Consider the following 72,089-nt stretch of genomic DNA (forward strand, 5'->3'; position numbering starts at 1 on the left):
ATGTACCACTGCAGGTTCAATGTATTCCTTGGACATACACATTGACGATGAAACACAGAAATTACATCGGAATTAAATACAAAAGCCACAATACCGCCTTAAGGGCAAGAAGAGCGAGACTTCCTAAAGACTGTTCTTAGATCCTTTACTGTGAGACCAGTATTAGTTTCCGATACACCAGTGCAGGTTCAATGTATTCCTTGGACCTTCACATTGACGATGAAACACAGAAATCCCATCAGAATTAAATACAAATGGCCAATGCCGCCTTAAGTACAAGAATAGAGACTCTTCTTACAGTCGCTGCTTTGAGAATTCCCTGTTAGACCAGTATTAGTTTCCGATACAACACTGCAGGTTCAATGTATTCCTTGGACGTTCACATTCACGATGAAACACAGAAATCGCTTCGGAATTGAATACAAAAGGCACAATGCCGCCTTAAGTACAAGAATAGAGACTCTTCTTACAGTCAGTACTTTGAGCATTCCCTGTGAGAGCAGTATTAGTTTCCGATACACCACTGCAGGTTCAATGCATTCCTTCGACATTCACATTGACGATGAAACACAGAAATCGCATCGAAATTAAATACAAAAGGCACAATGAAGCCTTAAGTACAAGGATAGAGACTTTCCTTATAGTCTGTGCTTTGATCCTTTCCTGAGAGACCAGTATTAGTTTCCGATACACCACTGCAGGTTCAATGTATTCCATTGACCCTCACATTGACGACGAAACACAGAAATCGCATCTGAATCAAATACAAAAAGCACAATGCAACCTTAAGTATAAGAATAGGGACTCTTCTTACAGTCTGTGCTTTGATCCTTTCCTGTGAGACCAGTATTAGTTACCGATACGCCACTGCAGGTTCAATGTATTCCTTGGACATACACATTGTCGATGAAACACTGAAATTACATCGGAATTAAATACAAAAGGCACAATGCCGCCTTAAGTGCAAGAGGAATGAGGCTTCTTAGAGTCTGGGCTTTGATCCTTTCCTGTGAGACCAGTATTATTTTCCGATACACCACTGGAGGTACAATGTATTCCTTGGACCTTCACATTGACGATGAAACACAGAAATCGCATCGGAATTAAATACAAAAGGCACAATACAACCTTAAGTACAAGAATAGAGACTCTTCTTACAGTCTGTGCTTTGATCCTTTCCTGTGAGACCAGTATTAGTTTTCGATACACCACTGCAGGTTCAATGTATTCCTTGGACCTTCACATTGACGATGACACACAGACATCGCATCGGAATTAAATACAACAGGCACAATTCCGCCTTAAGTACAAGAATAGAGACTCTTCTTACACTCTGTGCTTTGATCCTCTCCTGTGATATCAGTATTAGTTTCCGATACACCACTGCAGGTTCAAAGTATTCCATTGACCCTCACATTGACGATGAAACACAGAAATCGCATCGGAATTAAATACAAAAGGCACAATACAACCTTAAGTACAAGAATAGAGACTCTTCTTACAGTCTGTGCTTTGATCCTTTCCTGTGAGACCAGTATTACTTTCCGATACACCACTGCAGGTTCAATGTATTCCTTGGACATACACATTGTCGATGAAACACTGAAATTACATCGGAATTAATTACAAAAGCCACAATGCCGCCTTAAGTGCAAGAAGAGTGAGAATTCTTAGAGTCTGTGCTTTGATCCTTTCCTGTGAGACCAGTATTAGTTTCCGTTACACCACTGCAGGTTCAATGTATTCCTTGGACCTTCACATTGACGATGAAACACAGAAATCGCATCGGAATTAAATACGAAAGGCACAATGCCGCCTTAAGTACAAGAATAGAGACTCTTCTTACATTCGGTGCTTTGAGCATTCCCTGTGAGACCAGTATTAGTTTCCGATACACCACTGCAGGCTCAATGTATTCCTTCGACATTCACATTGACGATGAAACACAGAAATCGCATCGGAATTAAATACAAACGGCACAATGAAGCCTTAAGTACAAGAATAGAGTCTCTTCTTACAGTCTGTGCTTTGATCCTTTCCTGTGAGACCAGCATTAGTTTCCGATACACCACTGCAGGTTCAATGTATTCTCTTGACCTTCACATTGACGATGACACACAGAAATCGCATCGGAATTAAATACAAAACGCAGAATGCCGCCTTAAGTACAAGAATAGATATTCTTCTTACAGTCGGTGCTTTGAGCATTCCCTGTGAGACCAGTATTAGTTTTCGATACACCACTGCAGGTTCAATGTATTCCTTGGACCATCACATTGACGATGAAACACAGAAATCGCATTGGAATTAAACACAAAAAGCACAATGCCGCCTTAAGTACAAGAATAGAGACTCCTCTTAGAGTCGGTGCTTTGAGCATTGCCTGTGAGACCAGTGTTAGTTTCCGATACACCACTGCAAGTTCAATGTATTCCTTGGACCTTCACATTGACGATAAAACACAGAAATCGCATAGGAATTAAATATAGAAGGCACAATGCTGCCATAGGTACAAGAATAGAGACTCTCCTTACAGTCGGTGCTTTAAGCATTCCCTGTGAGAGCAGTATTAGTTTCCGATACACCTCTGCAGGTTCAATGTATTCCTTGGACATACACATTGACGATGAAACATTGTATTTACATCGCAATTAAATACAAAAGGCACAATGCCGCCTTAGGCGCAAGAAGAGTGAGACTTCTTAGAGTCTGTGTTTGATTCTTTCCTGTGAGCCCAGTATTAGTTTCCGATTCACCACTGCAGGTTCAATGTATTCCTTGCACCTTCACATTGACGATGAAACACAGAAATCGCATCAGAATGAAATACAAAAGGCACAATGCCGCCATAGGTACAAGATTAAAGACTCTTGTCACAGTCGGTGCTTCGAGCATTCCCTGTGAGACCAGTATTAGTTTCCGATACACCGCTGCAGGTTCGAAGTATTCCTTGGACCTTCACGTTGACGATGAAACACAGAAATCGCATCGGAATTAAATACAAAAGGCACAATGCCGCCTTAAGTACAAGAATCGAGATTCTTCTTCCAGTCGGTGATTTGAGCATTCCCTGTGAAACCAGTATTTGTTTCCGATACACCACTGCAGGTTCAATGAATTCCTTGGACCTTCACATTGACGATGAAACACAGAAATGCCCTCGGAATTAAATGCAAAAGGCGCAATGCCGCCTTAAGTACAAGAAGAGAGGTTGTTCTCATAGTCGGTGGTTAGAGTATTCTCTGTGAGACCAGTATTAGTTTCCGATACACCACTGCTGGTTCTTTGTATTCCTTGGACCATCTTATTGACGATGAAACACAGAAATCACATTGGAATTAAATACAAAACGCACAATGCCGCCTTAAGTACAAGAATAGAGAATCTTCTTACAGTCGGTGCTTTGAGCATTCCCTGTGAGACCAGTTTTAGTTTCCGATACAGCACTGCAGGTTCAATGTATTCCTTTTACATATACATTGACAATGAAACACTGATATTACGTCGGAATTAAATACAAAAGGCCCAATGCCGCCTTAGGTGGAAGAAGAGTGAGACTTCTTAGAGTATGTGCTCTGATCCTTTCCTGTGAGACAAGTTTTAGTTTCCGAAACACCACCGCAAATTCAAGGTATTCCTTGGACCTTCACATGGACGCTGAAACATTGAAATTACGTCGTAATTAAATACAAAAGGCACAATGCTGCCTTAAGCACAAGAAGAGTGAGATTTCTTAGAGTATGTGCTTTGATCCTTTCCTGTGAGACCAGTTTTAGTTTCCGATACACCACTGCAGGTTCAATGTATTTCTTGGACCTTAACATTGACGATGGAACACAGAAATCGCATCGGAATTAAATACAAAAGGCACAATGCCGCCTTAAGTACATGAATAGAGACTCTTCTTACAGTCGGTGCTTTGATCTATTCCTGTGAGACCAGTGTTAGTTTCCGATACACCACTGCAGGTTCAATGCATTCCTTGGACATACACATTGACGATGAAACACTGAAATTACATCGGAATTACATACAAAAGGCACAATGCCGCCTTAAGTGAAAGAAGAGAGAGACTTCTTAGAGTCTGTGCTTTGATCCTTTCCTGTGAGACCAGTGTTAGTTTCCGATACACCACTGCAGGTTCAATGTAATCCTTTTACATACACATTGACGATGAAACACTGATATTACGTCGGAATTAAATACAAAAGGCACAATGCCGCCTTAAAAGCAAGAAGCGTGAGACTTGTTAAAGTCTGTGCTTTGATCCTTTCCTATGAGACCAGTATTAGTTTCCGATACACCACTGCAGGTTCAATGTATTCTTTTTACATACACATTGACGATGAAACACTGAAATTACATCGGAATTAAATACAAAAGGCACAATGCCGCCTTAAGTGCAATTAGAGCGAGACTTCTTAGAGTCTGTGCTTTGATCCTTTCCTGTGAGACTAGTATTAGTTTCCGATACACCACTGCAGGTTCAATGTATTACTTGGACTTTCACATTAACGATGAAACACAAAAATCACATCGGAATTAAATACAAAAGGCACAATTCAGCTTCAAGTGCAAGGAGTGTGAGACTTCTTAGAGTCTGTGCTTTGATCCTTTCCTGTGAGACCAGTATTAGTTTCCGATACACCACTGCAGGATCAATGTATTCCTTGGACATTCACATTCACGATGAATCACTGACATTACATCGGAATTACATGCAAATGGCACAATGCCACCTTAAGTGCAAGAAGAGTGAGACTTCTAAGAGTCTGTGCTTTCATCCTTCCCTATGAGACCAGTATTAGTTTCCGATACACCACTGTTGGTTCATTGTATTCCTTTTACATACACATTGACAATGAAACACTGATATTACGTCGGAATTAAATACAAAAGGCCCAATGCCGCCTTAAGTGCAAGAAGAGTGAGACTTCTTAGAGTATGTGCTTTGATCCTTTCCTGTGAGACCAGTTTTAGTTTCCGATACACCACTGCAGGTTCAATGTTTTCCTTTTACATACACGTTGACGATGAAACACTGAAATTACATCGGAATTAAATACAATAGGCACAATGCCGTCTTAAGTGCATGAAGAGTGAGACTTCTTAGAGTCTGTGTTTTGATCTTTACCTATGAGACCAGTATCAGTTTCCGAAACACCTCTGCAGGTTCAATGTATTCCTTTTACTTACACATGGACGATGAAACACAGAAATCGCATCGGAATTAAATACAAATCGCACAATGCCGCCTTAAGCACCAGAAAAGAGACTCTTCCTACAGTCAGTGCTTTGAGCATTCAGTGTGAGACCAGTATAAGTTTCCGATACACCACTGCAGGTTCAATGTATTCCTTGGACCTTCACAATGACGATGAAACACAGAAATTGCATCGGAATTAAATACAAAAGGCACAATGCCGCCTTAAGTACAAGAATAGAGACTCTTCTAACAGTCGATGCTTTAAGCATTCCCTGTGAGACAAGTATTAGTTTCCGATACACCACTGCAGGTTCAATGTTTTTCTTGGACATACACATTGACGATGAAACACTGAAATTACATCGGAATTACATACAAAAGGCACAATGCCGCCTTAAGTGCAAGAAGATTGAGACTTCTTAGAGTCTGTGCTTTTATCCTTTCCTATGAGACTAGTATTTGTTCCCGATACACCACTGCACGTTTAATGTATTCCTTGGACCTTCCCATTGACGATGAAACACAGAAATCGCATGGGAATTAAATACAAAAGGCGCAATGCCGCTTAAAGTACATGAATCGAGACTCTTCTTACAGTCGGTGCTTTGAGATTTCCCTGTGAGAACAGTATTAGTTTCCGATACACCACTGCAGGTTCAATGTATTCCTTGGACTTACACATTGAAGATTAAACACTGAATTTACATCGGAATTACATACAAAAGGCACAATGCCGCCTAAAGTGCAAGAAGAGTGAGACTTCTTTGACTCTGTGCTTTGATCCTTTCCTGTGAGACCAGTAATAGTTTCCGATACACCACTGCAGGGTCAAAGTAATTCTTGGACCTTCACATTGACGATGAGACACAGAAATCGCATCGGAATTAAATACAAAAGGCACAATGGCGCCTTAAGTACAAGAATAGAGACTCTTCTTACAGTCTGTGCCTTGAACACTCCCTGTGAGACCAGTATTAGTTTTCGATACACCACTGCAGGCTCAATGTATTCCTTGGACCTTCACATTGACGATGATACACAGAAATTACATCGGAATTAAAAACAAAAGGCACAATGCCGCCTTCAGTGCAAGCAGAGTGAGACTTCATAGAGTCTGTGCTTTGATCCATTCCTGTGAGACCAGTATTAGTTTCCGATACACCACTGCAGGATCAATGTATTTCTTGGACCTTCACATTGACGATGAAGCACTGAAATTACATCGGAATTAATTACAAGAGGCACAATGCCGCCGTAAATGCAAGAAGAGGGAGACTTCTTAGAGTCTGTGTTTGATTCGTTCCTATGAGACCAGTATTAGTTTCCGATACACCACTGCAAGTTCAATGTACTCCTTTTACATACACATTGACGATGAAACACTGAAATTACATCGGAGTTAAATACAATAGGCACAATGCCGCCTTAAGTTCAAGAAGAGTGAGACTTCTTAGAGTCTGTGCTTTGATCCTTTCCTATGAGACCAGTATTAGTTTCCGATGCACCACTGCAGGTTCAAAGAATTCCTTTTACATACACATGGACGATGATACACTGAAACTACATCGCAATTAAATACAAAAGGCACAATGCCGCCTTAAGTGCGAGAAGAGTGAGACTTCTTAGAGTCTGGGCTTTGATCCTTTCCTGTGAGACCAGTATTATTTTCCGATACACCACTGGAGGTACAATGTATTCCTTGGACCTTCACATTGACGATGAAACACAGAAATCGCATCGGAATTAAATACAAAAGGCACAATACAACCTTAAGTACAAGAATAGAGACTCTTCTTACAGTCTGTGCTTTGATCCTTTCCTGTGAGACCAGTATTAGTTTTCGATACACCACTGCAGGTTCAATGTATTCCTTGGACCTTCACATTGACGATGACACACAGACATCGCATCGGAATTAAATACAACAGGCACAATTCCGCCTTAAGTACAAGAATAGAGACTCTTCTTACACTCTGTGCTTTGATCCTCTCCTGTGATATCAGTATTAGTTTCCGATACACCACTGCAGGTTCAAAGTATTCCATTGACCCTCACATTGACGATGAAACACAGAAATCGCATCGGAATTAAATACAAAAGGCACAATACAACCTTAAGTACAAGAATAGAGACTCTTCTTACAGTCTGTGCTTTGATCCTTTCCTGTGAGACCAGTATTACTTTCCGATACACCACTGCAGGTTCAATGTATTCCTTGGACATACACATTGTCGATGAAACACTGAAATTACATCGGAATTAATTACAAAAGCCACAATGCCGCCTTAAGTGCAAGAAGAGTGAGAATTCTTAGAGTCTGTGCTTTGATCCTTTCCTGTGAGACCAGTATTAGTTTCCGTTACACCACTGCAGGTTCAATGTATTCCTTGGACCTTCACATTGACGATGAAACACAGAAATCGCATCGGAATTAAATACGAAAGGCACAATGCCGCCTTAAGTACAAGAATAGAGACTCTTCTTACATTCGGTGCTTTGAGCATTCCCTGTGAGACCAGTATTAGTTTCCGATACACCACTGCAGGCTCAATGTATTCCTTCGACATTCACATTGACGATGAAACACAGAAATCGCATCGGAATTAAATACAAACGGCACAATGAAGCCTTAAGTACAAGAATAGAGTCTCTTCTTACAGTCTGTGCTTTGATCCTTTCCTGTGAGACCAGCATTAGTTTCCGATACACCACTGCAGGTTCAATGTATTCTCTTGACCTTCACATTGACGATGACACACAGAAATCGCATCGGAATTAAATACAAAACGCAGAATGCCGCCTTAAGTACAAGAATAGATATTCTTCTTACAGTCGGTGCTTTGAGCATTCCCTGTGAGACCAGTATTAGTTTTCGATACACCACTGCAGGTTCAATGTATTCCTTGGACCATCACATTGACGATGAAACACAGAAATCGCATTGGAATTAAACACAAAAAGCACAATGCCGCCTTAAGTACAAGAATAGAGACTCCTCTTAGAGTCGGTGCTTTGAGCATTGCCTGTGAGACCAGTGTTAGTTTCCGATACACCACTGCAAGTTCAATGTATTCCTTGGACCTTCACATTGACGATAAAACACAGAAATCGCATAGGAATTAAATATAAAAGGCACAATGCTGCCATAGGTACAAGAATAGAGACTCTCCTTACAGTCGGTGCTTTAAGCATTCCCTGTGAGAGCAGTATTAGTTTCCGATACACCTCTGCAGGTTCAATGTATTCCTTGGACATACACATTGACGATGAAACATTGTATTTACATCGCAATTAAATACAAAAGGCACAATGCCGCCTTAGGCGCAAGAAGAGTGAGACTTCTTAGAGTCTGTGTTTGATTCTTTCCTGTGAGCCCAGTATTAGTTTCCGATTCACCACTGCAGGTTCAATGTAGTCCTTGCACCTTCACATTGACGATGAAACACAGAAATCGCATCAGAATGAAATACAAAAGGCACAATGCCGCCATAGGTACAAGATTAAAGACTCTTGGCACAGTCGGTGCTTCGAGCATTCCCTGTGAGACCAGTATTAGTTTCCGATACACCGCTGCAGGTTCGAAGTATTCCTTGGACCTTCACATTGACGATGAGACACAGAAATCGCATCGGAATTAAATACAAAAGGCACAATGGCGCCTTAAGTACAAGAATAGAGACTCTTCTTACAGTCTGTGCCTTGAACACTCCCTGTGAGACCAGTATTAGTTTTCGATACACCACTGCAGGCTCAATGTATTCCTTGGACCTTCACATTGACGATGATACACAGAAATTACATCGGAATTAAAAACAAAAGGCACAATGCCGCCTTCAGTGCAAGCAGAGTGAGACTTCATAGAGTCTGTGCTTTGATCCATTCCTGTGAGACCAGTATTAGTTTCCGATACACCACTGCAGGATCAATGTATTTCTTGGACCTTCACATTGACGATGAAGCACTGAAATTACATCGGAATTAATTACAAGAGGCACAATGCCGCCGTAAATGCAAGAAGAGGGAGACTTCTTAGAGTCTGTGTTTGATTCGTTCCTATGAGACCAGTATTAGTTTCCGATACACCACTGCAAGTTCAATGTACTCCTTTTACATACACATTGACGATGAAACACTGAAATTACATCGGAGTTAAATACAATAGGCACAATGCCGCCTTAAGTTCAAGAAGAGTGAGACTTCTTAGAGTCTGTGCTTTGATCCTTTCCTATGAGACCAGTATTAGTTTCCGATGCACCACTGCAGGTTCAAAGAATTCCTTTTACATACACATTGACGATGATACACTGAAACTACATCGCAATTAAATACAAAAGGCACAATGCCGCCTTAAGTGCGAGAAGAGTGAGACTTCTTAGAGTCTGTGCTTTGATCTTTTCCGATGAGAACAGTATTACTTTCCGATACACCACTGCAGGTTCAATGTATTCCTTTTACTTACACATTGACGATGAAACACTGAAATTACATCGGAATTAAGTACAAAAGTCGCAATGCCGCCTTAAGTTCAAGAAGAGTGAGACTTCTTAGAGTCTGTGATTTGATCCTGTCCTATGAGACCAGTATTAGTTTCCGATACACCACTGCTGGTTCAATGTATTCCTTTTACATACACATTGATGATGAAACACTGATATTACATCGGAATTAAATACAAAAGGCACAATGCCGCCTTAAGTGCAAAAAGAGTGAGACTTCTTACAGTCTGTGCTTTGATTCTTTCCTGTGAGACCAGTATTAGTTTCCGATACACCACTGCAGGTTCTATGTATACCCTGGACCTTCACATTGACGATGAAACACAGAAATAGCATCGGAATAAATTACAAATCGCAAAATGCCGCCATAAGTAAAAGAAAAGAGACTCTTCTCAGTGTCGGTGCTTTGAGCATTCCCTGTGAGACCAGTATTAGTTTCCGATACACCACTGCAGGTTAAATGTATTCCTTGGACCTTCACTTTGACGATGAAACACAGAAATCGCATCGGAATTAAATACAAAAGGCACAATGCCGCCTTAAGTACAAGAATAGAGACTCTTCTTAGAGACGGTGCTTTGATCCATTCCTGTGAGACCAGTATTAGTTTCCCATACACCACTGCAGGTTCAATGTATTCCTTGGACCTTCACATTGACAATGAAACAATGAAATTAAATCGAATTAAATACAAAAGGCACAATGCCGCCTTAAGTGCGAGAAGAGTGAGACTTCTTAGAGTCTGTGCTTTGATCTCTTCCTATGAGAACAGTATTACTTTCCGATACACCACTGCAGGTTCAATGTATTCCTTTTACTTACACATTGACGATGAAACACTGAAATTACATCGGAATTAAGTACAAATGTCGCAATGCCGCCTTAAGTTCAAGAAGAGTGAGACTTCTTAGAGTCTGCGCTTTGATCCTTTCCAATGAGACCAATATTAGTTTCAGATACATCACTGCATTTTCAATGCATTCCTTTTGCATACACATTGAATATGAAACATTGAAATTACATCGGAATTAAATACAAAAGGCAAAATGCCGCCATAAGTGCAAGAAGAGTGAGACTTCTTAGAGTCTGTGCATTGATCCTTTCCTGTGAGACCAGTATTAGTTTCCGATGCACCACTGCAGGTTCAATGTATTCATTTTTCTTACACATTGACGATGAAACACTGAAATTACATCGGAATTAAATACAAAAGGCGCAATGCCGCCTGAAGTTCAAGAAGAGTGGGACTTCTTAGAGTCTGTGATTTGATCCTGTCCTATGAGACCAGTATTAGTTTCCGATACACCACTGCAGGTTCAATGTATTCCTTGCAAATACACATTGACGATGAAACACTGAAATTACATCGGAATTTAATACAAAAGGCAGAATGCCGCCTTATGTGCAAGAAGAGTGAGACATCTTAGAGTCTGTGTTTTCGTCCTTTCGTGTGAGACCAGTATTAGTTTCCGATACACCACTGCAGGTTCAATGTATTCCTTGGACATTCACTTTGACGATGAAACACAGATATCGCGTCGGAATTAAATAGAAAAGGCACAATGCCGCCTTAAGTACAGGAATAGAGACTCTTCTTACAGTCGGTGCTTTGAGCATTCCCTGTGAGACCAGTATTAGTTTATGATACACCACTGCAGGTTCAATGTATTCCTTAGACATACACATTGACGATGAAACAATGAAATTAAATCGAATTAAATACAAAAGGCAAAATGCCGCCTTAAGTGCAAGAAGAGTGAGACTTCTTAGGGACTCTGCTTTGATCCTTGCCTGTGAGACCAGTATTAGGTTCCGATACACCACTGCAGGTGCAATGTATTCCTTGGACCTTCACAATGACGGTGAAACACAGAAATCGCATCGGAATTAAATACAAAAGGCACAACGCCGAATTAAGTACAAGAATAGAGACTCTTCCTACAGTCGGTGCTTTGAGCATTCCCTGTGAGACCAGTATTAGTTTCCGATACAACACTGCAGGTTCAATGTTTTCCTTGGACATACACATTGACGAAGAAACACTGAAATTACATCGGAATTAAATACAAAAGTCACAATGCCGCTTTAAGTGCAAGAAGAGTGAGACTTCTTAGTGTCTGTGCTTTGATCCTTTCCTGTGAGACTAGTATTAGTTTCCGATACACCACTGCGGGTTCAATGTATTCCTTGGACCTTCACATTGACGATGAAACACAGAAATCGCATCGGAAGTAAATACAAAAGGCGCAATGGAGCCTTAAGTACAAGAATCGAGACTCTTCTTACAGTCGGTGGTTTGAGCAATCCCTGTGAGACCAGTATTAGTTTCTGATACACCACCGCAGGTTCAATGTATTCCTTGGTCATACACATTGACGATGAAACACTGAAATCGCATCGGAATTAAATACAAAATGCACAATGCCGCCTTAAGTACAAGAATAGAGACTCTTCTTGCAGTCGGTGATTTGAGCATTCCCTGTCAGACCAGTATTAGTTTCCGATACACCACTGCACTTTCAATGTATATCTTGGACCTTCACATTTACGATGAAACACAGAAATCTCATCGGAATTAAATACAAAAGGCACAATGCCGCCATAAGTACAAGAATCGAGACTCTTCTTACGGTCGGTGCTTTGAGCAATCCCTGGGAGACCAGTATTAGTTTCCGATACACCACTGCAGGTTCAATGTTTTCCTTGGACGTACAAATTTACGATGAAACACTGAAATCGCATCGGAATTAAATACAAAATGCACAATGCCGCCTTAAGTACAAGAATAGAGACTCTTCTTGCAGTCGGTGATTTGAGCATTCCCTGTCAGACCAGTATTAGTTTCCGATACACCACTGCACTTTCAATGTATATCTTGGACCTTCACATTGACGATGAAACACCGAAATTACATCGGAATTAATTACAAGAGGCACAATTCCGCCATAAATGCAAGAAGAGTGAGAATTCTTAGATTCTGTGCTTTGACCCTTTCCTGTGAGACCTGTATTAGTTTCCGATACACCACATCAGGTTCAATGTATTCCTTGGTCCATCACATTGACGATGAAACACAGAAATCGCATCGGAATTAAAACAAAACGCAACAATAACGCCTTAAGTACAAGAATAGAGACTCTTCTTACAGTCGGTACTTTGAGCATTCCCTGTGAGACCAGTATTAGGTTCTGATACACCACTGCAGGTTCAATGTATTCCTTGGACATACACCATTGAGGATGAAACACAGAAATCGCATTAGAATTAAATACAAAAGGCACAATGCCGCCTTAAGTACAAGATTAGAGACTCTTCTTACAGTCGGTGCTTTGATCCATTCCTGTGCGACCAGTATTAGTTTCCGATACACCACTGCAGGTTCATTGTATTCCTTGGACATTCACATTGACAATGAAACACTGAAATTACATCGGAATTAAATACAGAAGTCACAATGCCGCCTTAAGTGCAAGAAGAGTGACACTACTTAGAGTCTGTGCATTGATCCTTTCCTGTGAGACCAGTATTAGTTTCCGATACACCACTGCAGGTTCAATGTATTGCATTTTCTTACACATTGACGATGAAACACTGAAATTACATCGTAATTAAATACAAAAGGCGCAATGCCGCCTGAAGTTCAAGAAGAGTGAGACTTCATAGAGTCTGTGATTTGATCCTTTCCTATGAGACCAGTATTAGTTTCCGATACACCACTGCAGGTTCAATGTATTCCTTCTACATACACATTGAATATAAAACACTGAAATTACATCGGAATTAAATACAAAAGGCAAAATGCCGCCTTAAGTGCAAGAAGAGTGAGACTTCTTAGAGTCTGTGCATTGATCCTTTCCTGTGAGACCAGTATTAGTTTCCGATACACCACTGCAGGTTCAATGTATTCCTTTTACATACACATTGATGATGAAACACTGAAATTACATCGGAATTAAATACAAGAGGCACAATGCCGCCTTAAGTACAAGAATAGAGCCTCTTCTCAGTGTCGGTGCTTTGAGCATTCCCTGTGAGACCAGTATTAGTTTCCGATACACCACTGCAGGTTCAATGTATTCCTTGGACTTACACATTGACGATTAAACACTGAATTTACATCGGAATTACATACAAAAGGCACAATGCCGCCTAAATTGCAAGAGGAGTGAGACTACTTTGACTCTGTGCTTTGATCCTTTCCTGTGAGACCAGTAATAGTTTCCGATACACCACTGCAGGGTCAAAGTAATTCTTGGACCTTCACATTGACGATGAGACACAGAAATCGCATCGGAATTAAATACAAAAGGCACAATGGTTCCTTAAGTACAAGAATAGAGACTCTTCTTACAGTCTGTGCCTAGAACACTCCCTCTGAGACCAGTATTAGTTTTCGATACACCACTGCAGGCTCAATGTATTCCTTGGACCTTCACATTGACGATGATACACAGAAATTACATCGGAATTAAAAACAAAACGCACAATGCCGCCATTCAGTGCAAGCAGAGTGAGACTTCATAGAGTCTGTGCTTTGATCCATTCCTGTGAGACCAGTATTAGTTTCCGATACACCACTGCAGGATCAATGTATTTCTTGGACTTTCACATTGACGATGAAACACTGAAATTACATCGGAATTAATTACAAGAGGCACAATGCCGCCATAAATGCAAGAAGAGTGAGACTTCTTAGCCTCTGTGTTTCATTCGTTCCTATGAGACCAGTATTAGTTTCCGATACACCACTGCAAGTTCAATGTACTCCTTTTACATACACATTGACGATGAAACACTGAAATTACATCGGAGTTAAATACAATAGGCACAATGCCGCCTTAAGTTCAAGAAGAGTGAGACTTCTTAGAGTCTGTGCTTTGATCCTTTCCTATGAGACCAGTATTAGTTTCCGATACGTCACTGCAGGTTCAATGTATTCCTTTTACATACACATTGACAATGAAACACTGAAATTACATCGGAATTAAATACAAAAGGCACAATGCCCCCTTAAATGCAAGAAGAGTGAGAATTCTTAGATTCTGTGTTTTGATCCTTTCCTGTGAGACCTGTATTAGTTTCCGATACACCACATCAGGTTCAATGTATTCCTTGGTCCATCACATCGACGATGAAACACAGAAATCGCATCGGAATTAAAACAAAACGCACAATGCCGCCTTAAGTACGAGAATAGAGACTCTTCTTACAGTCGGTGTTTTGAGCATTCCCTGTGTGACCAGTATTAGGTTCTGATACAACACTGCAGGTTCAACGTATTCCTTGGACCTTCACATTGACGATGAAACACAGAAATCGCATCGGAATTAAATACAAAAGGCACTATGCCTTATTAAGTATAAGAATAGAGACTCTTATTACAGTCGGTTCTTTGATCCTTTCCTGTGAGACCAGTATTAGTTTCTGATACACCACTACAGGTTCAATGTATTCCTTGGACATGCACATTGACGTTGAAACACTGAAATTACATCGGAATTAAATACAAAAGGGACAATGCCGCCTTAAATGCAAGAAGAGTGAGACTTCTTAGTGTATGTGCTTTGATCCTTTCCTATGGGACCAGTATTAGTTTCCTATGCACCACTGCAGGTTCAAAGTATTCCTTTTACATACACATTGACGATGATACACTGAAATTACATCGGAATTAAATACAAAAGGCACAATGCCGCCTTAAGTGCAAGAAGAGTGAGACTTTTTAGAGTCTGTGCTTTGATCTCTTCCTATGAGAACAGTATTACTTTATGATACACCACTGCAGGTTCAATGTATTCCTTTTACATACACATTGACGATGATACACTGAAATTACATCGGAATTAAATACAAAAGGCACAATGCCGCCTTAAGTGCAAGAAGAGTGAGACTTTTTAGAGTCTGTGCTTTGATCTCTTCCTATGAGAACAGTATTACTTTATGATACACCACTGCAGGTTCAATGTATTCCTTTTACATACACATTGATGATGAAACACTGAAATTACATCGGAATTAAATACAAAGGCACAATGCCGCCTTAAGAGCAAGAAGAGTGAGACTTTTTACAGTCTGTGCTTTGATCCTTTCCTGTGAGGCCAGTATTAGTTTCCGATACACCACTGCAGGTTCAATGTATACCCTGGACCTTCACATTGACGATGAAACACAGAAATAGCACCGGAATAAATTACAAAATGCAAAATGCCGCATTAAGTACAAGAAAAGAGACTCTTCTCAGTGTCGGTGCTTTGAGCATTCCCTGTGAGACCAGTATTAGTTTCCGATACACCACTGCAGGTTCAATGTATTCTTTGGACCTTCACTTTGACGATGAAACACAGAAATCGCATCGGAATTAAATACAAAAGGCACAATGCCGCCTTAAGTACAAGAATAGAGACTCTTCTTACAGTCGGTGCATTAAGCATTCCCTGTGAGACCAGTATTCGTTTCCGATACACCACTGCAGGTTCAATGTATTCCTTGGACCTTCACATGGACGATGAAACACAGATATCGCGTCGGAATTAAATAGAAAAGGCACAATGCCGCCATAAGTAAAAGAATAGAAACTCTTCTTACAGTCGGTACTTTGTGCATTCCCTGTGAGACCAGTATTAGGTTCTGATACACCACTACAGGTTCAATGTATTCCTTGGACATACACATTGAGGATGAAACACAGAAATCGCATTAGAATTAAATACAAAAGGCACAATGCGCCTTAAGTACAAGAATAGAGACTCTTCTTAGAGTCGGTGCTTTGATCCATACCTGTGAGACCAGTATTAGTTTCCCATACACCACTGCAGGTTCAATGTATTCCTTGGACATTCACATTGACAATGAAACACTGAAATTACATCGGAATTACATACAAAAGGCACAATGCCGCCTTAAGTGCAAGAAGAGTGAGACTTCTTAGAGTCTGCGCTTTGATCCTTTCCAGTGAGACCAATATTAGTTTCCGATACATCACTGCATTTTCAATGTATTCCTTTTTCATACACATTGAATATGAAACTTTGAAATTACATCGGAATTAAATACAAAAGGCAAAATGCCGCCTTAAGTGCAAGAGAAGTGAGACTTCTTAGAGTCTGTGCATTGATCCTTTCCTGTGAGACCAGTATTAGTTTCCGATACACCACTGCAGGTTCAATGTATTCATTTTTCTTACACATTGACGATGAAACACTGAAATTACATCGGAATTAAATACAAAAGGCGCAATGCCGCCTGAAGTTCAAGAAGAGTGAGACTTCTTAGAGTCTGTGATTTGATCCTGTCCTATGAGACCAGTATTAGTTTCCGATACACCACTGCAGGTTCAATGTATTCCTTGCAAATACACATTGACGATGAAACACTGAAATTACATCGGAATTAAATACAAAAGGCAGAATGCCGCCTTATGTGCAAGAAGAGTGAGACATCTAAGAGTCTGTGTTTTGGTCCTTTCCTGTGAGACCAGTATTAGTTTTCGATACACCACTGCAGGTTCAATGTATTCCTTGGACATTCACTTTGACGATGAAACACAGATATCGCGTCGGAATTAAATAGAAAAAGTACAATGCCGCCTTAAGTACAAGAATAGAGACTCTTCTTACAGTCGGTGCTTTGAGCATTCCCTGTGAGACCAGTATTAGTTTCCGATACACCACTGCAGGTTCAATGTATTCCTTAGACATACACATTGACGATGAAACAATGAAATTAAATCGAATTAAATACAAAAGACAAAATGCCGCCTTAAGTGCAAGAAGAGTGAGACTTCTTAGGTACTGTGCTTTGATCCTTGCCTGTGAGACCAGTATTAGGTTCCGATACACCACTGCAGGTGCAATGTATTCCTTGGACCTTCACAATGACGATGAAACACAGAAATCGCATCGGAATTAAATACAAAAGGCACAACGCCGAATTAAGTACAAGAATATAGGCTCTTCCTACAGTCGGTGCTTTGAGCATTCCCTGGGAGACCAGTATTAGTTTCCGATACTACACTGCAGGTTCAATGTTTTCCTTGGACATACACATTGACGATGAAACACAGAAATCGCATCGGAAGTAAATACAAAAGGCGCAATGGAGCCTTAAGTACAAGAATCGAGACTCTTCTTACAGTCGGTGGTTTGAGCAATCCCTGTGAGACCAGTATTAGTTTCTGATACACCACCGCAGGTTCAATGTATTCCTTGGTCATACACATTGACGATGAAACACAGAAATCGCATCGGAATTGAATACAAAAGGCTCAATGCCGCATTAAGTACAAGTATAGAGACTCTTCTTACAGTCGGTGCTTCGAACATTCCCTGTGAGACCAGTATTAGTTTCCGATACACCACTGCAGGATGAATGACTTCCTTGGACCTTCACATTAACGATGAAACACTGAAATTACATCGAAATTACATACAAAAGGCACAATGCCGCCTTAAGTGCAAGAAGAGTGAGACTACTTAGAGCCTGTGCATTGATCCTTTCCTGTGAGACCAGTATTAGTTTCCGATACACCACTGCAGGTTCAATGTATTCCATTTTCTTACACATTGACGATGAAACACTGAAATTACATCGCAATTAAATACAAAAGGCGCAATGCCACCTGAAGTTCAAGGAGAGTGAGACTTCATAGAGTCTGTGATTTGATCCTGTCCTATGAGACCAGTATTAGTTTCCGATACACCACTGCAGGTTCAATGTATTCCTTGGACATTCACTTTGACGATGAAACACAGATATCGCGTCGGAGTTAAATAGAAAAGGCACATGGCCGCCTTAAGTACAAGTATAGAGACTTTCTTACAGTCGGTGCTTTGAACATTCCCTGTGAGACCAGTACTTGTTTCCGATACACCACTGCAGGTTGAATGTATTCCTTGGACCTTCACATTTACGATGAAACACAGAAATCGCATCGGAATTAAATACAAAACCCACAATGCCTCCTTAAGTACAAGAATCGAGACTCTTCTTACGGTCGGTGCTTTGAGCATTCCCTGGGAGATCAGTATTAGTTTCCGATACACCACTGCAGGTTCAATGTTTTCCTTGGACATACAACTTTACGATGAAACACTGAAATCGCATCGGAATTAAATACAAAATGCACAATGCCGTCTTATGTACAAGAATAGAGACTCTTCTTGCAGTCGGTGATTTGAGCATTCCCTGTGAGACCAGTATTAGTTTCCGATACACCACTGCACTTTCAGTGTATATCTTGGACCTTCACATTGACGATGAAACACAGAAATCGCATCGGAATTAAATACAAAAGGCACAATGCCGCATTAAGTACAAGAATAAAGACTCTTCTTACTGTCGGTGTTTTAAACCCTTCCTGTGAGACCAATTTTAGTTTCCGATACACCACTGCAGGTTCAATGTATTCCTTTGACATTCGCATTGACGATGAAACACTGAAATTACATCATAATTACATAGAAAAGGATCAATGCCGCCTTAAATGCAAGAAGAGTAACACTTCTTAGAGTCTGTGCTTTGATCCTTTCCTATGAGCACAGTATTAGTTTCCGATACACCACTGTAGGTTCAATGTATTCGTTTTTCTTACACATTGACTATCAAACACTGAAATTACATCGGAATTAAATACAAAATGCACAATGCCGCCTTAACTGCAAGAACAGTGGGACTTCTTAGGGTCTGTGCTTTGATCTTTTCCTATGAGACAAGTATTAGTTTCCGATACACCACTGCAGGTTCAATGTATTCCTTTTACATACACATTGACGATGAAACACTAACATTACATCGGAATAAAATACAAAAGGCACAATGGCGCCTTAAGTGCAAGAAGAGTGAGACTTCTTAGGGTCTGTGCTTTGATCTTTTCCTATGAGACCAGTATTAGTTTCCGATACACCACTGCACGTTCAATGTATTCCATTTACTTACACATTGATGATGAAACACTGAAATTACATTGGAATTGAATACAAAAGTCACAATGCCGCCTTAAGTTCTAGAAGAGTGAGACTTCTTAGAGTATGTGATTTGATCCTTTCCTATGAGACCAGTATTAGTTTCCGATACACCACTGCAGGTTCAATGTATTCCTTTTACATACACATTGATGATGAAACACTAGCATTACATCGGAATTAAATACAAAAGGCACAATGCCGCCTTAAGTACGAGAATAGAGACTCTTCTTACGGTCGGTGCTTTGATCCATTCCTGTGAGACCAGTATTAGTTTGCGATACACCACTGCAGGTTCAATGTATTCCTTGGACATTCACATTGACAATGAAACACTGAAATTACATCGGAATTTCATACAAAAGGCACAATGCCGCCTTAAGTGCAAGAAGAGTGAGACTTCTTAGAGTCTGCCCTTTGATCCTTTCCTATGAGACCAATATTAGTTTCCGATACATCACTGCAGGTTCAATGTATTCCTTTTACATACACATTGAGGATGAAACACGGAAATTACATCGGAATTAAATACAAAAGGCAAAATGCCGCCTTAAGTGCCAGAAGAGTGAGACTTCTTAGAGTCTGTGCATTGGTCCTTTCCTGTGAGACCAGTATTAGATCCCGATACACCACTGCAGGTTCAATGTATTCCTTTTACATACACATTGATGATGAAACACTGAAATTACATCGGAATTAAATACAAAAGGCACAATGCCGCCTTAAGTGCAAGAAGAGTGAGACTTCTTAGAGTCTGTGCTTTGATCCTTTCTTATGAGACCAGTATTAGTTTCCGGTACACCACTGCAGGTTCAATGTATACCTTGGACCTTCACATTGACGATGAAACACAGAAATCGCATCGGAATAAAATACAAAACGCAAAATGCCGCCTTACGTACAAGAATAGAGACTCTTCTCAGTGTCGGTGCTTTGTGCATTCCCTGTGAGATTAGTATTAGTTTCCGATTCACCACTGCAGGTTCAATGTATTCCTTGGAAATACACATTGACGATAAAACACTGAATTTACATCGGAATTAAATACAAAAGGCAGAATGCCGCCTTAAGTGCAAGAAGAGTGAGACTTCTTAGAGTCTGTGTTTTGATCCTTTCCTGTGAGAGAAGTATTAGTTTCCGATACACCACTGCAGGTTCAATGTATTCCTTGGACCTTCACTTTGACGATGAAACCCAGAAATTGCATCGGAATTAAATACAAAAGGCACAATGCCGCCTTAAGTACAAGAATAGAGACTCTTCTTACAGTCGGTGCTTTAAGCATTCCCTGTGAGACCAGTATTCGTTTCCGATACACCACTGCAGGTTCAATGTATTTCGTGGACCTTCACATTGACAATGAAGCACAGAAATCGCATCTTAATTAAATACAAAAGGTGCAATGCCGCCTTAAGTACAAGAATAGAGACTCTTCTTACAGTCGGTGCTTTGAGCATTCCCTGTGAGACCAGTATTAGTTTCCGATACAACACTGGAGGTTCAATGTTTTCCTAGGACATACACAATGACGAAGAAACACTGAAATTACATTGGAATTAAATACAAAAGTCACAATACCGCTTTAAGTGCTAGAAGAGAGAGACTTCTTCGAGTCTGTGCCTTGATCCTTTCCTGTGAGACCAGTATTAGTTTCCGATACACCACCGTGGGTTCAATGTATTCCTTGGACCTTCACATTGACGATGAAACACAGTAATCGCAGCGGAAGTAAATACAAAAGGCACAATGCAGCCTTAAGTACAAGAATCGAGACTCTTCTTACAGTCGGTGGTTTCAGCAATCCCTGTGAGACCAGTATTAGTTTCTGATACACCACTGCAGGTTCAATGTATTCCTTGGTCATACACATTGACGATGAAACACAGAAATCGCATCGGAATTAAATACAAAAGGCACAATGCTGCCTTAAGTAGAAGAATAAAGACTCTTCTTACAGTCGGTGCTTTGAGCATCCCCTGTGAGACCAGTATTAGTTTCCGATACACAACTGCACTTTCAATGTATAACTTGGAACTTCACATTGACGATGAAACACAGATATCGCATCGGAATTAAATACAAAAGGCACAATGCCGCCTTAAGTACGAGAATAGAGACTCTTCTTACAGTCGGTGCTTTGATCCATTTCTGTGAGACCAATATTATTTTCCGATACACCACTGCAGGTTCAATGTATTCCTTGGACATACACACTGACGATGAAACACTGAATATACATCGGAATTTAACACAAAAGGCAGAATGCAGCCTTAAGTGCAAGAAGAGTGAGACTTCTTAGAGTCTGCGCTTTGATCATTTCCTATGAGACCAATATTAGTTTCCGATACATCACTGCAGGTTCAATGTATTATTTTTACATACACATTGAGGATGAAACACTGAAATTACATCGGAACTAAATACAAAAGGCACATTGTTGCCATAAGTGCAAGAAGAGTGGAACCTCTTAGAGTCTGTGCATCGATCCTTTCCTGTGAGATCAGTATTAGTTTCCGATACACCACTGCAGGTTCAATGTATTCCTTGGACCTTCACATTGACGTTGAAACCCAGAAATCGCATCGGAATTAAATACAAAAGGCACAATGCCGCATCAGGTACAAGAATAGAGACTCTTCTTACAGGCGGTTCTTTGATCCTATCCTGTGAGACCAGTATTAGTTTCCGATACACCACTGCAGGTTCAATGTATTCCTTGACCATTCACATTGACGATGAAACACTGAAATTACATCGGAGTTAAATACAAAAGGCACAATGCCGCCTTAAATGCAAGAAGAGTGAGACTTCTTAGAGTCTGTGCTTTGATATTTTCCTATGAGACCAGTATTAGTTTCCGATACACCACTGCAGGTTCAATGTATTCTTTTTGTATACACATTGACGATGAAACACTAACATTACATCGGAATAAAATACAAAAGGCACAATGCCGCCTTAAGTGCAAAAAGAGTGAGACTTCTTAGAGTATGTGATTTGATCCTTTCCTATGAGACCAGTATTAGTTTCCGATACACCACTGCAGGTTCAACGTATTCCTTTTACATACACATTGATGATGAAACACTGAAATTACATCGGAATTAAATGCAAAAGGCACAATGCCGCCTCAAGTGCAAGAAGTGTGAGACTTCTTAGAGTCTGTGCTTTGATCCTTTCCTCTGAGACCAGTAATAGTTTCCGATTAACCACTGCAGGTTCAATGTATACCTCGGACCTTCACATTGACGATGAAACACAGAAATCGCATCGGAATAAAGTACAAAACGCAAAATGCCGCCTTAAGTACAAGAATAGAGACTCTTCTCAGAGTCGGTGCTTTGAGCATTCCCTGTGAGACCAGTATTAGTTTCCGATACACCACTGCAGGTTCAACGTATTCATTGCAAATACACATTGAAGATGAAACACTGAAATTACATCGGAATAAAATACAAAAGGCAGAATGAAGCCTTAAGTGCAAGAAGAGTGAGACCTCTTAGAGTCTGTGCTTTGATACTTTCCTGTGAGACCAGTATTAGTTTCCGATAGACCACTGCAGGTTCAATGTATTCCTTTTACATACACATTGATGATGAAACACTGAAATTACATCGGAATTAAGTACAAAAGCACAATGCCGCCTTAAGTACAAGAATAGAGACTCTTCTTACAGTAGATGCTTTAAGCATTCCCTGTGAGACCAGTATTCGTTTCCGATACACCACTGCAGGTTCAATGTATTCCTTGGACCTTCACATTGACAATGAAACACAGATATCGCGTCGGAATTAAGTAGAAAGGGCACAATGCCGCCTTAAGTACAAGAATCGAGACTCTTCTTACAGTCGGTGTTTTGAGCATTCCCTGTGGGACCAGTATTACTTTCCGATACACCACTGCACTTTCAATGTATACCTTGGACCTTCACATTGACGATGAACCACAGATATCGCATTGGAATTAAATTCAAATGGCACAATGCCGCCTTAAGTACGAGAATAGAAACTCTTCTTACAGTCGGTGCTTTGATCCATTTCTGTGAGACCAATATTAATTTCCGATACACCACTGCAGGTTCAATGTATTCTTTTTACATACACATTGATGATGAAACGCTGAAATTACATCGGAATTAAATACAAATGGCACAATGCTGCCTTAAGAGCAAGAAGAGTGAGACTTCTTAGAGTCTGTGCATTGATCCTTTCCTTTGAGACCAGTATTAGTTTCCGATACACCACTGCAGGTTCAATGTTTTCCTTGGACATTCACATTGACGATGAAACACTAAAATTAAATCGGAATTAAATACAAAAGGCACAATGCCGCCTTAAGTGCAAGAAGAGTGAGACTTCTTAGAGTCTATGCTTTGATACTTTCCTGTGGGACCAGTATTAGTTTCCGATACACCACTGCAGGTTCAATTAATTCCTTGGAACTTCACATTGACGATGAAACACAGAAATCGCATCGGAATTAAATACAAAAGGCACAATGCCGCCTTAAGTACGAGAATAGAGACCCTTCTTACAGTCTGTGCTTTGATCCATTTCTGTGAGACCAATATTATTTTCCGATACACCACTGCAGGTTCAATGTATTCCTTGGACATTCACATTGACAATGAAACACTGAAATTACATCGGAATTACATACAAAAGGCACAATGCCGCCTTAAGTACATGAATATAGACTCTTCTTACAGTCGGTGCTTTAAGCATTCCCTGTGAGACCAGTATTCGTTTCCGATACACCACTGCTGGTTCAATGTATTCCTTGGACCTACACATTGACGATGAAACACAGATATCGCGTCGCAATTAAATAGAAAAGGCACAATGCCGCCTTAAGTACAAGAATAGACACTCTTCTTACAGTCGGTGCTTTGAGCATTCCCTGTGAGACCAGTATTAGTTTCCGATACACCAACTGCAATTTCAATGTATTCCTTGGACATACACATTGACGATGAAACACACTGAAATTACATCGGAATTAAATACAAAAGGCACAATGCCGCCTTAAGTGCAAGAAGAGTGAGACTTCTTAGAGTCTGTGGTTTGTTCCTTTCCTGTGAGCCCAGTATTAGTTTCCGATACACCACTGCAGGTTCAATGTATTCCTTTTACATACACATTGATGATGAAACACTGAAATTACATCGGAATTAAATACAAAAGGCACAATGCCGCCTTAAGTGCAAGAAGAGTGAGACTTCTTAGAGGCTGTGTTTTGATAATTTCCTGTGAGACCAGTATTAGTTTCCAATACACCACTGCGGGTTCAATGTATTCCTTGGACCTTAACATTGACAATGAAACACAGAAATCGCATCTTAATTAAATACAAAAGGCGCAATGCCGCCTTAAGTACAAGAATAGAGACTCTTCTTACAGTCGGTGCTTTGAGCATTCCCTGTGAGACCAGTATTAGTTTCCGATACAACACTGGAGGTTCAATGTTTTCCTTGGACATACACAATGACGAAGAAACACTGAAATTACATCGGAATTAAATACAAAAGTCACAATGCCGCTTTAAGTGCAAGAAGAGTGAGACTTCTTAGAGTCTGTGCTTTGATCCTTTCCTGTGAGACCAGTATTAGTTTCCGATACACCACTGCAGGATCAATGTATTCCTTGGACCTTCACATTGACGTTGAAACACAGAAATCGCATCGGAAGTAAATACAAAAGGCACAATGCAGCCTTAAGTACAAGAATCGACACTCTTCTTACAGTCGGTGGTTTGAGCAATCCCTGTGAGACCAGTATTAGTTTCTGATACACCACTGCAGGTTCAATGTATTCCTTGGTCATACACATTGACGATGAAACACAGAAATCGCATAGGAATTGAATACAAAAGGCAAAATGCCGCATTAAGTACAAGAATAGAGACTCTTCTTACTGTCGGTGCTTTGAACATTCCCTGTGAGGCAAGTATTAGCTTCCGATACACCACTGCAGTTTCAATGTATTCCTTGGACCTTCACATTGACGATGAAACACAGATATCGCATCGGAATTAAATACAATAGGCACAATGCCGCCTTAAGTACGAGAATAGAAACTCTTCTTACGGTCGGTGCTTTGATCCATTTCTGTGAGACCAATATTAGTTTCCGATACACCACTGCAGGTTCAATGTATTCCTTGGACATTCACATCGACAATGGAACACTGAAATTACATCGGAATTACATACAAAAGGCACAATGCCGCCTTAAGTGCAAGAAGAGTGAGACTTCTTACAGTCTGTGGTTTGATCCTTTCCCATGAGACCAGTATTAGTTTCCGATACGCCACTGCAGGTTCAATGTATTCCTTTTACATACACATTGACGATGAAACACTAACAACATCGGAATTAAATACAAAAGGCACAATGCCGCCTTAAGTGCAAGAAGAGTAAGACTTCTTAGAGTCTGTGATTTGATCTTTTCATATGAGACCAGTATTAATTTACGATACACCATTGCAGGTTCAATGTATTCCTTTTACATTCACATTGACGATGAAACACTGAAATTACATCGGAATCAAATGCAAAAGGCAAAAGGCCGTCTTAAGTGCAAGAAGAGTGAGACTTCTTAGTGTCTGTGATTTGATCCTTTCCTGACAGGCCAGTATTAGTTTCCGATACACCACTGTAGGTTCAATGTATTCCTTGGACCTTCGCATTGACGATGCAATACAGAAATCGCATCGGAATTAAATACAAAAGGCACAATGCCGCCATTAGTACAAGAACAGAGACACTTCTTACTGTAGGTGTTTGATCCCTTCCTGTGAGACCAGTATTACTTTTCGATACACCACTGCAGGTTCAATGTATTACTTTGACATTCACATTGACGATGAAACACTGAAATTACATCATAATTACATAGAAAAGGCACAATGTCGCCTTAAATGCAAGAAGAGTGAGATTTCTTAGAGTCTGTGCGTTGATCCTTTCCTATGAGAACAGTATTAGTTTCCGATACACCAATGCAGGTTCAATGTATTAGTTGGACCTTCACATCGACGATGAAACACAGAAATTACATCGGAATTAAATACATAAGGCACAATGACGCAATAAATGCAAGAAGAGTGAGACTTCTTAGAGTCTGTACTTAGATCCTTCCCTGTGAGACCAGTATTAGTTTCCCATACACCACTGCAGGTTCAATGTATTCCTTGGAGATTCACATTCACGATGAAACACTGAAATTACATCAAAATTAAATACAAAAGGCACAGTGCCGCCTTAAATGCAAGATGAGGGAGACTTCTTAGTGTCTGTGCTTTTTTCCTTTCCTGTGCGACCAGTATTAGCTTCCGATACACCACTGCAGGTTTAATGTATTCCTTGGACCTTCACTTTGAAGATAAAACACAGAAATCGCAATGGAATTTAAAACAAAAGGCGTAATGCCGCCTTAAGTACATGAATCGAGACTGTTCTTACTATCGGTGCTTTGAGAATTCCCTGTGAGACCAGTATTAGTTTCCGATACACCACTGGAGGTACAATGTATTCCTTGGAGATACACATTGACGATGAATCACTGAAAGTACATCGGAATTAAGTACAAAAGGCACAATGCCGCATTAAGTGCAAGAAGACTGAGACTACTTAGTGTCTGTGCTTTTGGTCCTTTCCTGTGAGACCAGTATTAGTTTCCGATACACCACTTCAGGTTCAAAGTAATCCTTGGACTTTCACATTGGCGATGAAACACAGAAATCGCATCGGAATTAAATACAAAAGGCACAATGCCGCCTTAAGTACAAGAATAGAGACTCTTCTTACAGTCGGTGCATTGATCCTTTCCTGTGAGACCAGTATTAGTTACCGTTACACCACTGCAGGTTCAATGTATTCCTTGGACATTCACATTGGCGATGAAACACTGAAATTACATTGGAATTAAATACAAAAGGCACAATGCCGCCTTTAGTGCAAGAAGAGTGAGACTTCTAAGAGTGTGTGCTTTGATGCCTTCCTGTGAGACCAGGTTTCCGATACACCACTGCAGGTTCAATGTATTCCTTGGACATTCACATTGACGATCAAACATTGAAATTACATCAAAATTAAATACAAAAGGCACAATGCCGCCTTAAATGCCAGAAGAGAGAGACTTCTTAGTGTCTGTGCTTTGGTCCTTTCCTGTGACACCAATATTAGTTTCCGATACACCACTGCAGGTTCAAAGTAATCCTTGGACATTCACATTGGCGATGGAACACAGAAATCGCATCGGAATTAAATACAAATGGCACAATGCCGCCTTAATCACAAGAATAGAGTCTCTTCTTATAGTCGGTACTTTAAGCAGCTCCTGTGAGACCAGTATCAGTTTCCGATACACCACTGCAGGTTCAATGTATTCCTCGGAACTTCACATTGACGATGAAACACTGAAATTACATCGGAATTAAATACAAAAGGCACAATGCCGCCTTAAGAGCAAGAAGAGTGAGACTTCCAAGAGTCTGTGCTATGATCCTTTCCTGTGAGACCAGTATTAGTTTCCGATTCACCACTGCAGGTTCAATGTATTCCTTGGACCTTTACATTGACGATGAAACACTGAAATTACCTCTTAATTAAATACAAAAGGCATAATGACGCCATAAGTACAAGAAGAGTGAGACTTCTTAGAGTATGTGCTTTGATCCTTTCCTGTCAGGCAAGTATTAGTTTCCGATACACCACTGCAAGTTCAATGTATTCCTTGGACGTTCACATTGACGATGAAACGCTGAAATTACATCGGATTTAAGAACAAAAGGCACAATGCCGCATTAAGATCAAGAAGAGTGAGACTTCTTAGAGTCTGTGTTTTGTTCCTTTCCTATGAGACCAGTATTACATTCCGATACACCACTCAGTTTCAATGTATTCCTTTTACATACACATTGACGATGAAACACTTAAATTACATCGGAATTAAATACAACAGGCACAATGCCCCCTTAAGTGCAAGAAGAGTGAGATTTCTTAGATTCTGTGCTTTGATGCTTTCCTGTGAGACAAGTATTAGTTTCATATACACCACTGCAGGTTCAATGTAGTTCCCTTGGACAATCACATTTACGACGAAACACAGAAATCGCATCGGAATTAAATACAAAAGGCACAATGCCGCCTTAAGTACGAGAATAGAGGTTTTTTTTACAGTCGGTGCTTTGATACATTTCTGTGAGACCAATATTAGTTTCCGATACACCACTGCAGGTTCAATGTATTCCTTGGACATTCACATTGACGATGAAACACTGAAATTACATCGGAATTAAATACAAAAGGAATAATGCCGCCTTAAGTGCAAGAAGAGTGAGACTTCTTAGAGTCTGTGCTTTGATCCTTTCCTGTGAGACAAGTATTAGTTTCCGATACACCTCTGCAGGTTCAATGTATTCCTTTGACCTTCACATTGACGATGAAACCAAGAAATTACATCGGAATTAAATACAAAAGGCACAATGACGCCCTAAATGCAAGAAGAGTGAGACTTCTTAGAGTCTCTGCTTTTCCTTTTCTGTGAGACCAGTATTAGTTTCCGATACACCACAGCAGGTTCAATGTATTCCTTGGATATTCACATTGACGATGAAACACTGAAATTACATCAAAATTAAATACAAAAAGTCACAATGCCGCATTAACTGCAAGAAGAGTGAGACTTCTTAGAGACTGTGCATTGATCCTTTCCTGTGAGACCAGTACTAGTTTCCGATACACCACTGCAGGTTCAATGTATTCCTTGGACATTCACATTGACGATGAAAAACTGCAATTACATCTGAGTTAAATACAAAAGGCACAATGCCGCCTTAAGTACAAGAATATAGACTCTTCTTACAGTCGGTTCTTTGATCCCTTCCTGTGAGACCAGTATTAGTTTCCGATACACCACTGCAGGTTCAAAGTAATCCTTGGACCTTTACATTGGCAATGAAACACAGAAATCGCATCGGAATTAAACACAAAAGGCACAATGCCGCCTTAAGTACAAGAATAGAGACTCTTCTTACAATCGGTGATTTGATCCTTTCCTATGAGACCAGTATTAGTTACCGTTACACCACTGCAGGTTCAATGTATTCCGTGGACATTCACATTGACGATGAAATACTGAAATTACATCGGAATTAAATACAAAAAGCACAATGATGCCTTAAGTCCAAGAAGAGTGAGACTTCGTAGAGTCTGTGCTTTAATCCTTTCCTGTGAGACCAGTATAAGGTTCAGATACACCACTGCGGGTGCAATGTATTCCTTGGACCTTCATATTGACGATGAAACACAGAAACCGCATCGGAATTAAATATAAAAGGCACAATGCCGCCTTAAGTACGAGAATAGAGACTCTTCTTACAGTCGGTGCTTTGATCCATTTCTGTGAGTCCAATATTAGTTTCCGATACATTACTGCAGGTTCAATGTATTCCTTGGACACACACATTGACGATGAAACACTGAAATTACATCGGAATTACATACAAAATGCACAATGACGCCTGAAGTGCAAGAAGAGTGAGACTTCTTAGTGTCTGCGCTTTGATCCTTTCCTATGAGATCAATATTAGTTTCCGATACATCACTGCAGGATCAATTTATTCTTTTTACATACACATTGAGGATGAAATACTAAAATTACCTCGGAATTAAATACAAAAGTCACAATGCCGCCTTAAATGCAAGAAGAGTGAGACTTCTTAGAGTCTGTGCATTGATCCTTTCCTGTGAGACCAGTATTAGTTTCCGATACACCACTGCAGGGTCAATGTATTCCTTGGACCTTCACATTGACGATGAGACACGGAAATTACATTGGAATTAAATACAAAAGGCACAATGCCGCCTTTTGTGCAAGACGAGTGAGACTTCTAAGAGTCTGTGCTTTGATCCTTTCCTGTGAGACCAGTATTAGTTTCCGATACACCACTGCAGGTTCAATGTATTCCTTTTACATACACATTGACGATGAAACACTAACATTAAATCGGAATTAAATACAAAAGGCACAATGCCGCCTTAAGTGCAAGAAGACTGAGACTTCGTAGGGTCTGTGATTTGATCCTTTCCAATGAGACCAGTATTAGTTTCCGAACACCACTGCAGGTTCAATGTGTTCCTTTTACATACACATTGACGATGAAACACTGAAATTACATCGGAATTAAATACAAAAGGCATAATGTCGCCTTAAGTGCAAGAAGCGTGAGACTTCTTAGAGTCTGTGCTTTGATCCTTTCCTGTGAGACCAGTGTTAGTTTCCGATACACCACTGCAGGTTCAATGTATTCCTTGGACCTTCACATTGACGATGAAACACAGAAATTACATCGGAATTAAATACGAAAGGCACAATGACGCCTTAAATGCAAGAAGAGTGAGACTTCTTAGAGTCTGTGCTTTGATCCTTTCCTATGAGACCAGTATTAGTTTCCGATACACCACTGCAGGTTCAATGTATTCCTTGGACCTTCACATTGACGACGAAACGCAGAGATCACATCGGAATTAAATAAAAAAGGCACAATGCCATCTTAAGTACAAGAATATAGACTCTTTTTAGAGACGGTGCTTTGATCCTTTCCTATGAGAACAGTATTAGTTTCCGATACACTACTGCAGGTTCAATGAATTCCTTTTACATACACATTGACGATGAAACACTGAAATTACATAGGAAATAAATACAAAAGGCACAATGCCGCCTTAAGTGCAAGAAGAGTGAGACTTATTGGAGTCTGTGCTTTGATTCTTTCCTACGAGACCAGTATTAGTTTCCGATACACCACTGCAGGTTCAATGTATTTCTTGGACCGTCACATTGACGACGAAACACAGAAATCGCATCGGAATGAAATACAAAAGGCACAATGCCGCCTTAAATGCAAGAAGAGTGAAACTTCTTAGAGTCTGTGCTTTGATCCTTTCCTATGAGACCAGTATTAGTTTCCGATACACCACTGCAGGTTCAATGTATTCCTTTTGCATACACATTGACGATGAAACACTAACATTACATCGGAATTAAATACAAAAGACACAATGCCACCTTAAGTGCAAGAAGACTGAGACTTCTTAGAGTCTGTGATTTGATCCTTTCCTATGAGACAAGTATTAGTTTCCGAACACAACTGCAGGTTCAATGCGTTCCTTTTACATACACATTGACGATGAAACACTGAAATTACATCAGAATTAAATACAAAAGGAATAATGCCGCCCTACGTGCAAGAAGATTGAGACTTCTTAGAGTCTGTGCATTGATCCTTTCCTGTGAGACCAGTATTACTTTCCGATACACCACTGCAGGTTCAATGTATTCCTTGGACCTTCACATTGACGATGAAACACAGATATTATATCGGAATTAAATACAAAAGATACAATGACGCCTTAAATGCGAGAAGAGTGAGACTTGTTAGAGTCTGTGCTTTGATCCTTTCCTGTGGGACCAGTATTAGTTTCCGATACACCACTGCAGGTTCAATGTATTCCTTTGACATTCACATTGACGATGAAACACTGAAATTACATCAAAATTAAATACAAAAGGCGCAATGCCGCATTAAATGCAAGGAGAGTGAGACTTCTTAGAGTCTGTGCTTTGATACTTTCCTATGAGACCAGTATTAGTTTCAGATACACCACTGCAGGTTCAATGTATTCTTTGGACCTTCACATTGACGACGAAACACAGAGATCACATCGGAATTAAATACAAAAGGCACAATGCCATCTTAAGTACAAGAATATAGACTCTTCTTACAGTCGGTTCTTTGATCCTTTCCTGTGAGGTCAGTATTAGTTTCCGAACACCACTGCAGGTTCAATGTGTTCCTTTTACATACACATTGACGATGAAACACTGAAATTACATCGGAGTTAAATATAAAAGGAACAATGCCGCCTTAAGTGCAAGAAGAGTGGGACTTCGTAGAGTCTGTGCTTTGATCCTTTCCTGTGAGACCAGTACTAGTTTCCGATACACCACTGCAGGTTCAATGTATTCCTTGGACATTCACATTGACGATGAAAAACTCCAATTACATCGGAATTAAATACAAAAGGCACAATGCCGCCTTAAATGCAAGAAGAGTGAGACTTCTTAGAGTGAGTGCTTTGATCCCTTCCTGTGAGACCAGTATTAGTTTCCGATACACCACTGCAGGTTCAATGTATTCCTTGGACATTCACATTGACGATCAAACACTAAAATTACATCGGAATTAAATACAAATGGCACAATGCCGCCTTAAGTGCAAGAAGAGTGAGACTTCTTAGAGTCTGTGCTTTAATCCTTTACTATGAGACCAGTATTAGTTTCCGATACACCACTGCAGGTTCAATGTACTCCATGGACATACACATTGACGATGAAACACTGAATTTACATCGGAATTGCATACGAAAGGCACGATGCTGCCTTAAGTGCAAGAAGAGTGAGACTTCTTTGACTCTGTGTTTGATCCTTTCCTGTGAAACCATTGTTAGTTACCGATACACCGCTGCAGGTTCAAAGTAATCCTTGGATCTTCACATTGACGATGAAACACAGAAATCGCATCGGAATTAAATACAAAAGGCACAATGCCGCCTTAAGTACAATAATAGAGACTCTTCTTACAGTCTGTGCCTTGAACACTCTCTGTGAGACCAGTATTAGTTTTCGATACACCACTGCAGGTTCAATGTATTCCTTGGACCTTCACATTGACGACGAAACACGGAGATCACATCGGAATTAAATACGAAAGGCACAATGCCATCTTAAGTACAAGAATATAGGCTCTTCTTAGAGTCGGTGCTTTGATCCTTTCCTATGAGACCAGTATTAGTTTCCGATACCCTACTGCAGGTTCAATGAATTCCTTTTACATACACATTGACGATGCAACACTGAAATTACATAGGAAATAAATACAAAAGGCACAATGCCGCCTTAAGTGCAAGAAGAGTGAGACTTACTGGAGTCTGTGCTTTGATTCTTTCCTATGAGACCAGTATTAGTTTTCGATGCACCACTGCAGGTTCAATGTATTTCTTGGTCCGTCACATTGACGACGAAACACAGAAATCGCATCGGAATTAAATACAAAAGGCACAATGCCGCCTTAAATGCAAGAAGAGTGAGACTTCTCAGAGTCTGTGCTTTGATCCTTTCCTATGAGACCAGTATTGGTTTCCGATACACCACTGCTGGTTCAATGTATTCCTTTTGCATACACATTGACGATGAAACACTAACATTACATCGGAATTAAATACAAAAGGCACAATGCCACCTTAAGTGCAAGAAGACTGAGACTTCTTAGAGTCTGTGATTTGATCCTTTCCTATGAGACCAGTATTAGTTTCCGAACACAACTGCAGGTTCAATGTGTTCCTTTTACATACACATTGACGATGAAACACTGAAATTACATCGGAATTAAACACAAAAGGAATAATGCCGCCTTAAGTGCAAGAAGAGTGAGACTTCTTAGAGTCTGTGCTTTGATCCTTTCCTGTGAGACTAGCAATTCTTTCCGATACACCACTGCAGGTTCAATGTGTTCCTTGGACATTCACATTGACGATGAAACACAGAAATTATATCGGAATTAAATACAAAAGATACAATGACTCCTTAAATGCAAGAAGAGTGAGACTTCTTACAGACTGTGCATTGATCCTTTCCTATGAGACCAGTACTAGTTTCCGATACACCATTGCAGGTTCAATGTATTCCTTGGATATTCACATTGATGATAAAAAACTGCAATTACATCGGAATTAAATACAAAAGGCACAATGCCGCCTTAAGTACAAGAAAATTGACTCTTCTTACAGTCGGTTATTTGATCCTTTCCTGTAAGGCCAGTATTAGTTTCCGAACACCACTGCAGGTACAATGTGTTCCTTTTACATACACATTGACGATTAAACACTGAAATTACATCGGAATTAAATACAAAAGGAATAATGCCGCCTTAAGTGCAAGAAGAGTGAGACTTCGTAGAGTCTGTGCTTTGATCCTTTCCTGTGAGACCAGTATTAGTTTCCGATACACCACTGCAGGTTCAATGTATTCCTTGGACATTCACATTGACGATCAAACACTAAAATTACATCGGAAATTAATACAAATGGAACAACGCCGCCTTAAGTGCAAGAAGAGTGAGACCTCTTAGCGTCTGTGCTTTGATCCTTTACTATGAGACCAGTATTAGTTTCCGATACACCACTGCAGGTTCGAAGTAATCCTTGGACCTTCACATTGACGATGAAACACAGAAATAGCATCGGAATTAAATACAAAAGGCACAATGCCGCCTTAAGTACAAGAATAGAGACTCTTCTTACAGTCGGTGCTTTGAGCAGTCCCTGTGAGACCAGTATTAGTTTCCGATGCACCACTGCCGGCTCAATGTATTCCTCGGACCTTCACATTGACGATGAAACACTGAAATTACATCGGATTTAAATACAAAAGGCACAATGCCGCCCTAAGTGCAAGAAGAGTGAGACTTCTTACAGTTTGTGCTTTGATCCCTTCCTGTGAGACCAGTATTACTTTCCGATACACCACTGCAGATTCAATGTATTCCTTGGACATTCACATTGACGATGAAACACAGAAATAGCATCGGAATTAAATACAAAAGGCACAATGCCGCCTTAAGTACAAGAATAGAGACTCTTCTTACAGTCGGTGCTTTGAGCAGTCCCTGTGAGACCAGTATTACTTTCCGATACACCACTGCAGGTTCAATGTATTCCGTAGACATACACATTGACAATGAAACACTGAAATTACATCGGAATTAAATACAAAAGGCACTAAGCCGCCTTAAGTGCAAGGAGAGTGAGACTTCTTAGAGTCTGTGGGTTGATCCTTTCCTGTGAGACCACTATTAGGTTCCGATACACAAATGCAGGTGCAATGTAATCCTTGGACCTTCACATTGACGATGAAACACAGAAATCGCATCGGAATTAAATACGAAAGGCACAATGCTGCCTTAAGTACGAGAATAGGGACTCTTCTTACAGGCGGTGGTTTGATCCATTTCTGTGAGACCAATATTAGTTTCCGATACACCACTGCAGGTTCAATGTATTCCTTGGACATTCACATTGACGATGAAACACTGAAATTACATCGGAATTACATACAAAAGGCACAATGCCGCCTTAAGTAAAGAAGAGTGAGACTTCTTAGAGTCTGTGCTTTGATCCTTTCCTATGACACCAGTATTAGTTTCCGATACACCACTGCAGGTTCAATGTATTCCTTTTACATAGACATTAACGATGAAACACTAACATTACATCGGAATTAAATACAAAAGGCACAATGCCGCCTTATGTGCAAGAAGAGTGAGACTTCTTAGAGTCTGTGATTTGAACCTTTCCTATGAGACCAGTATTAGTTTCCGAACACCACTGCAGGTTCAATGTATTCCTTTTACATACACATTGACGATGAAACACTGATATTACATCGGACTTAAATACAAAAGGAATAATGCCGCCTTAAGTGCAAGAAGAGTGAGACTTCTTAGAGTCTGTGCTTTGATCCTTTCCTGTGAGTCCAGTAGTATTTTCCGATACACCACTGCAGGTTCAATGTATTCCATGGACCTTCGCATTGACAATGAAATACAGAAATCGGATCGGAATTAAATACAAAAGGCACAATGCCGCCTTTAGTACAAGAATAGAGACTCTGCTTACTGTTGGTGTTTGATACTTTCCTGTGAGCCCAGTATTTGTTTCCGATACACCATTGCAGGTTCAATGTATTCCTTGGACATTCACAATGACGATGAAACACTGAAATCACATCAGAATTACATAGAAAAGGCACAATGCCACCTTAAATGCAAGAAGAGTGAGACTTCTTAGAGTCTGTGTTTTGATCCTTTCCTATGAGAACAGTATTAGTTTCCGATACGTCACAGCAGGTTCAATGTATTCCTTTCACATACACATTGACGATGAAACACAGAAATTACATCGGAATTATATAGAAAAGGCACAATGCCGCCTTAAGTACAAGAACAGAGACTTTTATTACAGTCTGAGCATTGATCCTTTCTTGTGAGACCAGTATTAGTTTCCGATACACCACTGCACGTTCAATGTATTCCTTGGACATTCGCAATGACGATGAAACACTGTAATTACTTCGGAATTAAATACAAAAGGCACAATGCCGCCTTAAATACAAGAATATAGACTCTTCTTACAGTCGGTGCTTTGATCCTTTCCTGTGAGACAAGTATTAGTTTCCGATACACCACTGCAGGTTCAATGTATTCCTTGGACATTCACATTGACGATGCAACACTGAAATTACATCGGAATTAAAAACAAAAGCACAATGCTGCCTTAAATGCAAGAAGAGTGAGACTTCTTGGAGTCTGTGCTTTGATTCTTTCCTATGAGACCAGTATTAGTTTCCGATACACCACTGCAGGTTCAATGTATTTCTTGGACCTTCACATTGACGACGATACACACAAATCGCATCGGAATTTAGTACAAAGGGCTCAATGCCGCCTTAAGTAAAAGAATATAGACGTTTCTTACAGTCGGTGCTTTGATCGTTTCCTGTGAGATTAGTACTAGTTTCCGATACACCACTGCAGGTTCAATGTATTCCTTTGAAATTCACATTGACGATCAAACACTAAAATTACATCGGAATTAAATACAAATGGCACAATGCCGCCTTGAGTGCAAGAAGAGTGAGACTTCTTAGAGTCTGTGCTTTGATACTTCCTATGAGACCAGTATTAGTTTCCGATACACCACTGCAGGTTCAATGTATTTCTGGGACCTTCACATTGACAGCGAAACACAGAAATCTCATCGGAATTAAATACAAAAGTCACAATGCCGCCTTAAGTACTAGAATATGGACTCTACTTACAGTCGGTGCTTTGATCCTTTCCTGTGAGACCAGTAATAGTTTCCGATACACCACTGCAGATTCAATGTTTTCCTTGGACATTCACATTAACGATGAAACACAGAAATCGCATCGGAATTAAATACAAAAGGCACAATGCCGCCTTAAGTACGAGAATAGAGACTCTTCTTACAGTCGGTGGTTTGATCCATTTCTGTGAGACCAATATTAGTTTCCGATACACCACTGCAGGTTCAATGTATTCCTTGGACATTCACATTGACGATGAAACACTGAAATTACATCGGAATTACATACAAAAGGCACAATGCCGCCTTAAGTGCAAGAAGAGTGAGACTTCTTAGAGTCTGCGCTTTGATCCTTTGCTATGAGACCAATTTTAGTTTCCGATACGTCACTGCAGGGTCAATGTATTCTTTTTACATACACCTTGAGGATGAAACACTGAAATTACATCGGAATTAAATACAAAAAGAACAATGCCGCCTTAAGTGCAAGAAGAGTGTGACCTCTTAGAGTCTGTGCTTTGATCCTTTCCTGTGACACCAGTATTAGTTTCCGATACACCACTGCAGGTTCAATGTATTCCTTTTACATACACATTAACGATGAAACACTAACATTACATCGGAATTAAATACAAAAGGCACAATGCCGCCTTATGTGCAAGAAGAGTGAGACTTCTTAGAGTCTGTGATTTGAACCTTTCCTATGAGACCAGTATTAGTTTCCGAACACCACTGCAGGTTCAATGTATTCCTTTTACATACACATTGACGATGAAACACTGATATTACATCGGACTTAAATACAAAAGGAATAATGCCGCCTTAAGTGCAAGAAGAGTGAGACTTCTTAGAGTCTGTGCTTTGATCCTTTCCTGTGAGACCAGTATTATTTTCCGATACACCACTGCAGGTTCAATGTATTCCTTGGACCTTCGCATTGACAATGAAATACAGAAATGGGATCGGAATTAAATACAAAGGGCACAATGCCGCCTTAAGTACAAGAATATGGACTCTACTTACAGTCGGAGCTTTGATCCTTTCCTGTGAGACCAGTAATAGTTTCCGATACACCACTGCAGGTTCAATGTATTCCTTAAACATTCACATTGACGATGAAAAACAGATATTACATCAAAATTAAATACAAAAGGCACAATGCCGCATTAAATGCAAGAAGAGTGAGACTTCTTACAGACTGTGCATTGATCCTTCCCTATGAGACCAGTAATACTTTCCGATACACCACTGCAGGTTCAATGTATTCCTTGGACATTCACATTGACGATGAAAAACTTCAATTGCATCGAAATTAAATACAAAAGGCACAATGCCGCCTTAAGTACAAGAATTTAGACTCTTCTTACAGTCGGTTCTTTGATCCTTTCCTGTGAGACCAGTATTAGTTTCCGATACACCACTGCAGGTTCAATGTATTCCTTGAACATTCACATTGACGATGAAACACTGAAACTACACCAAAATTAAATACAAAAGACACAATGACGCATTAAATACAAAAAGAGTGAGACTTCTTAGAGTCTGTGCATTGATCCTTTCCTGTGAGACCAGTACTAGTTCCCGATACACCACTGCAGGTTCAATGTATTAATCGGACATTCCCAATGACGATGAAACACTGAAATTACTTCGGAATTAATTACAAAAGGCACAATGCCGCCTTATGTGCAAGAAGAATGAGACTTCTTAGAGTCTGTGCTTTGATCCTTTCCTATGAGAACAGTATTAGTTTCCGATACACCACTGCAGGTTCAATGTATTCCATTTACATAAACATTGACGATGAAACACTAACATTACATCGGAATTAAATACAAAATTCACAATGCCGCCGTAAGTGCAAGAAGAGTGAGACTTCTTAGAGTCTGTGCTTTCATCCTTTCCTATGAGGCCAGTATTAGTTTTCGATACACCACTGCAGGTTCAATGTATTCCTTTTACATACACATTGACGATGAAACACAGAAATTACATCGGAATCATATAGAAAAGGCACAATGCCGCCTTAAGTACAAGAACAGAGACTTTTCTTACAGTCTGAGCTTTGATCCTTTCTTGTGAGACCAGTATTAGTTTCCGATACACCACTGCAGGTTCAATGTATTCCTTGGACATTCACATTGACGATGCAACACTGAAATTTCATCGGAATTAAAAACAAAAGCACAATGCTGCCTTAAATGCAAGAAGAGTGAGACTTCTTAGAGTCTGTGCTTTGATCCTTTCCTATGAGGCCAGTATTAGTTTTCGATACACCACTGCAGGTTCAATGTATTCCTTTTACATACACATTGACGATGAAACAAAGAAATTACATCGGAATTAAATACAAAGGGCAGAATGCCGCCTTAAATGCAAGAAGAGTGAGACTTCTTAGAGTCTGTGCTTTGATTCTTTCCTATGATACCAGTATTAGTTTCCGATTCACCACTGCAGGTTCAATGCATTCCTTTTACATATACATTGACGATGAAGCACTGAATTTACATCGGAATTAAATATAAAAGGCACAATGCCACCTTAAGTGCAAAAGGAGTGAGACTTCTTAGAGTCTGTGCTTTGATCCTTTCCTATGAGACCAGTATTAGTATCCGATACACCACTGCTGGTTCAATGTATTCCTTTTACTTACACATTGACGATGAATCACTGAAATTACATCGGAATTAAATACAAAAGGCCCAATGCCGCCTTAGTGCAAGAAGAGTGAGACTTCTTAAAGTCAGTGCTTTGATCCTTTCCTATGAGACCAGTATTAGTTTCCGATACACCACTGCATGTTCAATGTATTCCTTTTACATACACATTCACGATGAAACACAGAAATCGCATCGGAATTAAATACAAAAGGCACAACGCCGCTTTAAGTACAAGAATTAAGACTCTACTTACAGTCGGTGCTTTGATCCTTTCCTGTGAGACCAATATTAGTTTCAGATACACCACTGCTGGTTTTATGTATTCCTTGGACCTTCACATTGACGATGAAACACAGAAATCGCATCGGAATTAAATACAAAAGGCACAACGCCGCTTTAAGTACAAGAATTAAGACTCTACTTACAGTCGGTGCTTTGATCCTTTCCTGTGAGACCAATATTAGTTTTAGATACACCACTGCTGGCTTTATGTATTCCTTGGACCTTGACATTGACGATGAAACACAAAAATCAAATCGGAATTAAATACAAAAGGCTCAACGCCGCCTTAGGTAGAAGAATTGAGACTCTTCTTACAGTCCGTGCTTTGATCCTTTCCTGTGAGACCAGTATTAGTTTCCGATACACCACTGCTGGTTCTATGTATTCCTTGGACATTCACATTGACGATGAAACACTGAAATTACATCGGAATTAAATACAAAAGGCACAATGCCGCCTTAAGAGCAAGAAGAGTGAGACTTCTTAGAGTCTGTTCTTTGACCTTTTCCTGTGCGGCCAGTGTTAGTTTCCGATACTCCACTGCAGTTTCAATGTATTCCTTGGACCTACACATTGGCGATGAAACACAGAAATCGCATCGGAATTAAATACAAAAGGCACAATGCCGCCATAAGTACAAGAATAGAGACTCTTCTTACAGTCGGTGTTTTGATCCTTTCCTGTGAGACAAGTATTAGTTTCCGAAACACCACTGCAGGTTCAATGTATTCCTTGGACATTCACATTGACGATGAGACACTGAAATTACATCGGAATAAAATACGAAAGGCACAATGCCGCCATACATGCAAGAAGAGTGAGACTTCGTATGGCCTGTGCTTTGATCCTTTCCTATGAGACCAGTATTAGTTTCCGATACACCACTGCAGGTTCAATGTATTGCGTTTACATACACATTGACGATGAATCACTGAAATTAGATCGGAATTAAATACAAAAGGCATATTGCCGCCTTAAGTGCAAGAAGAGTGAGACTTCTTAGAGTCAGTGCTTTGATCCTTTCCTGTGAGACCAGTATTAGTTTCCGATACACCACTGCTGGTTCTATGTATTCCTTGGACATTCATATTGACGATGAAACACTGAAATTACATCGGAATTAAATACAAAAGGCACAATGCCGCCATAAATGCAAGAAGAGTGAGACTTCGTAGAGTCTGTGCTTTGCTCCTTCCCTATGAGACCAGTATTAGTTTCCGATACACCTTTGCAGGTTCAATGCATTCCTTTTTCATACACATTGACGATGAAACACTGAAATTACATCGGAATTACGTACAAAAGGCACAATGCCGCCTTACGTGCTAGAAGGGTGAGACTTCTTAGAGTCTGTGATTTGATCCTTTCCTGTGAAACCAGTATTAGTTTCCGATACACCACTGCAGGTTCAATGTATTCCTAGGACATTCACATTGACGATGAAGCATAGAAATCGCATCGGGATTAAGTACAAAAGGCTCAATGCCGCCTTAAGTACAAGAATAGAGACTCTTCTTCCAGTCGGTGCTTTGAGCATTCCCTGTGAGACCAGTATTAGTTTCCGATACACCACTGCAAGTTCAATGTATTCCTCGGACCTTCACATTGACGATGAAACACAGAAATCGGATCGGAATTAAATACAAAAGGCACAATGCCGCCTTAAGTACAAGAATAGAGACTCTTCTTACAGTCGGTGCTTTGATCCTTTCCTGTGAGACCAGTATTAGTTTCCGACACACCACTGCAGGTTCAATGTATTCCTTGGACATTCACATTGACGATGAACCACTGAAATTACATCGGAATTAAATACAAAAGTCACAATGACGCCTTAAATGCAAGAAGAGTGAGTCACCTTAGAGTCTGTGCTTTGATCCTTTCCTATGAGACCAGTATTAGTTTCCGATACACCACTGCAGGTTCAATGTATTCGTTTTACGTACACATTGCCAATGAAACACTGAAATTACATCGGAATTAAATACAAAAGGCACAATGCCACCTTAAGTGCAAGAAGAGTGGGACTTCTTAGTGTCAGTGCTTTGATCCATTCCCGTGAGACCAGTATTAGTTTCCGATACACCACTGCAAGTTCAATGTATTCCTAGGACCTTCGCATTGACGATGAAACACAGAAATCGCATTGGAATTATATGCAAAAGGCACAACGCCACCTTAAGTGAAAGAATTGAGACTCTTCTTACAGTCGCTGCTTTGATCCTTTCCTGTGAGACCAGTATTTGCTTCCGATACACCACTGCCGGTTCAATGTATTCCTTGGAAATTCACATTGACGATGAAACACTGAAATTTCATCGGAATTAAATACAAAAGGCACAATGCCGCCTTAAATGCAAGAGGAGTGAGACTTCTAGAGTCTGTGCTTTGATCCATTCCTATGAGACCAGTATTAGTTTCCGATACACCACTGCAGGTTCAATGTATTCCTTTTACATACACATTGACGATGAAACACTGAAATTGCATCGGAATTTAATACAAAAGGCATAATGCCGCCTTAAGTGCAAGAAGAATGCGACTACTTAGAGTCAGTGCTTTGATCCTTTTCTGTGAGACCAGTGTTAGTTTCCGATACTCCACTGCAGGTTCAATGTATTCCTTTTACATACACTTTGACGATGAAACACTGAAATTACGTCGGAATTAAATAAAAAAGGCACAATACCGCCTTAAGTGCAAGTAGATCGAGCATTCATTGAGTCTGTGCTTTGATCCATTCCTGTGAGACCAGTTGTCCGTTCCGATACACCACTGCAGGTTCAATGTATTGCTTGGACCTTCACATTGAAGATGAAACACTGAATTTACATCGGAATTGCATACGAAAGGCACAATGCTGCCTTAAGTGCAAGAAGAGTGAGACTTCTTTGACTCTGTGCTTTGATCCTTTCCTATGACACCAGTATTAGTTTCCGATACACCACTGAGGTTCAATGTGTTCGTTTTATATACACATTGACGATGAAACACTGAAATTACATCGGAATTAAATACAAAAGGCACAATGCCGATTTAATTGCAAGAAGAGTGAGACTTCTTAGAGTCTCTGCTTTGATCCTTTCCTATAAGACCAGTATTAGTTTACGATACACCACTGCAGGTTCAATGTATTCCTCTTACATACACATTGACGATGAAACACTGAAATTACATCGGAATTAAATACAAAAGGCTCAATGCCGCCTTAAGTGCAAGAAGAGTGAGACTTCTTAGAGTCTGTGCTTCGATCCTTTCCTATGAGACCAGTATTAGATTCCGATATACCACTGCAGGTTCAATGTATTCCTTGGACCTTCACATTGACGATAAAACACAGAAATCGCATCGCAATTAAATACAAAAGGCACAATGCCGCCTTAAGTACTAGAATAGAGACTCTTCTTACAGTCGGTGCTATGATCCTTTCCTGTGAGACCAGTATTAGTTTCCGATACACCACTGCAGGTTCAATGTATTCCTTGGACCTTCACATTGACGATGAAACACAGAAATCGCATCGGAATTAAATACAGAAGGCACAACGCCGCATTAAGTAACAGGAATTGAGACTTTTCTTACAGTCGCTGCTTTGATCCTGTCCTGTGAGACCAGTATTCGTTTCCGATACGCCACTGCTGGTTCTATGTATTCCTTGGACATCCATATTGACGATGAAACACTGAAATTACATTGGAATTAAATTCAAAAGGCACAATGCCGACTTAAGTGCAAGAAGAGTGAGACTTCTTAGAGTCTGTGCTTTGATCCTTTCCTGTGAGACCAGTGTTAGTTTCCGATACTCCACTGCAGGTTCAATGTATTCCTTTTACATACACTTTGACGTTGAAACACTGAAATTACATCGGAATTAAATACAAAAGGCACAATGCCGCCTTAAGTGCAAGAAGAATGAGACTTCATTGAGTCTGTGCTTTGATCATTTCCTGTGAGACCAGTTTTAGTTTCCGATACACCACTGCAGGTTCAATGTATTGCTTGGACCTTCACATTGAAGATGAAACAAAGAGAACGCATCGGGATTAAATACAAAAGGCACAACGCCGCCTTAAGTACAAGAATAGAGACCCTTCTTACAGTCTGTGCTCTGATCCTTTCCTGTGAGACCAGTATTAGTTTCCGATACACCACTGCAGGTTCAATGTATTCCTTTTACATACACATTGACGATGAAACACTGAAAGTACATCGGAATTAAACACAAAAGGTTAAATGCCGCCTTAAGTGCAAGAAGCGTGAGACTTCTTAGAGTCTGTGCTTCGATCCTTTACTATGAGACCAGTATTAGTTTCCGATACACCACTGCAGGGTCAATCTATTCCTTGGACCTTCACATTGACGATGAAACACAGAAATCGCATTGGAATTATATAAAAAAGGAACAACGCCCCCTTAAGTACAAGAATTGAAACTCTTCATACAGTCGGTGCTTTGATCCTTTCCTGTGAGACCAGTATTAGTTTCCGATACACCACTGCAGGTTCAATGTATTCCTTGGACATTCACATTGATGATGAAACACTGAAATTACATCGGAATTAAATACAAAAAGGCACAATGCCGCCCTAAATGCAAGAAGAGTGAGACTTAGTAGAGTCTGTGCTTTGATCCTTTCCTATGAGACCAGTATTAGTTTCCGATACACCACTGCAGGTTCAATGTATTCCTTTTACATACACATTGACGATGAAACACTGAAATTACATCGGAATTAAATACAAAAGGCACAATGCCGCCTTAAATGCAAGATGAGTGAGACTTCTTAGAGTCTGTGCTTTGATCCTTTCCTATGAGACCAGTATTAGTTTCCGATACACCACTGCAGGTTCAATGTATTCCTTGGACATTCACATTGATGATGAAACACTGAAATTACATCGGAATTAAATACAAAAAGGCACAATGCCGCCCTAAATGCAAGAAGAGTGAGACTTAGTAGAGTCTGTGCTTTGATCCTTTCCTATGAGACCAGTATTAGTTTCCGATACACCACTGCAGGTTCAATGTATTCCTTTTACATACACATTGACGATGAAACACTGAAATTACATCGGAATTAAATACAAAAGGCACAATGCCGCCTTAAATGCAAGATGAGTGAGACTTCTTAGAGTATGTGCTTTGATCCTTTCCTGTGAGACCAGTGTTAGTTTCCGATACTCCACTGCAGGTTCAGTGTATTCCTTTTACATACTCTTTGACGATGAAACACTGAAATTACATCGGAATTAAATACAAAAGGCATAATGCCGCCTTAAGTGCAAGAAGAGTGAGACACCTTAGAGTCAGTGATTTGATCCTTTCCTGTGAGACCAGACTTAGTTTCCGATACACCACTGCGGGTTCAATGTATTCCTTGGACCTTCACATTGACGATGAAACACTGAAATCGCATCGGAATTAAATACAGAAGGCACAACGCCGCCTTAAGTACTAGAATTGAGACTCTTCTTACAGTCGGTGCTTTCATCCTTCCCTGTGAGACCAGTATTCGTTTCCGATACACCACTGCTGGTTCTATGTATTCCTTGGACATTCATATTGACGATGAAACACTGAAATTACATCGGAATTAAATTCAAAAGACACAATGCCGACTTAAGTGCAAGAAGAGTGAGACTTCTTAGAGTCTGTGCTTTGATCCTTTCCTGTGAGACCAGTTTTAGTTTCCGATACTCCACTGCAGGTTCAATGTATTCCTTTTACATACACTTTAACGATGAAACACTGGAATTACATCGGAATTAAATACAAAAGGCACAATGCCGCCTTAAGTGCAAGAAGATTGAGACTTCATTGAGTCTGTGCTTTGATCCTTTCCTGTGAGACCAGTTTTATTTTCCGATACACCACTGCAGGTTAAATGTATTGCTTGGACCTTCACATTGAAGATTAAACACAGAGAACGCATCGGGATTAAATACAAAAGGCACATCGCCGCCTTAAGTACAAGAATAGAGACACTTCTTACAGTCGGTGCTCTGATCCTTTCCTGTGAGACCAGTATTAGTTTCCGATACACCACTGCAGGTTCAATGTATTCGTTTTACATACACATTGACGATGAAACACTGAAATTACATCGGAATTAACTACAAATGGCAAAATTCCGCCTTAAGAGCAAGATGAGTGAGACTTCTAAGAGTCTGTGCTTCGATCTTTTCCTATGAGACCAGTATTAGTTTCCGATACACCACTGCAGGGTCAATGTATTCCTTGGACCTTCACATTGACGATGAAACACAGAAATCGCATCGCAATTAAATACAAAAGGCACAATGCCGCCTTAAGTACTAGAATAGAGACTCTTCTTACAGTCGGTGTTTTGATCCTTTCCTGTGAGACCAGTATTAGTTTCCGATACACCACTGCAGGTTCAATGTATTCCTTGGACATTCACATTTACGATGAAACACTGAAGTTACATCGGAATTAAATACAAATGGCAAAATTCCGCCTTAAGAGCAAGATGAGTGAGACTTCTTAGAGTCTGTGCTTTGATCCTTTCCTATGATACCAGTATTAGTTTCCGATACACCACTGCAGGTTCAATGTATTCCGTTTACATACACATTGACGATGAAACACTGAAATTACATCGAAATTAAATACAAAGGCACAATGCCGCCTTAAGTGTAAGAAGAGTAGACTTCTTAGCGTCTGTGCTTTGATCCTTCCCTGTGAGACCAGTATTAGTTTCCGATACACCACTGCACGTTCAATGTATTCCTTGGACCTTCACATTGACGATGAAACTCTGATATTACTTCGGAATTAGATACAAAAGGCACAATGCCGCCTTAAGTGCAAGAAGAGTGAGACTTCTTAGGGTCTGTGCTTTGATCCTTTCCTATGAGACCAGTATTAGTTTCCGATACAACACAGCAGGTTCAATGTATTCCTGTTACATACACATTGACGATGAAACACTGAAATTACATCGGAATTAAATACAAAAGTCACAATGCCGCCTTAAGTACAAGAGTAGAGACTCTTCTTACAGTCTGAGCTTTGATCCTTTCCTGTGAGACCAGTATTAGATTCCGATACACAACTGCACGTTCAGTGTATTCCTTGGACATTCCCAATGACGATGAAACACTGAAATTACTTCGGAATTAAATACAAAAGGCACAATGCTGCCTTAAGTGCAAGAAGAGTGAGACTTCTTAGAGTCTGTGCTTTGATCCTTTCCTATGAGAACAGTATTAATTTCCGATACACCACTGCAGGTTCAATGTATTCCTTTTACATACACATTGACGATGAAACACTTAAATTACATCGGAATTAAGTACAAAAGGCACAATGCCACCTTACGTGCAAAAGGACTGAGTCTTCTTAGAGTCTGTGCTTTGATCCTTTCCTATGAGACCGGTATTAGTTTCCGATACACCACTGCAGGTTCAATGTATTCCTTTTACATACACATTGACGATGAAACACTGAAATTGTGGTGTCACCGCCAGACACCACACTTGCTAGGTGGTAGCTTAAATCGGCCGCAGTCCATTTAGTACTTGTCGGACCCGCGTGTCGCCACTGTGTGATCGCAGACCTAGCGCCACCACAAATCAGGTCTCGAGAGATGATATAGCACTCGCCCCAGTTGTACGAGGAGATTGCTAGCGACCATACGGACGAAGCCTTCCTCTCATTTGCCGAGAGCCAGTTAGAATAGCCTTCTGCTAAGTCCATGGCTACGACCTAGCAAGGCGCCATTAGCCTTACCTACTTTGAGAGTTATAGTATAAATGTCTCAAGAAGAATGCTGTAGTCATCAAATAATAAAGTTAAGTATAATGCAGCTACGTACTTTTCTTGCTACCATTCAATAGTTATCCTGTTCCAGAATTGACGCCCGTCTGCGTGAGTGTGTACGCGTGCCTTTCTATCGGCTACCGTCACTGTGGACTGGCTGCCTTGTAAGTCCACTTCAGAAATTACATCGCAATTAAGTACAAAAGGCACAATGCCGCCTTACGTGCAAGAAGGGTGAGACTTCTTAGAGTCTGTGATTTGATCCTTTCCTGTGAGACCAGTATTAGCTTCCGATACACCACTGCAGGTTCAATGTATTCCTTGGACATTCACATTGACGATGAAACAAAGAAATCACATCGGAATTAAATACAAAAGGCACAATGCCACCTTAACTACAAGAATAGAGACTCTTCTTACAGTCGGTGCTTTGATCCTTTCCTGTGAGACCAGTATTAGTTTCCGATACACCACTGCAAGTTCAATGTATTCCTTGGACATTCACATTGACGATGAAACACTGAAATTACATCGGAATTAAATACAAAAGGCACAATGCCGCCTTAAATGCAAGAAGAGTGAGACACCTTAGAGTCTGTGCTTCGATCCTTTCCTATGCGTCCAGTATTAGTTTCCGATACACCACTGCAGGTTCAATGTATTCGTTTTACGTACACATTGCCAATGAAACAATGAAATTACATCGAAATTAAATACAAAAGGCACAATGCCGCCTTAAATGCAAGAAGAGTGGGACTACTTAGCGTCTGTGCTTTGATCCTTTCCTGTGAGACCAGTATTAGTTTCCGATACACTACTGCACGTTCAATGTATTCCTTGGCCTTCACATTGACGATGAAACACTGATATTACTTCGGAATTAAATACAAAAGGCACAATGCCGCCTTAAGTGCAAGAAGAGTGAGACTTCTTAGAGTCTGTGCTTTGATCCTTTCCTATGAGACCAGTATTAGTTTCCGATACAACACAGCAGGTTCAATGTATTCCTTTTACATACACATTGACGATGAAACACTGAAATTACATCGGAATTAAATACAAAAGGCACAATGACGCCTTAAGTACAAGAATGGAGACTCTTCTTACAGTCTTAGCTTTGATCCTTTCATGTGAGACCAGTATTAGTTTCCGATACACCACTGCACGTTCAATGTATTCCTTGTACATTCCTAATGACGATGAAACACTGAAATTACTTCGGAATTAAATACAAAAGCCACAATGCCGCCTTAAGTGCAAGAAGAGTGAGACTTCTTAGAGTCTGTGCTTTGATCCTTTCCTATGAGAGCAGTATTAATTTCCGATACAACACTGCAGGTTCAATGTATTCCTTTTACATACACATTGACGATGAAACACTGAAATTACATCGGAATTAAGTACAAAAGGCACAATGCCACCTTACGTGCAAAAGGACTGAGACTTCTTAGAGTCTGTGCTTTGATCCTTTCCTATGAGACCAGTATTAGTTTCCGATACACCACTGCAGGTTCAATGTATTCCTTTTACATACACATTGACGATGAAACACTGAAATTACATCGCAATTAAGTACAAAAGGCACAATGCCGCCTTAGGTGCAAGAAGGGTGAGACTTCTTAGAGTCTGTGATTTGATCCTTTCCTGTGAGACCAGTATTAGTTTCCGATACACCACTGCAGGTTAAATGTATTCGTTTTAGGTACACATTGTAAATGAAACACTGAAATTGCATCGGAATTAAATACAAAAGGCACAATGCCGCCTTAAATGCAAGAAGAGTGAGACTTCTTAGCGTCTGTGCTTTGATCCTTTCCTGTGAGACCAGTATTAGTTTCCGATACACCACTGCAAGTTCAATGTATTCCATGGACACTCACATTGACGATGAAACACTGAAATTACATCGGAATTAAATACAAAAGGCACAATGCCGCCTTAAATGCAAGAAGAGTGAGACACCTTAGAGTCTGTGCTTTGATCCTTTCCTATGCGACCAGTATTAGTTTCCGATACACCACTGCAGGTTCAATGTATTCCGTTTATATACACATTGACGATGAAACACCGAAATTACATCGGAATGAAATACAAAGGCACAATGCTGCCTTAAGTGCAAGAAGAGTGAGACTTCTTAGAGTCTGTGCTTTGATCCTTTCCTATGAGACCAGTATTAGTTTCCGATACACCACTGCAGGTTCAATGTATTCCGTTTACATACACATTGACGATGAAACACTGAAATTACATCGAAATTAAATACAAAGGCACAATGCCGCCTTAAGTGTAAGAAGAGTAGACTTCTTAGCGTCTGTGCTTTGATCCTTCCCTGTGAGACCAGTATTAGTTTCCGATACACCACTGCACGTTCAATGTATTCCTTGGACCTTCACATTGACGATGAAACTCTGATATTACTTCGGAATTAGATACAAAAGGCACAATGCCGCCTTAAGTGCAAGAAGAGTGAGACTTCTTAGGGTCTGTGCTTTGATCCTTTCCTATGAGACCAGTATTAGTTTCCGATACAACACAGCAGGTTCAATGTATTCCTGTTACATACACATTGACGATGAAACACTGAAATTACATCGGAATTAAATACAAAAGTCACAATGCCGCCTTAAGTACAAGAGTAGAGACTCTTCTTACAGTCTGAGCTTTGATCCTTTCCTGTGAGACGATTATTAGATTCCGATACACAACTGCACGTTCAGTGTATTCCTTGGACATTCCCAATGACGATGAAACACTGAAATTACTTCGGAATTAAATACAAAAGGCACAATGCCGCCTTAAGTGCAAGAAGAGTGAGACTTCTTAGAGTCTGTGCTTTGATCCTTTCCTATGAGAACAGTATTAATTTCCGATACACCACTGCAGGTTCAATGTATTCCTTTTACATACACATTGACGATGAAACACTTAAATTACATCGGAATTAAGTACAAAAGGCACAATGCCACCTTACGTGCAAAAGGACTGAGTCTTCTTAGAGTCTGTGCTTTGATCCTTTCCTATGAGACCAGTATTAGTTTCCGATACACCACTGCAGGTTCAATGTATTCCTTTTACATACACATTGACGATGAAACACTGAAATTGTGGTGTCACTGCCAGACACCACACTTGCTAGGTGGTAGCTTAAATCGGCCGCAGTCCATTTAGTACTTGTCGGACCCGCGTGTCGCCACTGTGTGATCGCAGACCTAGCGCCACCACAAATCAGGTCTCGAGAGATGATATAGCACTCGCCCCAGTTGTACGAGGAGATTGCTAGCGACCATACGGACGAAGCCTTCCTCTCATTTGCCTAGAGCCAGTTAGAATAGCCTTCTGCTAAGTCCATGGCTACGACCTAGCAAGGCGCCATTAGCCTTACCTACTTTGAGAGTTATAGTATAAATGTCTCAAGAAGAATGCTGTAGTCATCAAATAATAAAGTTAAGTATAATGCAGCTACGTACTTTTCTTGCTACCATTCAATAGTTATCCTGTTCCAGAATTGACGCCCGTCTGCGTGAGTGTGTACGCGTGCCTTTCTATCGGCTACCGTCACTGTGGACTGGCTGCCTTGTAAGTCCACTTCAGAAATTACATCGCAATTAAGTACAAAAGGCACAATGCCGCCTTACGTGCAAGAAGGGTGAGACTTCTTAGAGTCTGTGATTTGATCCTTTCCTGTGAGACCAGTATTAGCTTCCGATACACCACTGCAGGTTCAATGTATTCCTTGGACATTCACATTGACGATGAAACGCAGAAATTGCAACGGAATGAAATACAAAAGGCACAATGCCGCCTTAACTACAAGAATAGAGACTCTTCTTACAGTCGGTGCTTTGATCCTTTCCTGTGAGACCAGCATTAGTTTCCGATACACCACTGCAAGTTCAATGTATTCCTTGGACATTCACATTGACGATGAAACACTGATATTACATCGGAATTAAATACAAAAGGCACAATGCCGCCTTAAATGCAAGAAGAGTGAGACACCTTAGAGTCTGTGCTTTGATCCTTTCCGATGAAAACCAGTATTAGTTTCCGATACACCACTGCAGGTTAAATGTATTCGTTTTAGGTACACATTGTAAATGAAACACTGAAATTACATCGGAATTAAATACAAAAGGCACAATGCCGCCTTAAATGCAAGAAGAGTGAGACTTCTTAGCGTCTGTGCTTTGATCCTTTCCTGTGAGACCAGTATTAGTTTCCGATACACCACTGCAAGTTCAATGTATTCCATGGACACTCACATTGACGATGAAACACTGAAATTACATCGGAATTAAATACAAAAGGCACAATGCCGCCTTAAATGCAAGAAGAGTGAGACACCTTAGAGTCTGTGCTTTGATCCTTTCCTATGCGACCAGTATTAGTTTCCGATACACCACTGCAGGTTCAATGTATTCCGTTTATATACACATTGACGATGAAACACCGAAATTACATCGGAATGAAATACAAAGGCACAATGCTGCCTTAAGTGCAAGAAGAGTGAGACTTCTTAGAGTCTGTGCTTTGATCCTTTCCTGCGAGACCAGTATTAGTTTCCGATACACCACTGCAGGTTCATTGTATTCCTTGGACCTTCACATTGACGATGAAACACAGAAATCGCATTGGAATTATATAAAAAAGGCACAACGCCCCCTTAAGTACAAGAATTGAGACTCTTCTTACAGTCGGTGCTTTGATCCTTTCCTGTGAGACCAGTATTAGTTTCCGATACACTACTGCAGGTTCAATGTATTCCTTGGACATTCACATTGACGATGAAACACTGAAATTACATCGGAATTAAATACAAAAGGCACAATGCTGCCTTAAATGCAAGAAGAGTGAGACTTCGTAGAGTCTGTGCTTTGATCCTTTCCTATGAGACCAGTATTAGTTTCCGATACACCACTGCAGGTTCAATGTATTCCTTGGACCTGCACATTGACGATGAAACACAGAAATCGCATCGGAATTAAATACAGCAGGCACAACGCCGTCTTAAGTACTAGAATTGAGACTCTTCTTACAGTCGGTGCTTTGATACTTTCCCGTGAGACCAGTATTCGTTTCCGATTCACCACTGCTGGTCTATGTATTCCTTGGACATTCATATTGACGATGAAACACTGAAATAACATCGGAATTAAATTCAAAAGGCACAATGCCGCCTTAAATGCAAGAAGAGTGTGATTTCTTAGAGTCTGTGCTTCGATCCTTTCCTATGAGAGCAGTATTAGTTTCCGATACACCACTGCAGGTTCAATGTATTCCTTTTACATACACATTGACGTTGAAAAACTGAAATTACATCTGAATTAAATACAAAAGGCCAAATGCCGCCTTAAGTGCAAGAAGAGTGAGACTTCATTGAGTCTGTGCTTTGATCCTTTCCTGTGAGACCATTATTAGTTTCCGATACACCACTGCAGGTTCAATGTATTCCTTGGACCTTCACATTGTCGATGAAACACAGTAAACGCAACGGGATTTAATACAAATGGCACAACTCCGCCTTATGTACAAGAATAGAGACTCTTCTTATAGTCGCTGCTTTGATCCTTTCCTGTGAGACCAGTATTAGTTTCCGATACACCAATGCAAGTTCAATGTATTCCTTGGACATTCACATTGACGATGAAACACTGAAATTACATCCGAATTAAATTCAAAAGGCACAAAGCCGCCTTAAATGCAAGAAGAGTGAGACTTCTTAGAGTCTGTGCTTTGATCCTTTCCTATGAGATCAGTTTTAGTTTCCGATACACCACTGAAGATTCAATGTATTCCTTTTACATACACATTGAGTATGAAACTCTGAAATTACATCGCAATTGAATACAAAAGGCACAATGCCGCCCTAAATGCAAGAAGAGTGAGACTTTTTAGAGTCTGTGCTTTCATCCTTTCCTATGACACCAGAATTAGTTACGAATTCACCACTGCAGGTTCAATGTATTCCTTTTACATACACATTGACGATTAAACACTGAAATTACATCGGAATTAAATACAAAAGTCACAATGCCGCCTTAAGTGCAAGAAGAGTAAGACTTCTTAGAGTCTGTGCTCTGATCCTTTCCTATGACACCAGTATTAGTTTCCGATACACCACTGCAGGTTCAATGTATTCCTTGGACCTTCACATTGACGATGAAACACAGAAATCGCATCGGAATTAAAAACAAAAGGCACAATGCTGACTTAAGTACACGAATAGAGTTTCTTCTTACAGTCGGTGATTTGATCCTTTCCTGTGAGACCAGTACTAGTTTCCGATACACCACTGCAGATTCAATGTATTCCTTGGGCCTTCACATTGACGATGAAACACAGAAATCGCATCGGAATTAAATACAAAAGGCGCAATGCCGCCTTAAGTACGAGAATACAGACTCTTCTTAAAGTCGGTGCTTTGATCCTTTCCTGTGAGAACAGTATTAGTTTCTGATACACCAATGCAGGTTCAATGTATTCCTTGGACCTTCACATTGACGATGAAACACAAAAATCGCATCGGAATGAAATACAAAATGCACAAAGCCGCCTTAAGTACAAGAACAGAGACTCTTCTAACAGTCGGTGCCTTGATCCATTCCTGTGAGGCCAGTATTAGTTTCGGATACACCATTTCAGGTTCAATGTATTCCTTGGACCTTCACATTGTCGATGAAACACAGAAATCGCATCGGAATTAAATACAAAAGGCACAATGCCGCCTTAAGTACAAGAATAGAGACTCTTCTTAAAGTCGGTTCTTTGATCCCTTCCTGTGAGACCAGTATTAGTTTCCGATACACTACTGCAGGTTCAATGTTTTCCTTTTACATACACATTGACGATGAAACACTGAAATTACATCGGAAATAAATACAAAAGGCATTATGCCGCCATAAGTGCAAGAAGAGTGAGACTTCTTACACTCTGTGCTTTGATCCTTTCCTGTGAGCCCAGTATTAGTTTCCGATACACCACTGCAGGTTCAATGTATTCCTTGGACCTTCACATTGACGATGAAACACAGATATCGCATTGGAATTAAATACAAAAGGCACAATGTGGCCTTAAGTACGAGAATAGAGACTCTTCTTACTGTCGGTGCTTTGATCCGTTCCTGTGAGACCAGTACTAGCTTCCGATACACCACTGCAGGTTCAGTGTATTCCCTGGACCTTCACATTGACGATGAAACACAGAAATCGCATCGGAATTAAATACAAAAGGCACAATGCCGACTTAAGTATAAGAAAAGTGACTCTTCTTACAGTCGGTGCTTTGATCCTCTCCTGTGAGACCAGTATTAGATTCCGATACACCTTTTCCGGTTCAATGTATTCCTTGGACCTTCACATTGACTATGAAACACAGAAATCGCATCGGAATTAAATAGAAAAGGCACAATGCCGCCTTAAGTACAAGAATAGAGTCACATCTTACAGACGGTGCTTTGATCCTTTCCTGTGAGACCAGTATTAGTTTCCGATACACAACTGCAGGTTCAATGTATTCCCTTTACATACACATTGACGATGAAACACTGAAACTACATCGGATATAAATACAAAAGGCACAATGCCGCCTTAAGTGCAAGAAGAGTGAGACTTCTTAGAGTCTGTGCTTTCATCCTTTCCTATGACACCAGTATTAGTTTCCGATTCACCACTGCAGGTTCAATGAATTCCTTTTACATACACATTGACGATGAAACTCTGAAATTACATCGGAATTTAATTCAAAAGGCATAATGCCGCCTTAACTGCAAGAAAAGTGAGACCTCTTAGAGTCTGTGTTTTGATCCTTTCCTGTGAGACCAGCATAAGTTTCCGATACACCACTGCAGGTTCAATGTATTCCTTGGACCTTCACATTGACGATGAAACACTGAAATCGCATCGGAATTAAATACAAATGGCACAATGCCGCCTTAAGTACAAGAATAGAGACTCTTTTTACAGTCGGTGCTTTGATCCTTTCCTATGAGGCCAGTATTGGTTTCCGATACACCACTGCAGGTTCAATGTATTCCTTGGACCTTCACATTGACGATGAAACACAGAAATCGCATCGGAATTAAATACAAAAAGCACAATGCCGCCTTTAGTACAAGAATAGAGACTCTTCTTACAGTCGGTGCTTTGATCCTTCCCTGTGAGACCAGTATTAGTTTCCGATATACCACTGTTGGTCTAATTTATTCCTTGGACCTTCACATTGACGATGAAACACCGAAATCGCAACGGAATTAAATACAAAAGGCACAATGCCGACTTAAGTATAAGAATAGTGACTCTTCTTACAGTCGGTGCTTTGATCCTCTCCTGTGAGACCAGTATTAGATTCCGATACACAACTGCAGGTTCAATGTATTCCCTTTACATACACATTGACGATGAAACACTGAAATTACATCGGATATAAATACAAAAGGCACAATGCCGCCTTAAGTGCAAGAAGAGTGAGACTTCTTGGAGTCTGTGCTTTCATCCTTTCCTATGACACCAGTATTAGTTTCCGATTCACCACTGCAGGTTCAATGAATTCCTTTTACATACACATTGACGATGAAACTCTGAAATTACATCGGAATTTAATACAAAAGGCATAATGCCGCCTTAACTGCAAGAAAAGTGAGACCTCTTAGAGTCTGTGTTTTGATCCTTTCCTGTGAGACCAGCATAAGTTTCCGATACACCACTGCAGGTTCAATGTATTCCTTGGACCTTCACATTGACGATGAAACACTGAAATCGCATCGGAATTAAATACAAATGGCACAATGCCGCCTTAAGTACAAGAATAGAGACTCTTTTTACAGTCGGTGCTTTGATCCTTTCCTATGAGGCCAGTATTGGTTTCCGATACACCACTGCAGGTTCAATGTATTCCTTGGACCTTCACATTGACGATGAAACACAGAAATCGCATCGGAATTAAATACAAAAAGCACAATGCCGCCTTTAGTACAAGAATAGAGACTCTTCTTACAGTCGGTGCTTTGATCCTTCCCTGTGAGACCAGTATTAGTTTCCGATATACCACTGTAGGTCTAATTTATTCCTTGGACCTTCACATTGACGATGAAACACAGAAATCGCAGCGGAATTAAATACAAAAGGCACAATGCCGACTTAAGTATAAGAATAGTGACTCTTCTTACAGTCGGTGCTTTGATCCTCTCCTGTGAGACCAGTATTAGATTCCGATACACAACTGCAGGTTCAATGTATTCCCTTTACATACACATTGACGATGAAACACTGAAATTACATCGGATATAAATACAAAAGGCACAATGCCGCCTTAAGTGCAAGAAGAGTGAGACTTCTTGGAGTCTGTGCTTTCATCCTTTCCTATGACACCAGTATTAGTTTCCGATTCACCACTGCAGGTTCAATGAATTCCTTTTACATACACATTGACGATGAAACTCTGAAATTACATCGGAATTTAATACAAAAGGCATAATGCCGCCTTAACTGCAAGAAAAGTGAGACCTCTTAGAGTCTGTGTTTTGATCCTTTCCTGTGAGACCAGCATAAGTTTCCGATACACCACTGCAGGTTCAATGTATTCCTTGGACCTTCACATTGACGATGAAACACAGAAATCGCATCGGAATTAAATACAAAAAGCACAATGCCGCCTTTAGTACAAGAATAGAGACTCTTCTTACAGTCGGTGCTTTGATCCTTCCCTGTGAGACCAGTATTAGTTTCCGATACACCACTGTAGGTCTAATTTATTCCTTGGACCTTCACATTGACGATGAAACACAGAAATCGCAACGGAATTAAATACAAAAGGCACAATGCCGACTTAAGTATAAGAATAGTGACTCTTCTTACAGTCGGTGCTTTGATCCTCTCCTGTGAGACCAGTATTAGATTCCGATACACAACTGCAGGTTCAATGTATTCCCTTTACATACACATTGACGATGAAACACTGAAATTACATCGGATATAAATACAAAAGGCACAATGCCGCCTTAAGTGCAAGAAGAGTGAGACTTCTTGGAGTCTGTGCTTTCATCCTTTCCTATGACACCAGTATTAGTTTCCGATTCACCACTGCAGGTTCAATGAATTCCTTTTACATGAACATTGACGATGAAACTCTGAAATTACATCGGAATTTAATACAAAACGCATAATGCCGCCTTAACTGCAAGAAAAGTGAGACCGCTTAGAGTCTGTGTTTTGATCCTTTCCTGTGAGACCAGCATAGGTTTCCGATACACCACTGCAGGTTCAATGTATTCCTTGGACCTTCACATTGACGATGAAACACAGAAATCGCATCGGAATTAAATAGAAAAGGCACAATGCCACCTTAAGTACAAGAATACAGTCACATCTTACAGTCGGTGCTTTGATCCTTTCCTATGAGACCAATTTTAATTTCCGATACGCCACTGCAGATTCAATGTATTCCTTTTACATACACATTGATGATGAAACACTGAAATTACATCAGAATGAAATACAAAAGGCACAATGCCGCCTTAAGTGCAAGAAGAGTGAGACTTCTTAGAGTCTGTGCTTTGATCCTTTCCTGTGAGACCAGTATTAGCCCCCGATACACCACTGCAGGTTCAATGTATTCCTTGGACCTTCACATTGACGATGAAACACAGACATCACATCGGAATTAAATACAAAAGGCACAATGCCGCCTCTAGTACAATAACAGATACTCTTCTTTCAGTCGGTGCTTTGATCCTTACCTGTGAGACCAGTATTAGTTTCCGATAGACCACTGCAGGTTCAATGTATTCCTTCGACCTTCACATTGACGATGAAACACTGAAATCGCATCGGAATTAAATACGAAAGGCACAATGCCGCCCTAACTACAAGAATAGAGACTCTTCTTATAGTCGGTGATTTGATCCTTTCCTATGACACCAGTGTTAGTTTCCAACACACCACTGCAGGTTCAATGTATTCCTTGGACCTTCTCGTTGACGATGAAACACAGAAATCGCTTCGGAATTAAATACAAAAGGCACAATGCCGCCTTAAGTAAAAGAATAGAGACTCTTCTTACAGTCGGTGCTTTGATCCTTTCCTATGAGACCAGTTTTAGTTTCCGATACACCACCGCAGGTTCAATGTATTCCTTTTAAATACACATTGACGATGAAACACTGAATTAACATCGGAATTAAATACAAAAGGCCCAATGCCGCCTTAACTGCAAGAAGAGTGAGACCTCTTCGGTTCTGTGCTTTGATCCTTAACTGTGAGACCAGTATTAGTTTCCGATACACCAGTGCAGGTTCAATGTATTCCATGGACCTTCACATTGACGATGAAACACAGAAATCACATCGCAGATAAATACAACAGGCACAATGATGCCTTAAATAAAAGAATAGAGACTCTTCTTACAGTCGGTGCTTTGATCGTTTCCTGTGAGACCAGTATTAGTTTTCGATACACCAGTGCAGGTTCAATGTATTCCTTGGACATTCACATTGACGGTGAAACACAGAAATCGCATCGGAATGAAATACAAAAGGCACAATGCCGCCTTAAGTAAAAGAATAGAGACTCTTCTTACTGTCGGTGCTTTGATCCGTTCCTGTGAGACCAGTACTAGCTTCCTATACACCACTGCAGGTTCAATGTATTCCCTGGACCTTCACATTGACGATGAAACACAGAAATGGCATCGGAATTAAATACAAAAGGCACAATGCCGACTTAAGTATAAGAAAAGTGACTCTTCTTACAGTCGGTGCTTTGATCCTCTCCTGTGAGACCAGTATTAGATTCCGATACACCTTTTCCGGTTCAATGTATTCCTTGGACCTTCACATTGACGATGAAACACAGAGATCGCATCGGAATTAAATAGAAAAGGCACAATGCCGCCTTAAGTACAAGAATAGAGTCACATCTTACAGTCGGTGCTTTGATCCCTTCCTGTGAGACCAGTATTAGTTTCCGATACACAACTGCAGGTTCAATGTATTCCCTTTACATACACGTTGACGACGAAACACTGAAATTACATCGGATATAAATACAAAAGGCACAATGCCGCCTTAAGTGCAAGAAGAGTGAGACTTCTTAGAGTCTGTGCTTTCATCCTTTCCTATGACACCAGTATTAGTTTCCGATTCACCACTGCAGGTTCAATGAAGTCCTTTTACATACACATGGACGATGAAACTCTAAAATTACATCGGAATTAAATACAAAAGGCACAATGCCGCCTTAAGTACAAGAATAGAGACTCTTCTTACAGTCGGTGCTTTGATCCTTTCCTATGAGGCCAGTATTAGTTTCCGATACACCACTGCAGGTTCAATGTATTCCTTGGACCTTCACATTGACGATGAAACACAGAAATCGCATCGGAATTAAATACAAAAAGCACAATGCCGCCTTTAGTACAAGAATAGAGACTCTTCTTACAGTCGGTGCTTTGATCCTTTCCTGTGAGACCAGTATTAGTTTCCGATACGCCACTGTAGGTCTAATGTATTCCTTGGACCTTCACATTGACGATGAAACACAGAAATCGCAACGGAATTAAATACAAATGGCACAATGCCGCCTTAAGTACAAGAATAGAGACTCTTCTTACACTCGGTGCTTTGATCCTTTCCTATGAGACCAGTTTTAGTTTCCGATACACCACTGCAGATTCAATGTATTCCTTTTACATAAACACATGGACGATGATACACTGAAATTACATCAGAATGAAATACAAAAGGCACAATGCCGCCTTAAGTGCAAGAAGAGTGAGACTTCTTAGAGTCTGTGCTTTGATCACTTCCTATAAGACCAGTATTAGTTTCCGATAACCCACTGCCGGTTCAATGTATTCCGTTTACATACACATTGACGATGAAACACTGAAATTACATCGGAATTAAATACAAAAGGCACAATGCCGCCCTAAGTGCAAGAAGAGTGAGACTCCTTAGTGTCTGTGCTTTGATCCTTTCCTATGAGATCAGTATTAGTTTCCGATACACCACTGCAGGTTCAATGTATTCCTTTTACATACATATTGACGATGAAACACTGAAATTACATCGGAATTAAATACAAAAGGCACAGTGCCGCCTTAAATGCAAAAAGAGTAAGACTTCTTACAGTCTGTGCTTTGATCCTTTCCTTTGAGACCAGTATTAGTTTCCACTACACCACTGCAGGTTCAATGTATTCCTTTTACATACACATTGACGATGAAACACAGAAATCGCATCGGAATTAAATACAAAAAGCACAATGCCGCCGTTAGTACAAGAATAGAGACTCTTCTTACAGTCGGTGCTTTGATCCTTTCCTGTGAGACCAGTATTAGTTTCCGATACACCACTGTAGGTCTAATGTATTCCTTGGACATTCACATTGACGATGAAACACAGAAATCGCAACGGAATTAAATACAAATGGCACAATGCCGCCTTAAGTACAAGAATAGAGACTCTTCTTACACTCGGTGCTTTGATCCTTTCCTATGAGACCAGTTTTAGTTTCCGATACACCACTGCAGATTCAATGTATTCCTTTTACATATACACATTGACGATGAAACGATGAAATTACATCGGAATGAAATACAAAGGCACAATGCCGCGTTAAGTGCAAGAAGAGTGAGACTTCTTAGAGTCTGTGGTTTGATCCTTTCCTGTGAGACCAGTATTAGTTTCCGATACACCAATGCACGTTCAATGTATTCCTTGGACCTTCACATTGACGATGAAACACAGAAATCGCATCGGAATTAAATACAAAAAGCACAATGCCGCCTTTAATACAAGAATAGAGACTCTTCTTACAGTCGGTGCTTTGATCCTTTCCTGTGAGACCAGTATTAGTTTCCGATACACCACTGTAGGTCTAATGTATTCCTTGGACCTTCACATTGACGATGAAACACAGAAATCGCAACGGAATTAAATACAAATGGCACAATGCCGCCTTAAGTACAAGATTAGAGACTCTTCTTACACTCGGTGCTTTGATCCTTTCCTATGAGACCAGTTTTAGTTTCCGATACACCACTGCAGATTCAATGTATTCCTTTTACATAAACACATTGACGATGATACACTGAAATTACATCAGAATGAAATACAAAAGGCACAATGCCGCCTTAAGTGCAAGAAGAGTGAGACTTCTTAGAGTCTGTGCTTTGATCCTTTCCTGTGAGACCAGTATTAGCTTCCGATACACCACTGCAGGTTCAATGTATTCCTTGGACCTTCACATTGACGATGAAACACAGAAATCACATCGGAATTAAATACAAAAGGCACAATGCCGCCTTTAGTACAATAATAGATACTCTTCTTTCAGTCGGTGTTTTGATCCTTTCCTGTGAGACCAGTATTAGTTTCCGATAGACCACTGCAGGTTCAATGTGTCCCTTCGACCTTCACATTGACGATGAAACACTGAAATCGCATCGGAATTAAATACGAAAGGCACAATGCCGCCTTAACTACAAGAATAGAGACTCTTCTTACAGTCGGTGCTTTGATCCTTTCCTGTGAGTCCAGTATTAGTTTCCGATTCACCACTGCAGGTTCAATGTATTCCTTGGACATTCACATTGACGATGAAACACTGAAATTGCATCGGAATTAAATACAAAAGGCACAATGCCGCCCTTAGTGCAAGAAGTGTGAGACTTCTTAGAGTCTGTGCTTTGATCCCTTCCTATAAGACCAGTATTAGTTTCCGATAACGCACTGCCGGTCAATGTATTCCGTTTACATACACATTGACGATGAAACACTGAAATTACATCGGAATTAAATACAAAAGGCACAATGCCGCCTTAAGTGCAAGCAGTGTGAGACTTCTTAGAGTCTGTGCTTTGATCCCTTCCTATAAGACCAGTATTAGTTTCCGATAGCCCACTGCCGGTTCAATGTATTCCGTTTACATACACATTGACGATGAAACACTGAAATTACATCGGAATTAAATACAAAAGGCACAATGCCGCCCTAAGTGCAAGAAGAGTGAGACTCCTTAGTGTCTGTGCTTTGATCCTTTCCTATGAGACCAGTATTAGTTTCCGATAACCCACTGCATGTTCAATGTATTCCGTTTACATACACATTGACGATGAAACACTGAAATTACATCGGAATTAAATACAAAAGGTCCAATGCCGCCCTAAGAGCAAGAAGAGTGATACTCCTTAGAGTCTGTGCTTTGATCCTTTCCTATGAGATCAGTATTAGTTTCCGATACACCACTGCAGGTTCGATGTATTCCTTTTACATACATATTGACGATGAAACACTGAAATTACATCGGAATTAAATACAAAAGGCACAGTGCCGCCTTAAATGCAAAAAGAGTAAGACTTCTTACAGTCTGTGCTTCGATCCTTTCCTATGAGACCAGTATTAGTTTCCACTACACCACTGCAGGTTCAATGTATTCCTTTTACATACACATTAACGATGAAAGACTGAAATTACATCGGAATTAAATGCAAAAGGCACAATGCCGCCTTAAATGCAAGAACAGTGGGACTTCTTAGAGTCTGTGCTTTGATCCTTTCCTATGAGACCAGTATTAGTTTCCGATACACCACTGCAGGGTCAATGTATTCCTTGGACCCTCACATTGACGATGAAACACAGAAATCGCATCGGAATTAACAACAAAAGGCACAATGCCGCCTGAAGTACAAGAATAGAGACTCTTCTTACAGTCGGTGCTTCGTGCCTTTCCTGTGAGACCAGTATTAGTTTCCGATACACCACTGCTGGTTCAATGTATTCCTTTAACATTCATAATTACGATGATATACTGAAATTACATCGGAATTAAATACAAAAGGCACAATGCCGCCTTAAGTGCAAGGAGAGTGAGACTTCTTAGAGTCTGTGCTTTCCTATGAGACCAGTATTAGATTCCGATACACCACTGCAGGTTCAATGTATTCCGTTTACATACACATTGACGATGAAACGATGAAATTACATCGGAATGAAATACAAAGGCACAATGCCGCGTTAAGTGCAAGAAGAGTGAGACTTCTTAGAGTCTGTGGTTTGATCCTTTCCTGTGAGACCAGTATTAGTTTCCGATACACCACTGCACGTTCAATGTATTCCTTGGACCTTCACATTGACGATGAAACACTGATATAACTTCGGAATTAAATACAAAAGGCACAATGCCGCCCTAAGTGCAAGAAGAGTGAGACTTCTTAGAGTCTGTGCTTTGATCCATACCTATGACTCCAGTATTACTTTTCGATACACCACTGAAGGTTTAATGTATTCCTTTTACATACACATTGACGATGAAACACTGAAATTACGTCGGAATTAAATACAAAGGGCACAATGCCGCCTTAAGTGCAAGATGATTGAGACTTCATAGAGTCTGCGCTTTGATCCTTTCCTATGAGACCAGTTTTAGTTTCCGATACACCACTGCAGGTTCATGTTATTCCTTTGACCTTCACATTGACGATGAAACACAGAAATCGCATCGGAATTAAATACCAAAGCCACAATGCCGCCTTAACTATAAGAATAGAGACTCTTCTTACAGTCGGTGCTTTGATCCATTCCTGTGAGTCCAGTATTAGTTTCTGATACAACACTGAAGGTTCAATGTATTCCTTGGACATTCACATTGACGATGAAACACTGAAATTACATCGGAATTAAATACAAAAGGCACTATGCCGCCTTAAATGCAAGAAGAGAGTGACTTCTTAGAGTCTGTGCTTTGATCCTTTCCTATGAAACCAGTATTAGTTTCCGATACACCACTCCAGGTTCAATGTATTCCGTTTACATACACATTGACGATGAAACACTGAAATTACATCGGAATTAAATACAAAAGGCACAATGCCGCCTTAAGTGCAAGAAGAGTGAGACTTCTTAGAGTCTGTGCTTTGATCCTTTCCTGTGAGACCAGTTTTAGCTTCCGATACACCACTGCAGGTTCAATGTATTCCTTGGATCTTCACATTGATGATGAAACACAGAAATCTCATCGGAATTAATTACAAATGGCACAGTGCCGCCTTAAGTACAAGAATAGAGACTCTTCTTACAGTCGGTGCTTTGAGCATTCCCTGTGAGACCAGTATTAGTTTCCGACACACCACTGCAGGTTCAATGTATTCCTTGCACCTTCACATTGACGATGAAACACAGAAATCGCATCGAAATTAAATACAAATTTCAAAACGCCGCCTTAATTACAAGAACAGAGGCTCTTCTTGCAGTCGGTGTTTTGATCTTTTCCTGTGAGACCAGTATTAGTTTCCGACACACGACTGCAGGTTCAATGTATCCTTGAACATACATATTGACGATGAAACACCGAAATCGCATCGGAATTAAATACAAAAGGCACAATGCCGCCTTAAGTGCAAGAAAATTGAGACTTCATAGAGTCTGTGCTTTGATCCTTTCCTATGAGACCAATTTCAGGTTCCGATACACCACTGCAGGTTCAATGTATTCCTTGGTCCTTGACATTGACGATGAAACACAGAAATCACATCGGAATTAAATACAAAAGCCACAATGCCGCGTTAACTATAAGAATAGAGACTCTTCTTGCAGTCGGTGCTTTGATCCTTTCCTGTAAGTCCAGTATTAGTTTCCGATACACCACTGAAGGTTCAATGTATTCCTTGGACACTCACATTCACGATGAAACACTGAAATTACATCGGAATTAAATACAAAAGGCACAATGCCGCCTTAAGTGCAAGAAGAGTGAGACTTCTTAGAGTCTGTGCTTTGATCCTTTCCTATGAGACCAGTATTAGTTTCCGATACACCACTGCAGGTTCAATGTATTCCGTTTACATACACATTGACGATGAAACACTGAATTTACATCGGAATTAAATACAAAAGGCACAATGCCGCCTTAAGTGCAAGAAGAGTGAGACTTCTTAGTCTCTGTGCTTTGATCCTTTCCTGTGAGATAAGTTTTAGTTTCCGATACACTACTGCAGGTTCAATGTATTCCTTGGTCCTTCACATTGACGATGAAACACTGAAATTACTTCGGAATTAAATACAAAAGCCACAATGCCGCCTTAAGTGCAAGAAGAGTGAGACTATTTTGAGTCTGTGCTTTAATACTTTCCTGCGTGACCAGTATTAGTTTCCGATACACCACTGCAGGTTCAATGTACTCCTTGGACCTTCACATTGATGATGAAACACAGAAATCGCATCGGAATTAAATACAAATGGCACAGTGCCGCCTTAAGTACAAGAATAGAGACTCTTCTTACAGTCGGAGCTTTGAGCATTCCCTGTGAGACCAGTATTAGTTTCCGATACACCACTGCAGGTTCAATGTATTCCTTGCACCTTCACATTGACGATGAAATACAGAAATCGCATCGAAATTATATACAAAACTCATAACGCCGCCTTAATTACAAGAATAGAGACTCTTCTTACAGTCGGTGCTTTGATCTTTTCCTGTGAGACCAGTATTAGTTTCCGACACACCACTGCAGGTTCAATGTATCCTTGGACATACACATTGACGATGAAACACTGAAATTCCATCGGAATTAAATACAAATGGCACATTGCCGCCTTAAGTGCAAGGAGAGTGATACTTCTTAGAGTCTGTGCTTTGATCCTTTAGTGTGAGACCAGTATTAGTTTCCGATACACCACTGCAGGTTCAATGTATTCCTTGGACATGCACATTGACGATGAAATACCGAAATCGCATCGGAATTAAATACAAAATGCACAATGCCGCCTTAAGTACAAGAATAGATACTCTTCTTACAGTCTGTGCTTTGGTCTTTTCCTGTGAGACCAGTATTAGTTTCCGATACACCACTGCAGGTTCAATGTATTCCTTGGACATACACATTGACGATGAAACACTGAAATTACATCGGAATTAAATACAAAAGGCAAAATGCCGCCTTAAGTGCAAGCAGAGCGAGACTTATTAGAGTCTGTGCTTTGATCCTTTCCTGTGAGACCAGTATTAGTTTCCGCTACACCGCTGCAGGTTCAATGTATTTCTTGGACCTACACATTGACGATGAAACACCGAAATCGCATCGGAATTAAATACAAAAGGCATAACGCTGCCATAATTACAAGAATAGAGACTCACCTTACAGTCAGTGCTTTGATCTTTTCCTCTGAGACCTGTATTAGATTCCGATACACCACTGCTGGTTCAATGTATTCATTGGACCTTCACATTGACGATGAAACACTGAAATTACATAGGAATTAAATACAAAAGGCACAATGCCGCCTTAAGTGCAAGAAGAGTGAGACTTCTTACAGTAGGTGCTTTGATCTTTTCCTATGAGACCATTATTAGTTTCCGATACACCACTGCAGGTTCAATGTATTCCTTGGACATACACATTGACGATGAAACACTGAAATTACATCGGAATTAAATACAAAAGGCAAAATGTCGCCTTAAGTGCAAGAAGAGTGAGACTTCTTAGAGTCTGTGGTTTGATCCTTTCCTGTGAGACCAGTATTAGCTTCCGATACACCCCTGCACGTTCAATGAATTCCTTGGACCGTCACGTTGACGATGAAACACAGAAATCGCATCGGAATTCTATACAAAAGGCACAATGCCACCTTAAGTACAAGAATAGAGACTGTTCTTACAGTCGGTGTTTGGCACATTGGACTCGCATTCAGGAGGACGACGGTTCAATCCCGTCTCCGGCCATCCTGATTTAGGTTTTCCGTGATTTCCCTAAATCGTTTCAGGCAAATGCCGGGATGGTGCCTTTGAAAGGGCACGGTCGATTTCCTTCCCAATCCTTCCCTACCCCGAGCTTGCACTCCGTCTCTAATGACCTCGTTGTCGACTGGACGTTAAACACTAACCACCACCACCACCATCGGTGTTTGATCCTTTCCTGTGAGACCAGTATTACTTTCCGATACACCACTGCAGGTTCACTGTGTTCCTTGGACATTCACATTAATGATGAAACACTGAAAATACATAGGAATTAAGTACAAAACGCACAATGCCGCCTTATGTGCAAGAAGAGTGAGACTTCTTAGAGTCTGTGAATTGATCATTTCCTGTGAGACCAGTATTGGTTTCCGATACACCACTGCACGTTCAATATATTCCTTGGACCTTCACATTGACGATGAAACAATGATATTACTTCGAAATTAAATACAAAAGGCACAATGCCGCCCTAAGTGCAAGAAGAGTGAGACTTCTTAGAGTCTGTGCTTTGATCCTTTCCTATGAGACCAGTATTTCTTTCCGATACACCACTGCAGGTTCAATGTATTCCTTTTACATACACATTGACGATGAAACACTGAAATTACATCGGAATTAAATACAAAAGTCACAATGCCGCCTTAAGTGTAAGAAGAGTGAGTCTTCTTAGAGTCTGTGCTTTGATCCATTCCTATGAGACCAGTATTAGTTTCCGATACACCATTGCAGGTTCAATGTATTCCTTGGACATTCACATTGACGATAAAACACTGAAATTACATAGGAATTAATTACAAAAGGCACAATGCCGCCTTAAGTGCAAGAAGAGTGAGACTTCTTAGAGTCTGTGCTTTGATCCTTTCCTATGAGACCAGTATTAGTTTCCGATAACCCACTGCAGGTTCAATGTATTCCGATTACATACACATTGACGATGAAACACTAAAATTACATCGGAATTACATACAAAAGGCACAATGCCGCCTTAAGTGCAAGAAGAGTGTGATATCTTAGAGTCTGTGCTTTCATGCTTTCCTATGATACCAGTTTCAGTTTCCGATACACCACTGCAGGTTCAATGTATTCCGTTTACATACTCATTGAAGATGTAACACTGAAATTACATCGGAATTAAATACAAAAGGCACAATGCCGCCTTAAGTGGAAGAAGAGTGAGACTTCTAAGAGTCTGTGCTTTGATCCTGTCCTGTGAGACCAGTATTAGTTTACAATACACATCTGCAGGTTAAATGTATTCCTTGGACATACACATTGACGAGAAAACACTGAAATTACATCAGAATTAAATACAAAAGGCACAATGCTGCCTTAAGTGCAAGCAGAGTGAGACTTCTTAGAGTCTGTGGTTTGATACTTTCCAGTGAGGCCAGTATTAGTTTCCGATACACCACTGCAGGTTCAAAGTATTCCTTGGCCCTTCACATTGGCGATGAAACACAGAAATCGCATCGGAATTATATACAAAAGGCACAATGCCGCCTTAAGTACAAGAATAGAGACTCTTCTTACTGTCGGTGCTTTGATCCTTACCTGTGAGAGCAGTATTAGTTTCCGATACACAAGTGCAGGTTCAATGTATTCCTTGGACATTCCCATTGACGATGAAACACTGAAATTACATTGGAATTAAATACAGAAGGCATAATGCCGCCTTAAGTGCAAGAAGAGTGAGACTTCTTAGAGTCTGTGCTTTGATCCTGTCCTTCTAGACCAGAATTAGTTTCCGATACACCACTGCAGGTTCAATGTATTCCGTTTACAAATACATTGACGATGAAACCCTGAAATTACATCGGAATTAAATACAAAAGGCACAATGCCGCCGTAAGTGCAAGAAGAGTGAGACTCCTTAGAGTCTGTGCTTTGATCCATTCCAGTGAGGCCAGTATTAGTTTCCGATACACCACTGCAGGTTCAAAGTATTCCTTGGCCCTTCACATTGGCGATGAAACACAGAAATCGCATCGGAATTAAATACAAAAGGCACAATGCGGCATTAAGTACAAGAATAGAGACTCTTATTACAGTCGGTGCTTTGAGCATTCCCTGTGAGACCAGTATTAGTTTCCGATACACCACTGCAGGTTCAATGTATTCCTTGGACCCTCTCATTGACGATGGAACAAAGAAATCGCATCGGAATTAAATACAAAAGGCACAATGCGGCATTAAGTACAAGAATAGAGACTCTTATTACAGTCGGTGCTTTGAGCATTCCCTGTGAGACCAGTATTAGTTTCCGATACACCACTGCTGGTTCAATGTATTCCTTTTACATACACATTGACGTTGAAAAACTGAAATTACATAGGAATTAAATACAAAAGGCCAAATGCCGCCTTAAGTGCAAGAAGAGTGAGACTTCATAGGGTCTGTGCTTTGATCCTTTCCTGTGAGACCAGTATTAGTTTCCGATACACCACTGCAGGTTCAATGTATTCCTTGGACATTCACATTGTCGATGAAACACAGAAAACGCATAGGGATTAAATACAAATGGCACAACTCCGCCTTATGTACAAGAATAGAGACTCTTCTTAAAGTCGCTGCTTTGATCCTTTCCTGTGACATCAGTATTAGTTTCCGATACACCAATGCAAGTTTAATGTATTCCTTGGACATTCACATTGACGATGAAACACTGAAATTACATCCGAATTAAATTCTAAAGGCACAAAGCCGCCTTAAATGCAAGAAGAGTGAGACTTCTTAGAGTCTGTGCTTTGATCCTTTCCTGTGAGACCAGTATTAGTTTCCGATACACCACTGCAGGTTCAATGTATTCCTCGAACCTTCACATTGACGGTGAAACACAGAAATCGCATCGGAATTAAATACAAAAGGAACAATGCCGCGTTAAGTACAAGAATAGAGACTCTTCTTACAGTAGGTGCTTTGATGCTTTCCTATGACACCAGTATTAGTTTCCGATACACCACTGCACGTTCAATGTATTCCTTTTACATACACATTGACGATGAAACACTGAAATTACATCGGAATTAAATTCAAAAGGCACAATGCCGTCTTAAGTGCAAGAAGAGTGAGACTTCTTAGAGTCTGTGCTTTGATCCTTTCCTGTGAGACCAGTATTAGTTTCCGACACACCACTGGAGGATCAATGTATTCTTTGGACCTTCACATTGACGATGAAACACAGAAATCGCATCGGAATAAAATACAAAAGGTATAATGGCTCCTTAAGTACAAGAATAGAGACTCTTCTTACAGTCGGTGCTTTGATCCTTTCCTGTGAGACCAGTATTAATTTCCGATACAACACTGCAGGTTCAATGTATTCCTTGGACATTCACATTGACGATGTATGACTGAAACTACATCGGAATTAAATACAAAAGGCACAATGCCGCCTTAAATGCAATAAGAGTGAGACTTTTTAGAGTCTGTGCTTTCATCCTTTCCTATGACATCAGTATTAGTTACGAATTCACCACTGCCGGTTCAATGTATTCCTTTTACATACACATTGACGATTAAACACTGAAATTACATCGGAATTTAATACTAAAGGCACAATGCCGCCTTAAGTGCAAGAAGAGTAAGACTTCTTAGAGTCTGTGCTCTGATCCTTTCCTATGACACCAGTATTAGTTTCCGATACACCACTGCAGGTTCAATGTATTCCTTGTACCATCACATTGACGATGAAACACAAGAATCGCATCGGAATTAAATACAAAAGGCACAATGCCGCCTTAAGTACGAGAATACAGACTCTTCTTACAGTCGGTGCTTTGATCCTTTCCTGTGAGACCAGTATTAGTTTCCGATACACCACTGCAGATTCAATGTATTCCTTGGACCTTCACATTGACGATGAAACACAGAAATCGCATCGGAATTAAATACAAAAGGCACAATGCCAGCCTTAAGTACGAGAATACAGACTCTTCTTACAGTCGGTGCTTTGATCCTTTCCTGTGAGAACAGTATTAGTTTCCGATACACCACTGCAGGTTCAATGTATTCCTTGGACCTTCACATTGACG

This window comes from Schistocerca americana, unplaced genomic scaffold (assembly GCF_021461395.2).
Source record: "Schistocerca americana isolate TAMUIC-IGC-003095 unplaced genomic scaffold, iqSchAmer2.1 HiC_scaffold_13, whole genome shotgun sequence".
NCBI classification, from domain to species: Eukaryota; Metazoa; Arthropoda; class Insecta; order Orthoptera; family Acrididae; genus Schistocerca; species Schistocerca americana.